Raw genomic sequence first — 72,089 nt, forward strand, 5'->3', positions numbered from 1 at the left:
AGCTTATTTTCTGAACTATGCCTCTTTCCCAGTTAATGAACTGTGCCTGTCCCACAGTTACTTAGGTGTGCCTTTCAGTTTTGCTCTGGCGAATGACCACAATGACTTCCACCATTCGAGGGTGGCCTAAACTGGGGACTGAATCTTCCTGGTCTTTTCAGCAGGCCATTGGTTCCCAGGGTTTCTGAGAATGAGAATCCTTTGTTCAGCAACAAAAAAATGTTGTTCACCCTACATGATAGCACTATTAGTGTTAGAGAGAGTACGTGAAGACAAAGATCTGCTATGAAATCAGATTTATGCTTCAGTAATGTTTTTAAATGTGTATATACATATACATACATATGCATACATATATCCATACGCACATATATATGTATGTATATGTACCAGACATTTGAAAAAGAATAGACCATATGCATGTGAGGCATGTATCTAGCCTATAGAAAGTACTTAAACACATAAAGGGATCTGTGATTGCAATAATTTATAAGTTCCCCAAAGGATACCGCTCACGACCCACTGTCATCTACCTATCTTGGGGACTCTTGGCCAAATCTCCCATATTTCTGATATATCACACCCTGGGACCTTCTTAATTCCCTCCTGACATCACAAGGATAAGAGTCAGGTACTCAGGCTATCCCTGCCATCCTCACACTGGTCATGTGCCTACCTTGTCTTTCCTTTCCTATTACACATTTCCCTCATAATATCTTTTTCTCTTGTTCTTATTTAAAGCTCTCCCTTGGTCAACTAATCCCGTCAGCTCATACTCACTATATGCCTTTCAACTGCCCTCTCTGTGATTTTCAGTTTCAGTTCTTTAGAAATTGTTATATTGCCTGTCTCTGCCGTATAGTAATACTGACTGAATGAGTGTATTTTTGAAAATAGTACTTTGTTTCCTGGAGAAATCTGAGGTCATTAAAAGAGCTTTGCAATTCCCTAGGAGGTGTGTCTACTTACTAATTCTATTGAATTACACTGAATATTTTGTTGATGATACAAAAAAATAAAACAACTACTCAGTTCTTTGTACATACTCCCTTTTGCTAACTCTATAGAACTTCCAGAATAATAAAATCAGAGATTTAGAGGTCATCTAGTTCAACCCTATGATTTTAAAGATTTGGAAACTCAGGCGCATAGAGGTAAAGTGATTTCCCCAAGATTAGTAGCTGATTTTGGTTCAAGGTGAAGTGATTTGCCCATGACTACTAGGCAGCTAGGCATCTAGGTGGCACAGTAGAGAGAGTGTGTCCTGGAATCAGGAAGACTTCTCTTCCTAATTTGAAATCCGGCCTCACTTTCTAGCTGTGTGAACCTGAGGAAGTCACTTAACCCTGTTTATCTGAGTTTTCTCATCTGTAAAATGAGCTGGAGAAGGAAATGGCAAACCATTCCAATATCTTTGGAATGGTTTATCTATTGGGGGCCAATAGATAAAGTGAAAGATCTTAAGTTAGAGATACTTGAATTCAAATCTTGTTTTAGATTTGGGCAAGTCACATAACGTCTCTGTGCCTCAGTTTCCTTATCTGTAAAATAAAGGGATTGCACTTGATTGCTTCTCTCAAGTAACCTATAGCTTTAAATCTATGATCCTTTAAATGTTTTCCCCTTCTGCAGGGATGGGGAACCTGTGACCTCGAGGCCACATGTGACTTTCTAGGTCCTTGGGTGTGGCCTTTTTACTGAGTCCAAGTTTTACAGAACAAATCCTTTTCTTAAGGGCATTAACTTTGGATACAGTCAAAGGGCCCCACTTGAGGACCTATGAGGCCATATGTGGCCTTGAGGTCATAGGTTTCCCACCCATGGTTTAAACAGAGATAGCTAGGTATCACAGTGAGATAGTGCTGAATATGGAGTCAGGAAGATCACAGTTGAATCTAACCTCAGACACTTACTAGCTATGTGACCCTAGACAAATCACTTAACCTCTGATTTCCTTGGTTTCCTCAACTGTAAAATAGAGATGACAATGATAATACCTACCTCCCATGCTTGTTGTGAGGTTCAAGTGAGATATTTGTAAGGTGCCTAAGGCACTGACTGGCACACAATAAGTGCTTAATAAATTCCTGTTTCCAGTGTAGACTTAAGAAACCTATTGAAAAAATGTTAAAATGCATTAAACTTAAAAGTATGTTGTAAGTACTTCCTCTTCTCTCCCTTTCAGCTGGTCGTTAAGTATTTACCATCCTGTCTTTGCATCCCCTTCCACATGTCCTGCGTTTTCCCTAGTTGTTCCACAGAAGTCTCATTGTTTCTTGTATCCCGCATCTTTCTCCATTCAGTGTTTCAGGGCTCAAGATAGGACACATTTCCCTTGCAACCCTCTGTGTCAGTGGCTAATAGATTAAGTACATTGAGGGAGTATTTAACTTCAGCAAATAACACTGACGCTGGCGTTAAACATTTGGAAACTCCAGGGCACCTCTTCTGTGTAGTTGAGACTCTTTCACCTCGCAGCAATGTCATTGCTGAGACAGCTGTCTCCTTGTTATGATTTCCTAAGATCCCAACAGACTTTCCAGAGCTACACTCGAATCCTAACCACCCCCATAAACGGCTCCAGTCCAAGGTGGAGGCCATAAGCATTTTGGAGTTAAGAAACAACAAACAAAATTAAGGAAATACATGTGCCTTTGAGAACTCAATTCTGAAGCCCTTCAAAGCAACATGAGGAAATTTCCAATCAGTTTTCTGGAATGCACTCAGCATCGTCCTTCACCTGGCAAAGCATGCTTGGAAATACTGACAGCCAAGAGGGTCAGGTCCCTGGCTCCCGACTAACTATGTATGATGGTCTCCTTGCTACCAATCCCAAACAGCATCTCAAGAGGGTTTGAGGGACTGTCCTTGGACCAGTAGCATTCAAGTTCATTGATTTCCACATTTTAAAGACTAGGAGTAGGGTGAGAGTGGGGAATTCATCTGAATTTTTATTATGGGTTATCATTTTCTCTTTCCTCCGAGATAACCTTACATTTTCAAAATAAACATACCAATAAAAGCCATGTCTGTCCCTTGCCCTGAATTCATTCAAACTCTAGGAATAAAATATGAGTCAGATTCAATTTATTTCAACAAAAGCCAACAACCAGCTCCACAGGCCTGGAACCTTCTTCCTTCTCATCTTGCCTCTTGGCTTCCCTGGCTTCCTAAAGATCTCAGCTAAAGTCTCCCCTTTTTGCAAGAGGCCATTTCTGGGCCCTTGAATTATTAGTGACTGTTACCAAAATTCTTGTTCAATTGTATCCAATGCCTCATGATCCCATTTGGGATTTTCTTGGCAGAGATATTGGAAGGGTTTGTCATTTCCTTCTTCAGCTCAGTTCACAGATGGGGAAACTGAGGCAAACAAGATGAAGTCGCTTCCCCAGGGTTATACAGCTGATGAATGCCTGAGGCCAGAATTGAACTCAAGAGGATGAATCTTCATGACTCCTAGTCCATCGCTCTCTGGTATCACTAGCTGAGATAACCTCCCCTCTAACCTATTTATATCTTGTTCTTGCATCCTTATCTGCCTGCTGTCTCCCCCATTAGGCTGAGCTCCTTGAGAGCAGGGACTGTGTTTTTGCTTTTCTTTCTATCCCAGGTGCTTAGCACAGGGACTGGAACAGAGTAAGGACTAGTAGACACAGCTTGACTCATCCAGCACCTGTGTGTGTGTGTGTGTGTGTGTGTGTGTGTGTGTGTGTGTGTGTGTGTGTGTGTGTGTGTGTGTGTGTGAGCGCGTGGGGGAGGGGGGAACTGTCAGTGCCAGAGATATGCGCTTCTATTCTTTTAGGGATGGAGTTAGTGAATGTTTAGTAGTTGGTTCTCTGAAAACAACAGTAAGAATGACATACTTTTAAGTTTAATTTACATTAAATTGCTTTAATATTTTCTTCAGTCCAGACAATCAACAAAACAATAAAACAAGCTCTAATTTGCAGTGTTTGCTCATTTTCAAGGTATGTAAATGCTCACATTGAACATTTAACAACGGGTTCTCATGAGCTTTTTTGAGCTGGGCCAAATCCTCCCTTCTCCCATGAAGGTGATGTTCAGAAGAGGGCATTAAAGAGACAGAAAAATAAATACAAAATAGACAGAATAAATACAAAGCAATTTGTAGATGTGTTCTAATGATTAAGAGATCAAGTAAGGTCCCCTCAAAGAATTTTGCACTTGAGTTGAGCCTTGAAGGTGGTTAGAGATTATTGAGGGTAGAGGTCAGTTTGTCAGTCAACTAACATTTATCAAGTACCTGCTTTGTGCCAGAAACAGTAGTAAGTGCTGGATGTACAAAAGAAGCCAAAATAGTCCCTATTCTCAAGAGAAGTACTAGACATGGAGATGCTCAAAAGGCATGAAAGTGGGAGAAAGACTGCCACATAGAGGAAAAAGAAGATAGGACAGTTTCACTATTATGTAGAATTCAAGACAATGGAAACATGAAAGCAGTCTGGAAAGACCAGACTGTGAAAGGCTTTCAATGTCAAAGAGAAGGCAATGAGGAACCAGTGAAGCTTCCCGATCACTTTCCATTATGAAGCACTTAGCTATACAAAGCATCACAGTAAGAGATCAGGATCATAACAGAAATTGATGAGGAAAATAAAGAAAGACAAAATTGAGGTCCATGTAACTGGCTCTTCATGGAAGTAGAGTAGATGATAAGCTTCCTAATCAAAGTCATCTCCTATTTTTCTTTTTTAAAAATTATCTCTCTGTATAAATAGATGATATATGTAAGTATGTATATATCACACAGCTCTTTACCAACATACTCCCCATACTGATCAGTCCCTTGTAACATTGACGACATTGAGACCACAGAGGAAGCTTTTTTCATCTGCAGTCCCTTTTTCTCTCTCCCCCTCACAAAGATATTGGAAATGTATTTTATTATCTTCATTTCCATTGTTTTACACTTTATCATGGATATGCTATCCAAATCAGCCTGGCTCACCTTCTGGCCCCACGACACTGCTCATGCATTGCTATCTCCTTGTCTTTATCTCCTTGTCCACTGTCTCCTCCATACCCCCCAAAACTGCAATTCCCCCCGACTCTCCTAATCCATCCTTTGAAGTCCAGCCTTAATCCTAGCCCTGTTATTGTCCTTCTTCCCCAACTCCCACATCACTTTCCATTTGGACTGCGTAGTTGAGCATTTAATCCCAGGCTTATTGGTTGTTTGATGTTAATTCACTCTTGAAACATTTATTAATTATCTATTATGATCTATGTTAGGTGTTAAGGATGAAAAGAAAGAAAATCATAGTGTCTGCCTTCAAAGAGCTCATAGTGGACTGTGAATACAAATTACCTCATAATACCAATTAGAATTACAATAAGGAAGAAATCTGGCTCTTAGTAAGTACCTACTATGTGCTGGTCACTACGTCAGGTGCTTTATAAAAAATGCATTTGATCCTCACCACAGCCCTGGAGGTAGGTGTTGTTATCCCCATTTTACAGATGAGGAAGTGGAGGCATTGTTTAAGTGACTTGCCCAGAATCACACAACTAATAAGTTTCTGAGGCCATTGCAGCCCAGGTCTTTCTGAGTCTAGGCTCAGCACTCCATCTGCTGTACCACGTCACTGTCAGTCTTAAGCTTCACCAGACTCTAAACTCCTTGAAAATAGGGACTGCTTCATTTTTGTCTTCCTATCTCAGACCCCCAGCACATCTGCTTGGCCTTGTATTGAGTATTTCCACTTGTTTTCATTTATTATCTTCCCTGTTCCATGTAAGCTCCTTGAGGGCAGGGATGGTCCTTCATTTTCCTATTTATATCTCCAAAGCTTAGCACAGTACCTGGCACACAATAGGTGCTTAATAAAAGTTTAATGAATTGAATTGATTATAAGAACCATATTTTCTATTTTTTTATTACTCCCATCTTGTCTAACAGACCCAGACACAGAGGGAACCTCAATAATTATTTGAAGGATGCCAATATTCTTGATCCATTTTCATTAACATTTATTATTTAATAGTTTTACACTATAGGAGACATAATATTGCTAATAAAGTGTTAAATAATTGATATTATTTTATTTCCATCTCTAGCCTATTTTCATTATAAATATCCTAGCAAATATGAAGATATTTCCTTATTTCAATAAATCAGATAGATCAATAATCACTCATTTAAAACATATACCCAATGATACATGTTGAGATGGAAATGGAATCTTTTAAAAATAATTTTTAGCAAAGCCCTCTGTGTAGAAAATTAAAAAAAAACTCAGCAGAGTTATGTTACCCTATTCAAAATGCTATAGAGAATATACCATCATTGGGCAGAAGACTGGAATGATACAATAGAGTCAAAGGAATTGGATTTGGATGCTTACTATCTGTGACCTCAATGTGTGGTCTCAGTTTCCTCATCTATAAAATGAGAGGGGTTAGACTTGATGGCCTTTCATACCTTTCCCACTTCTAGAGCTTTCATCACATTCTCCCTTGCATTGATGAGCTTTTGAGAACTTTCCCAAAGGTCAGCCTAAAATTTTGACTCTAACAGTTAAGAGCTTTCCTAAAAAAAGCCGCCCAAAACAAAGAAAAAACCCAACCATGAATATATTAATTGAGGTAAAACATTTTGTTAAACCAGAACATTTCGTTACAACTGGAAAAGAGAGCTTAGCATGTCTAGTCAGATTGACCACGTTAACATCATCCTTTTCTGCTTAGTGGAGGTCAGAGCTCTGACAGAGTAGACTACGACCCTCATAATTTTAAATAGGAGGAGGTAGGTAGAAAATGCAGAAATCATAAAATGCTCTCCAGTCAAAGGGGGGCAGCAGACAGGAGAGGGCAGGGGAAAACCAGAAGGCCCTGTCTACTTTACAAGTTTGCCTAAGGCTGTCCAAGTCCCTACAGATAATCATACAACATATTATTCTTTGTCTGATTCAGTTCTCAGAGGAGAATTAGAAAATGAAATATCCATTCTGGCCTCAAATACCATACTTGTGAAGATCTGAAAATCCCCATACATTAAAGAGTAAAGGCCTAAATCCAGGACTAGCTAAAGAACAGTCATGTACATTAGGCAAATGAATACACAGCCCATTTATACCTCCAGAAGCAGCCTGAAGTAGTCGTTAGTGTTGGGCCTGGATTAAGAAAGTCCTGGGTTCAATTCCTACCTCAGACACTTATTAGCTATTCAACCATGGGCGAGTCACTTAATTTATATGGTCCTCAGTTAACTTGGAATCATAGCTTTAAAGTTAGAAGGAGCTGTGATGCCTTCCTCATCAGAAGGGAATAGTATCTTCCTTGATACTCACAAAAACCTAGTGAAGTAAGTGCTACTTTACAGATGGGGAGGAAAAGATTGAGAGTTGTTAAATGATTTATCCACACCCAACAAGTGGTAATCCAGCCTCTTCTTCAAGACTTCCAATGAAGGGTATTCATTCACCTCCTAAGGCAGCCCCTGAGGCTTCCAACTTTGGGACAGTTTAAATAGCCATCAATCCTAAATCTGTCTCTTTGCAGCTTCCAAGATAGAGCTCCCTGGTTCTATCCTCTGTGGACAAAGTGTCAAAATCCCTTTTCTACAGGACAATCCTTGAAATATATAAAGACTGCACACCACTACCCTATAAATATAGACAAAGGCATAGATATATAGAGAGATAGATATAAAAACTTCCTAGCCTGTAGCACTCAGAATTGAACATAATACTTCAGATATAGCCTGACCAGAGCATGGTTCAGTACGACAATCATCTTTTTAGCACCTAGGACTTAGAACAACTACATAGGATTTATCTACTAAGTCACAGAGTGGTTTGTGAGATGGGTGGATGGAGTTTCCGCACAAGGAGCTATCTATGCTGAAAGTAATCACATGGTATTTATCTTTAGGTATGAAATTCACAAGTTGGCTTTGATGGTGAGAGATAAATTTAAAAAAAGGTGGCTTTAGTTTCCTCATCAATGAAGGGGTTGGGCTACATGAATACCAGGATCCTTCCAGGTGTAAATCTATAGTCTTAGGATCCTACCACCTTATGAGTACAGAATGGTAGACTGGCTAAAACTTCAATATGAAGACATGGGTTGAGATCCCAGCTTTGCCACCCGCTACCTGTTTGGCCTTGAGTTTGGAGATGGGCAGTGTATTGAACGGAGTGTTGGATTTGGAATCAGGTTCAAATGCTATTTTAGACATTGTGAGTTGTGTCATCCTAGATAAGTCACTTAACTTTTCTTTAAGAATTTTCTAATATGAAAAATGAGAGGTTTGTGCTCAATGATCCCTCTCATTTTCCCCATGTAAAAATGAGAGCCTTGGACAAGATGACTTCCGAGGACACTTGCAGCAAAAGGTAAATATTCTTATGACCTTGGTTGTTTGGCTTCTGCCTGCAAGTTCATTCCCAGTCTTCCAGTAGAAGTTCCACTTAAGCTCTAAGGGCACCAGCTATAGTGATAGCCCATCTCTTCCCAACTTTCTAAGGGCTCATCACTGAGGAAAAATAAATTCAACACAAACCACACATGCCATTGCAAGTTAGATGACTATACTAAGTCATGTTTTTCGATCACTTTCAAAAGGAGGGAAAGAAGGAAAAAAAGATTCTTCCTGACATTTGATCTTTGTATGGGCTCCTTCCTTGTACAAAATTTTGAGTGCCATGGGCACAGCTGTCAGCAGGAGCAGATCAAAACCTACCAGGACCCAATAGTGGCCAAGTGGCATCATGGGGGTCTGCAGTGGATGGCTTAGGAAATCATTATTTACTGAGCTATCACTGCCATCATGACAGTTACAAAAATCAATTCTCTAATTTCCTCCTTTTCCCAATTGCCCCCAGGCTTTGCCTAATAAAGCAAGGACTGAAGTCAATGACTAAGGTGGAAGGTAGGAATCAGAAGAGCCTCTTTTGTTAATTATTTTTCCTTTAAAAGATAATCACTAGGTTCCTTCTTTCTTGGGAGCTTGTCTATTTTTAAGACAATTTCTTAAATACTAAGAACTGTAATTAAGCAGCAAGGAGTGAGGAATCTTAACGTAAATATTGGGGAATGAAATCTGCCTCCTCTATTCATTAGCTTCAGTGGCTTAGGTGACTACAGGTGCACTTTAATGAATTGCAGGATGAGTACAACACAATTAAAGGCAGCTGCACATGTTTACAAAATGGTAGCAGGGAATTATAGGTGTAGGTAGCGTCTGTAATTGACAATTTTCCTACTTACTGGAATAAGGAATCAAGTCATGCAGATGATTACTATATTTGCCTCTTAGCACTGGAGACTTCATTTTGTATGCAGCATCACAAATGAAACAAATTGTAGGCTTTCAGGCTGAGATCAGCCTAAAAGCAAAGGAGCAGAGCAACCCAACCTTAAGGCTTTGCTTTCCTATCACCTACTTCATTCTCAATATAAGTGTATGATTGGTTCCAATCAACATCACTAAGAAGTTTCTGAAAAATCTCGGAGTGGCCATGTGGTTGAGTAGATTGAGGACCAGCAGTGTGGCTGGGAAGATTCCCGTTCAAATCCTTCTTTGACATATAATGGTTGTGTGGCCAGGGGCAAGGCCCTTAGTCTATTTATGCACCAAGCAACTTTCTGGGATGTATAGAAGATGTAGCATAGTAAATAATCTCTATTAGTGGAGGGCTTCCACAGCAATAAAATGATACCTTTTGTACAGGGGACAGATTATATTGAGCTAGGAACATATTTTAAGGATATATTTCTATCGGGAATTCTAATGGGGTCATCAATCTAGAGGTACAAGGGTTCTATCTGGTCCAACTCTTTCTTTTTACACATAGGGCAACTTTAGTTCCAGGAAGGACAAGTGATATGGTCAAGGTCACACAGCTACTAAGGCTCAGAGGTGGAATTTGACCTTTGAATCCCAGAACCAGCAGTCTTGCCATATTGTCACACTTTTTCTCTGTTCTGAATCCCATTTGAATGAAATGGAAAAAAAAATAGCCTCTCCCTATGTACCAAGTACTGTGCTAAATCCTGAGGATACAAATTAAAACTCAACACAGTCCTTGACCTTGAGAAGTCCAAAGTCTAATTGGGTGAGACAATAGCCAAAACTAGTTTCATGGAAGGCAGGAAAGTCAGGTGTTACTTTGGGTCTGACAGGTGATGAAGCAAGGCCCTTGGCAAAGTACCAAGAACCTTACAGAGAAATGGTAAAGCTAGTGGTGTCCAAGCAAAGATAACTGGGATGCAGGTAGTAGCATGGCACTATGGGTTAACTCCAACAAAGGTAGAAGAGGAGGGAGGATCAGCAACCAGAGGAGAGTGGGCATTCAGTACTTGGCAGAAAATGGGTAGTAATTATGGTTTGGATTTTTCATGAACTGCCCTTGAAATTGAATGAGTTAAATCATAATAAAAAAAACTGGGTACCATGAGATGACTTTTCCAGCGAAATTATAATGACATCCTTTAATTTCTACTTATAGAAAAAGGATTAGCTGAAGCCAAAAGCAGATGCATAGTCACTTCTTGGTAGGAAGAGAAGAGAAGAGCTTTCAAAATTAGCCAGGATTGAGAAGATGAGCCAAGATAACAGAGTAGGAGAAAGCGATCCAGGCCAGATCCCAGCACAATTACTCTTAAAAATGAAAAAAAAAAGAAGAATGCTCTACCAAGTAGTGATTGGGAAATCAAAGGAGAAATCAATGAGTTATTTAGTCCTTCCCCCAGGACAGTATCATGGCAGGGTGGGAGGGGAATGTGTCTCTCAATGTTGGGGGGATAGTTCAGACTCAGTTGCCAGAGCTCCCAGCTAGACCAACAGTGCCAGGTTCCCCAGAGGACATTACTGGGAAAATGACCAAACAAACAAAAAAAGAGCTATTATGAGGCAAGGAGTGCCCAATACATTAATTCAGGACAGTGATTCTGCAAGCAATGCCTTAGTGAAAAACACAGCTTACACACAAGATGAATTAGCAAGTCCTGAATTCCTAAAGAAATTTCTAAATTTCTAAAATAAAGTATGCAAACATTTAAAAATGAGTTTCAAAAATGAGACTATGAATAATACTATAAATAAAATGAGAGCTTCAGAGCAAATAATTGGGAAAGAAATGAGACCTATGGGAGACTTGGAAAAATGATTAATAAACAACACAAGAGAAAGCTGTCATGGTTAATCATAATAACTAGCATTTATATAGGATTTTATAAATATTATGACATCTGATCTTCATAACAAATATTGGAGGTAGGTGACATCATCTTCATTTTATAGTTAAGAAAACTAAGGCAATCAGAGGTTAAATGACTTGCCCAGGGTCATATAGTTAGTAAGAGTCTGAAGCTGGATATGAACTCAGGTTTTCCTGACTACAGCTCCAGGGCTTTATCCACTGGATCAAGTACTGTTCAGTGGAAAAGGCTCAGGATTTGGGGTCAAAGGAATGACTTTAAGCAAGTGACTTTGTCTCTCTTCTCCTCATCTAGCAGTGCTAGATTCCAAACTACACTATGAAGAAGTAATCATCAAATGTTTTTGGAACTGGTTACAAAAATGAAAAAAATGATCAATAGGTTAGTTTAGGATCACTAAATCCAGAAGCAAGTGAACACAGTAGCACAATGCTAACACTGAAGATGCCCAACTACGAGGATGTGGACTCAGTGTTTGGCAAAAAAAACTACTGGGAATATTAGAAAATAGTGTGGCAGAGAGTAGGCATCAACCATCATTGCACCACACACATCAAAAGATATAACTGGACATATCATAAAATGTAAAAGGTCACATCCTAAACAAATTAAAGGAGCAGGGTGGATGATACCTTTTATAACTATGAATAGAAAAAGTATTGATAAAAAATGAATAAAGATCACAGGAGACAAAATAAATAGCTTTGACTGCATAAAACTGAAAACATTTCACACAAGCAAAATAAATGTAGGTAAAATGAGAAGGGGCAATTAGGTAGTCCAGTGGATAGAGCATAGAACTTGGAGTCAGGAAGACCTGAGTTCAAATTCAGCCTCAGATGCTTACTAACTGTGTCACACTGGGAAAGTCATTTAAGACTGTTTGTCTCATCTGTAAAATGAGCTGGAGAAGAATATGGCAAACCACTCTAGTATCTTTGCCAAGAAAACACAAATGGGATCACCAAGAGTCAGACACAACTGAAATGACTGAACCACAAAAACAAAATAAGAAGGGAAACAACTGGGCAACATTGTACTTGCAGCCAATTTCTCCAATAAGGATCTAATAGCATAGGGGTATCTATTTAGGAATCAGTCCCATATGCAGATATCTATATGGGACTGATTCAGTTATTTAAGACCACAAGACTTTTCTTACTAGATTAAAGAATATGAAGAGTTTTCGAAAGAAGGGAACTTTTAATAGCCATATGAAAAAAATGTTCTAATCACTGGTGAAAATGGAAATTTAAACAACTCAGGTTTCACCTTAAACCCATCCGAATGGCAAAAATGTCAGTGGCAATTGTTGGTGGGGAAAAGCTCTGGGAAGAGAGATACTTTAATGCCATTTTGGTTGAGCTGTTAATTGATCCAGTTATTCCAGAAAGCATTTTAGATCTCCCCCTAAAATGTTACTAAATTGTGACACATACCCTTCAGTGTAGCAATATCACTTCTAAGCACATAGTCCAAAGAGATCCAAAAATGAACTTATATGTACAAAAAATATTCAGAGCAACATTTTTTATCACAGCAGAGACATGGAAAGGGGGATAGTGGTAACAAGGCAGAGATAGAGATAGAGAGGAGAGAAAGAGACAGAGAGAGAGAAGAGAGAGACACACACACATACAGACAGAGAGACAGAAAAATAGAGAGACAGAAAAGCAGAGAGACAGAGAGACAGACAGAGATAGACAGGCAGAGAGAAGAGAGAGAAAGAGATAGAAGCAGAGACAGAGACCAAAAGAACATTTGCCCAGGGCAACACAAGTAGTTAGCATCAGAGGTAAGATTTGAACTCAGTTCCTCTGATGCCCAAGCCAGGGCACTTTCTACTTAGTATAGAAAAAGCTTCAGCATGTGCCTCAATCTGTCAGTACAGCATGTACAGCAGATGACCAGCAAGGAAATGCTCCTTGGAATTAATTTATCAAACAGAAAAATCATTTAAAAAAAAAAAGTCTTCCAAGAATTTTTCACACTTCATCAGACATTTTGGTTTTGACAAATGGTTGGTTCTTGTACGTAAGAGCACAGAATGTTATTTTCTGGAACCCTCAAGTTTGATTTTTCTTCTTCTTCTTTTCAAAGTATGTTTCTGCCAAGCCATCTCCAAAAAGTAAAATTAAAAAAAAATCTTTGAAAAAAAGAACCCTCCAGGCTCCTTGCAGATATAAAGAGCATGGCACATTCTGGCTGATGGCATTGAGTGTCAGCCATGCTCATTAGTATAGGCCCACAGGTCCAGGGCCAGAAAGTAATTAGGTCAGGATGTTTAAAAAAAGAGAGAGACAGGCCTAGCATCTTAGGGGCTGGAAGAGATCTTAAGAGATTATGTAACTCAACCCTCTTTCTCCAGCAAGGATTTCCTTCTTCTTGGCCCTCCCTCATCTGCCATAACCCCTATTCAGTGACCACATACACACACACACACACACACACACACACACACACACTCCATAGACCACACAAACACACACATATATACACACATAAACTTATAAACACATGCACACACATCAACCATAAACACTCATACACACACATAGATACATACACATACTATTAACCCTCTCAGAACAGAGTTTGCCTTGTTTTTAAAAGACCATCATATGAGACTCTCTGGATAATCCATGAATGCCCAGTCAATTAAAGCTAATCTAACCTAATTTTTCTTTCCATCCTCATCAACATGCAAAAGCATCTGATTATCACCCACTCTTTACTGTTCTTAAATGCAATCCTGGCAGAATATTGATTACTATGGGTTCCAGCCAAATTGGTTTGTTTGCTGTTACTTACGTACGTTACTCTCTGTACATTCCATTCCATACATTAAATTCTAGCTCTGGCCTCTGCGCGCACTATATTCCTGTTGGCCACTTGACTGACACTACTATGTTACTATATGGATGTTTTTATCCAGGTCCTATGGAACGTGACTGACTCTTCAACCAAACCCAATACTCTTCCTGTGCTCGCACTTAGTTTATGTTTTTGATTGATTAAATCAATAGAGATCTGGCCCTTGTTTACACTCAAGTTGTTTGATTGTTCCAATGGGGAACTCAATCGAAGAGGTATTCCAACATGATAAAGGCATCAGGGTTCAGGGTGTCATTATTTTAAGTAAAATGAAGGTGCTTCATTGATTGATTCAATTGACTTCCCCCCCCAAAACCCTAAATCTAATCAGTTCTCCTAAAATCAGCGAGGGGCAGTGGTGGTGGTAAGTCTAACATGATCACAAAAGGTGATACCAAATGATCCAAGGTCAGCTAGCTGGCTAGTCCTTGAACATAAATATTCTAAAAAGTATGTGCATATATGCATATGTATATTGTATATACATACATAATGATACATACCTATATACACACATAGACATACAATTTGCTTTATATGTTTCATAATGCATAGATGAACATTCCTATAAACCTATTACACACTGTAGACAAATACACACACAAACATGTCTAAAATATGTGTGTATATTTTAATAAATATATTTGTATATATGCATATATATTTATAACCTTTTCTTTTGTGATCATACATATATACACATACATTCAATGCATGTGGATATTCACTCATGCATATGTTAGTGAACATACATATACCATGCTCACACACATATGTACATAGAGACTCAAAGGCATGTACCTACACTAATATACACACAGGCACATATATCTATATCTTTTGTCTTTTTGAAAAATCGAAACTCCCCTGGAATTAGTAAACTGAATTACAATGGACAAGAAGGAGCCCCTGAAGCTGGCCTGGCCATGGGTCATTCTGTGTTGCTGCTCTGCCCATGTGTTCTTGTAGTGTCCTCAGTGGGTCCACCGCCACAGGAATGAGCTCGTTATGCTTTACCAAGGACTGCTTGAGTCCATCCTAGAGCAGTGGGAAGCTTTACCCACTTCCTTCATGTTCTAATTGATCACACACAAATCTGTCACCACAGATGGTTGGGCAGGTTACAGTTGGGCCTGAAGTCTAGAGAAAGGAAACCAAACTTCTCACCACAGCAAACAAAAAGGAGTCACTGGAGCCCTGTTTCCTAAGCTGTCAAGATGCCATGGAAACTCAGCTTAAATTGGCCACGAGGACTCCATAGGCTAGCCTCAATCAAAACCAAATGATACCCCTGTGTTATTTTTTTTCTCCTTTACGGTGGAAGACCAAGCAGGATGCAACTTTCTGAAATGCCATCTGTTTTGTTTTCCCTGAGTTCACACTGATTTACTCTATCAGTCAAAAAGTAGCTTGATGTGGCAGTCTATACACATAGGTTCAACTCTTATCCAGGACTTTGTTAAGTTCTAGACATTATGATAAGGACTAGAGATTTAAAACAAAAGGAAAAGGACAAAAACCTTCAGAGAGGGCTTTCATTGAACAGAGCCTTCTATCTTTCTCATACCCAAGCTTGGGCTTAAAGGACAACAAATATTGGCAGTCAGGCCTATTAAACAGCTTGGAGGCACAAGAATGAGGACCATTTATGGTAGGCTCTAAGAAGGCCAGGTTGGCTACCATGGGTTGAAATGAGGGAGAGATGAAAGATTCCATATGAGACTGGTCCACCTAGCTCCTGTCTTGGGATGCTTCATATCCACCATGATGATTTGCCTAACAACAGGGGATATTGTAAGGTTGAATAAACCAGGTAAAGAGAGATGCCATGATGAAAGGAGGAAGACTCCAATGTGGAGTAAAGAGAATGGTGGTCATATCTCATCTGGCTAGGGAACTCTGGTTAAGTTATACCACCACTCTGGACCTCAGATTCCTTCTTCAGTTAAACAAAATAGAGATAACAATCCTTGAACTGCTTCAGTATTCCCATCTGTAAAATGAAGAGGTTGGTCTAGTTGGCTTCTGAGGTTTCATCTCTAAATATATGACCCTCTGAAAGTTCTTTGAAAAAAATCAATGCTGATAATAAAAGTAAGATATCATTATTATTGAAAAGTAGTATTGTATAGTAGATAGAGATGTGGCAAGATGACCTGGGTTCAAACTGCAGCTCAAAGACACACAAGCTAAGACACTGGATTGTTTCAAACAGGGATACATAACTTTTTGTGAGTCTCATGGATCTCACTTTGGCTATCTGTTGGAATCTAAGGAACTCTTATCAGAGTAATGTTTTGTAATGCATAAGATAAAATACAAAATACAAGATAATATAAGATAAAATCATAAGATTATAAGTGAAATAAATTACTCTGAAATGCAGTTAACAAAAAATTAAAAGTTTCAAATTGATAACTGCCCCCTTCTTCCCCATTGATCTATGCCCTTAGAGGTCATGGAGGCTAAGAAGAACCATTGGTCTCAGAACAGTTAGCAGTATGCATTAGTAGATTGTATTTCTACACAGGCAATTCCCTACATCAGGAGATGTAGGTCTGGATCAAAGGAAAAAAAAAATAGTCATCAGCCAGTGGTGGATGCTTAGGGTATTTTGATTCATCAGAAAAGGGGTCTGGGTGATCAGTCATCATCCTCCAAAGTCTTCTCTACTGGAATTGTCATTAAGAAACACAGTCCTAAGACACAAATTACCTCCAGCAATTTTATACACTTTGATAAAGAAAGATAAAATTGCCAAGCATCCAAATGACACAGCTTTGTAATCAGAAAAATCAACATTTACACCCTATGCAGAAATAATGGAGATTTCCCCATAAAATTAACTCCACTCTCTTTCTGTCTTCAGCCCAGTTTTAAAGGGAGAAGAACAATGTACCATTTCAAGGAAGAAAAACACCTCAAAATATTGAACTTATAAATATTTGGGGGGAGACTGGGAATGTTCATTTCAACACATAATCAAAGCACTTAATAGAGCCTATTCTGACTTTCTATAGTGCATTTTTTTCTCTCTTTACTGCTATTTAAATATGCAATTAATTTTTAAGGTTACCCGACCTGGTATTTGATGTGACGCTGTTTGCATGTGTTAGCATAAATAAATATTTCATATATAGACTGAGACAACTACAGAGGTGAAATTCATTTCCCAATGGATTGGAAAAAAATGACTAAGCAATGGAAATTATTGGAACTGCTCTGAATTACAAGGGGAGTTTTGCCTATCTGAGGTAAATCTAAATTGGCAAGGAGATAGACGGTTTTTTTTTTTTTTTGGTCTTTCTACATAGTAGAAACATCCACAGTGTGAATTCATGCTATTCATACTAATGCCACAGAGGCATGAATTGGTGTGAAAGACTGAGGCAGTAACTCAATAAAAAGAGAATATGCTTGTCTAAGATGCAGTCCATGCAGCTTGGGACTCTTTTTCATTGAGACTGTAAATACCTTTAAGACAGCTCAGTGGAGAGAGTGCTGCTGGACTTAGAATCACAAAGACCTGAGTTTGCATCCTAATTCAGGTACTTACTAACTTTGTGACCCTGGTAAGTCACTCAGCCTGTCTGGGACTCAGTTTCCTCCTCTGTAAAATGGAGTTGGAACTGATGGTCTCTCTAGTTTCTTCCAGTTTTAAATATACCTAACTATGACCTTCAGCTTGAAAAGCTCACGTAATTGAAGGCAACACAAATGATTGCAGTTTCTTCCTAGTAACTTTAAAATTCTTTGGTTTGCAGAGTACTGATTTTACCCTGAGAAGAGTTTAAACACATTCCATTCACAGTTCAAAGGAAATTGCACAATGTTGGAAACTAAATAAAGATGGCTTAAGGGGGGGGGGTGGTGGAAGCATAGATATAACCAGTTCTTGTATTTCATGTGGCTGGAAATGGAAAGTGAGGAGCATTCATCAGCATGCATATGAGAAAGCATTTTCAAATGTGGAGATTAGTCCTTTGCCCTAATTAAGAGCGAAAGAATCTCTGCACCATAGGATATCTTACAGTGAATCTGTTTGTTTTTCTTTTAAGTCTCAAATCATTAATTTATGACACCTATCGGCATGGTCTCATCCAAGAAGATATTTAGAATATAGGTTATTGAACACTACCTTTAATATGGGAAAGGCTTTCATATAATGAACTTGGGTATTTCTCAGTCCCTCCTTTCTATTGTGGAGTTAGGGAAAGGGATATTAGAAAGAACCATGAGTTTATCACTGAAGTGCCTAGGGTACAGAAGTGCTGATCTGACTTGGAAGAGACCTCAGAGGTTCACAAGTTCACAGACGGAGATCTGTAAGACTCCTTGGGGCCTCAAAGGATTCTCGATCAAGAGCTCAAAGGGATCTTCCAGGTTATATAACTCACTCATCTCATTTTGTAGATGACAAACTGAGGTCTGAAGAGATTGTGATCTGTTTAAGCCATCACTTAAGTATCTGTGTGACCCTGGGCAAGTCACGTACTATTTTTCCTCAGTTTCCCCAGTTGTAAAATGGGGATAATCATAGTATCTACCTTGCATGGTTGTGTTTTTTTTTAAAGCTCTTAGCACATAGTAGGTGCTATTTAAATGTTTATTCTTTTCTCTTCCCCTTCTTTTTTGTTGCATATGCCATACTTTTTGCTAGGCACCAGACCTAGTTTTGAATCATGGCTCTCATTTGTCACCTGCATGAGATTAGGTTGTTCAATAACCAGGGACTGACTCAGCTCGGTCCCCTGGCAGTTTAGGTCCAAAACTGGAATCAGATGAGACACTCATAATCCAACTCACTGTTAACAAAAGTTGGTTCACTGGTCATGGCAGGGGAAGGATGTTTAGGGCACAAAAGGGATGCTTATCCAGGACAATTGAGTTGAGCGCAGCTTTCCAGTCATGCTCATGATGCTTGTTGGCCAATGGTCTGAAGCTTCAGAAAGGGAATCCAGCTCCTCATTTCTTGCCTGTTTTGGACCCAAGTGACCAGGAAGCTATCATAATGTCTTAAGCCTTAGTTATATGTTATACGAGCCAATACAATTTCCAGAACAGTAATAGCTGTTAAGGGAAAAAGAAACTCTTATAACTTACTAGGAGATGGGAAGCAGTTTCATTTGGGAGAGGGTAGCTAGGATATTACTCCTACAGTGGTTATTTAACAAGACTTTGGCCAAAAAGGGCCAGGGTCTCTCGCTGCATCCTGGGTCATCTCCAGTTGTTCTGATGAATATCTGGCCACTGGACCCAGATGGCTCTGAAGGAGAAAGTGAGACTGGTGACCTTGTCCAGCCCTCCCTCACTCAAATCTAAGTCAACTAAAAGTCATGTCATCATCTCCCTGATGTCATGGTCCCCTTCAAAGAATGCAGGACAAATACAACTTTGTGGGCCTCGGTTTCCTTACCTTTATAACAAGAGGGTTGAAATAGATATATCTAAAATTTCTACTAGCTTGAAAACAGATTGAAATTTCCCCCTTTCTTTTTTATTTCTAGTGTTTAGCCAATACCTCTCACATAGTAGATGACTAGGAACCTTTTGTTAACTATGAACCTAAGTACTTACTTAGGGTACTACTTCCTGACAACAATGAGTACACTCCTGTGGACTTATTCAAAATACTATATACAAGTGAAGACAAATTATCTGTGTACATAGAGGAGAGTTGCTTCTCTCACAGGACCTTCAATTATTACTCCCCAACTATGAAAACACCAGTGTAACTCAATTTCTGAAATGTATGTCTGTTCCCTTGAACTTAATGTTAGCATTTGAGGATTGGGAAACCCTTGGAACTCAGAGTCAGAATTTCATATTCTCTTTGTGAACCCTGATGACTTATCTTGAGTTCAATTGCCTTTAGCCTCCTTGTTATTATCCAGGCCTCCCCTCCCAACACAGCTACTCTCCACATTTGAGCCTTCAGTCTCTAATCGCCTATTGCAATTTCCTGGTTTAAAGGAAATAAAATTTATTAGCTACTCCTTAAGAGATGGGTCCATGTGGACACAAGGCACATTCCAGGAAAGAACGAGGAGATAGATGGCAAGATCACTGAAAAAGGGAGAGTTTTGAAGGTAACTTAGGTAACTATTGCTAGTATTTTGGGATTAATGCAACTTTTAATTCAGCCAGCATTAATGAAGCATATACTTTGCATAGAGAACTGTGCTAGAGAGTAGGGCAAACATCAGATTTAAATAAGACCTTCCCTTGACTTCTTGAAACTTAGAGTCTATTAGAGAGAGCAAATGAGGACTTTTCTATTTGGAAGGATCTCTAGATTCCATCCTGCATGCATGGAGGAAAGCGTAATGCATTCCTACTTCTAAAAATGAGGGGAAGAGGGTATGGAAATAAATGTTTGCCTGGCACAAGAAAAAAAAAGCATCTAGTTCTCTTGCCTCCATTCTCTGCCTCCCATCTCCCTAACTCTCTGCTCACACACATAGCGTCAACACTTTGATTTCTTTGGTTTCACCCTCAGCAAAATCCTGAGGGTACAAGAGACTGATGACAGCTCATTAAGAGCCAGTCAAAAAGCGGATTGTTGGTTCCCATGATATTTCAGTCAAGCAGTAGGCCCAAATGTGATATGCATCAATAGACATGTAAATTAATTGATCCAGACCATCTACGCATCATCTCAGAGAGTCAGTGAGGGGTGAGAGGGTCCTCAATGCATTCATTGTGTGAATAATTTCTTTCCCTTGATCCAAACTTGAAGGAAAAACATGGATAAGTAGAGAAAAACACTTGGTTCCCTGATGCCTGTCTCTCCTGACTTGTTTCCTGTTCTCCTTTTATGAACTGGAAAAAATATATAAATATATCTTCCATTCCAATGCGTTCTTTTTTTAAAAAGGAGAAGTAATAAATGCGCTGTGTGAAGGAGTTACCATGGAGAAGCTATTCCAGCCAAAGAAGAAGTCACTAGAGAAAAAGCAGCACACAACATGTCAGCAAAAATGGTGAGGCCGACTCAGAGCAGTCATTATCCCTATGGCTTCTCATTTGAATACACCAGCCTCTCCATGTTAGATCTAGTAACTGACCTCCTGCAATTCATTTCAATTCAATTCAGTTCAACTTCATTCAAAGTAATCTAAATGAATATTAGGTGCCTTCCCTGCTTAACACTGTGATAGTTAATGAGTAAAAAAAGAAACTTGCATAAAATACCATGGCTGCCCACATGGAACTTACAGTCTAATAGAAGGATATGGCACATACATGAATGACCACAGTAAAAGTCATGCATACAATAGAAAGTGATGATAAAAGGTTCCAATGAGCTAATATCTGTAAAGTGCTTTGCAAACATTAAAGCACTTTACAAATGCTATTTATTGTGAGGATGATGATTATAAATGGATAGAACAATCACAAACAAAAAAATTAAATGTAGCAATGTTCCATTGACTGAACGTGGATCCAAAGAAGAGGTATCATTGCAACTCCTTTCTTTGTTGATGTGGAAGACTATGGGTGTATAACATGACATATTTCAGGTTGGATTAACATATTTGTTTTACCAAATTTTTGTTTCTCTTTTCCTCCTTCCTTTCTTCCTTTCTCTTCCTTCCTTCCTTCCTTCCTTCCTTCCTTCCTTCCTTCCTTCCTTCCTTCCTTTCTTCCTTCCTTCTTATAAGAAATGGTGCTTAGGTGGAGGGGGAGGGATATATTGAAAAGGGAATTTTCCATAGATTTGGAAAAGATAAAATTTTAAATAATACAAGTCCATGAGAAGTGAAATAAAAGTGAGGTCTTATGATCAAGCAATCTTTTTATTTTTATTCCTATCAGAAAAGCTTTCTGGAATGCCTCTTTCCCCACTGTTATTAGGTGTAGTTTCAGGAATGCTACCCATCACAACAAGAAGAAAGTGAAGGCACAAACATAGGTTAACAGGAGGCAAAACAATAATTATTGGATGACAACATGATAGTTTACTTAGAAAGCTCAGGAAAGATTTCCTGGAAGAGGAAGCATTTAAGTTTGACTTTAAAGTTGGTTAGAAATTAAAAGAGCAAAGGACAAGAGATTGATGTTTTTGTGAAGTGTGAGCAAAAGAATGAAAGTGGAAGAGCACTCAGTATATACAGAAAAAAGCAGGTCAGCCAGTTTTATTGTTGTTGATAATAATAATGTTTATATAGAACTTGACAGTTTCAAAAGTGTTTTAGAAAGATTATCTCATTTGATCCTCACAAAGACACTGAGAGATAGTCACTCTTATTATTCTCAATGTATAAATATGGAAACTGAGGCAGACAGTGGTTAAATGACAGAGTTGCATAGGTAAGTAAGGCTCACTCAGGAGGTAAGTGTCTGAGGGCAGATTTGAACTCAGATCTCCTGACTCCAGGTCTAGTCTACTTTATCCAGTGTGGCATTTAGCTGCTTGAAGCTTAGATTATAAGGAGGGGGTCAGTAACCTGAGATAATCTGGAAAGATAGGTTAGTACCATGTTGGAAAAGCCCTGAATTCCAGGTGAAAGAATTTGCATTTTATTCTGTGAGCAACAGCAAATCCCTGGAGTGTTTTGAGCTATGTCATGACCAGTTCTGTGCACAAGAAGGACTAGTTTGACCGTTCTATGAAGGATGGATGGAGAAGAGGAGAAAATGGAGCTGGGAAGACTTTGGAGGAAGCTATTGCAACAGTCTATGTGGGTGGTGATGCAGTCTATGATGAATTCTGAGGGTGGCAATGAGAATAGAGAGGATATGAAAGACAAAAAAATATTATCATGGTAGAACTAACAGCACTGGACAACTGATTTTATATGAGAGAAGGAAGGGTCAAGGGCAAGACAAGAGGATCAGAATCATAGGTCAAGAGCTGGAATGGACCTCAGAGGCCATCTATTCCTGTACCCTCTTTTTATGTGTGAAGGAACCAGACCCAGGAAGGCTTAAATGATTTGTACAGGATCACACAGTACTATCTAGTGCGGGATTTGAACCCACGTCTCTGATTATAGAGCAAATGATCTTTTCTTGGAGCACAAGGGAAGGATGAATGGTGGTACCACTGACAAGACCAGTGAAGCCAAGAGGGCAAGGTTTTGGACATATTGAGTTTGATGTGCCAGCCATCAATATCCAAGTGGAAATGTACTATAGGCAGATGGAAATGAAGGTCTGGAGGTTGGGAGAGACATCAGAGTGCAGCAATGATTTGGAAGTCATCTGTGTAGAGGTGATATTTAAATGGATGAGATTGCCAAGAGAAAGGGTAAAGGGAGAAAAAAAGGTCTCTCTTGTCATATCCAAGAGCTTCATTCTTAAGCGCTTAGGTATAAATCAAAACAGATTTGAAATGCACCGGGGGATCCTGCTAATTAAAGGAGGCTTTGGGTTAATCTTTTAGTAAAGTATTTAAGAAATTTAAATCTGAATGTTCATATGTTAGATTTCATTAAAATAGTAAGGTGCACTGATAAAGTGAGCAGTCTACCTTTGACCTTCTCTTGGCTGAAGGGGATGGGGATTGGAATGTGTGGTGCAAATTGAGACTCATCAGCTTGTTTGGTTATGTCCTTTCCATCCCTTAAAGAAAGATGACTGACCAGGCTAGAGGAGTATGTCAATGGCATAGGGGAAATGATATGGGAATGATAAGGGAAATATCTCTGGATTAACGATGAGAAGACCCAGGTTCAAAGTGTAGCTGTGCCATTTAATACCTATGGGAACCTAAACAGGTCAGTTTATTTTTTAGTTTTCCAGTTCCTTTATCTGTAAAATGGGAATAATAATGACTCTGCCTTCCCTCTCTCATTGGGTTATTGAGAAGATCAAATAGTAGATGGCCCTTGGAATCCGGAGAAACTTGGATTATAATCTTTTCATTTATACCCATTAGTATGAGGCAGGTAGGTGTCACAGCTGATAGTCCTGGTCCTGGAATCAGAAAGACGAGTTCAAATTCATTCAAAGACACTTATTAGCTGTGTGACTTTGAGGAAGTCACTTAACCTCTGTTTGTCTCAGTTTCCTTAACTGTAAAATGGAGATAAAAACAGTCCCTCCCTTGAAGGTTCAAGTGAGGTTGAAGTGAGATAATATTTGTAGTCGAGCAATTAGTACAATGCCTGGAACACGTATAAATAAGCATATATTAAATTAGTTTCTGTTATTATATTTAATATATTATATTTATTATAGACAATATTAAATACATTTAATAGGTATTTATATAGCACATATGTAAATGCTCACTCCATTCCCTTATTAGCTGCATATCCTTTACCTCTCTGAGTCAAAATTTGTTCATCTGTAAAATGGAGGAGAGATTAATAATAGCTGTCATATCTCACAGGATTATTTTGAAGACCAAATTACGTCCATTATACAAAGCTCTATTTCAGGAGTTCTTCAATAGGGGGCCCATGAATTAGCTTTTGTAAAATTTTCCTCTAACATTTTGATAACTGTATTTTGATAACATTGGTCTACTCTGTAATCTTCTGTGTTTTATTTTAGTTATTTAAGGACATTATTCTTAGAAGGGGTGCCTAGGTTTCACAAGAATATGAAAGGGGTCCATGATTTTAAAAATTTACACATTAATTCTCAAATAAAGGTCAGCTATGAAGGACCATCAAGTCCTCTGACATAAAAATGTGAGGTATGTTAGATCAATGTTAGATGGTTGGAGCAGGTTAAAATGGAAAGAAAATGGCAGGTGGGGAGGTCAAAAACCATAGTTCAGATCCCTGCTGATGCTGATTGCCAGTATGACTAGGCGGATGATCGCAAGTTCTTGAGTCTCTGCTTTCTCGTCTATAAAACTAGGAGGGCTGGACTGGTTGACTTTGAGGGTCTCTTCCAGCTTGAAATCTGTTCTCCTACCAACATGCCAACCTGTCTGCTCTGGCTCCACACCTGGCCTGAGGATGGCGAATTGGCATACAACTGTGATTGCTCAGTGAGCTTGACTAACCTTCTTGTGAAACTGTCTTTCAGGCCAGGGCAGAGAATAGAAAGTATCTATTTGTGCATTTATCCTCAAACAATTTGGGAGAAAAATAAACTTTTCTGGCCAAAGATCTAGGCCCTAGGGATTCCTTCAGGGAAGGTGATGGTTAAAAGCTGCACAAATGACTGATTCTTTAGTGACTTAGTGATGAGCAGAGAAGCTACTGGACCCAAAGCCAGGAGAGACCTGGGGTTTAATCCTGTCTCTGACTTATTTACTAGTCATGTGGCCAGGCAAAGCCCCTTAACCCCTCCAAGACTCAGTTCCTCTATTTGTAAAGTGGGGGTGATGGTATCTTCTTCAGAGAGTGGGTTTTTGGGAGCCAGAATGGTGCAGGAGAGAAAAAGTTGAGGTTGAAGTCACCCAACCTGAATTTAAATCCTAGCACTGCCCTTTACTACCTCCACAATCCTGGGCAATTCACTCGACTTCTCTGTGCCTCAATTTCTTCATATATAAAATGATGGGATTATACTTCTAAGGTCTTTACAACTCTGCCTATGAATTCTTGTCACCTTAATCTTTATGTAAAATATTTTAAAAATCATTTTTATTATGAATGATCCCATGCAATTAAATTTTTATATACTATAATGGGGAGCTAGGTGGTACAATGGATAGAGCACTGAATCAGGAGTCAGGAAACACAGAGTTCAAATTCAACCTCAGACACTTAGGAGCTATGTAACTCTAGATAAGTCACTTAACTTCTCTTTGCCTCAGTTTTCTCATCTGTAAAATGAAAATAATAGCACCTATTTCCCAGGGTTGTTATAAGGATCAGATTAGATAATAATTATAAAGCCCTTAGCACAGTGCCTTGTACATAGTAATCACTTTACATAAATTTGTTATTATCATGATTAATCTGACCTCCTTATTAGGCTCGATATCTACCATCCTTTCCCTCTAATTCTGTCTTTATTTATCCTGCCCCTCTACTACTCTGTTGGCTATCCTTCCAAACCTAGTCAAGTCTAGCCAGGCCCTGTGAAGCTGTCTCTCTTGTCTCCTGCCCCCTCCTCCCTCTAAATTTCTGTTGGAATAGCACCCTCAGTTACTGAACCAGGCACTAGTGTGTTAAAGAGGAAAGGCTTCGAATGCAAGGTGTACAAGGTACAACATGACCTTTGAAGAAAAAAATGGGATTGTCAGAGGGGGAAGTAGAGAAGGGGTTCATTCTAGAATGGAGAAGGCAATGTATAGAGGCAGGAAAATGGGAGACTGCTAACCTGAGAGAAGAGATTGTGTGTTTTCTTCTTTTATCCCCTAGGGAGGAGGGAAGAGGAGAGGAAGGGAGGGAGGGAGGGAGGGAGAGAGAGAGACAGAGACAGAGACAGACAGAGAGACAGAGAGAGACAGAGAGACAGAGACAGAGAGAGATACAAAGAGAGACAGAGACAGAGAGAGAGAGGAGAGAAGGAAAGAAAAGAGAAGAGGAAAGGGGAGAGAAGAGAAAGGACAACAAAGGAATGGATTATGGAATATGGGAAAGAAGAGGGAAGAGAGGAGAGAAGAGGGTGAGATAGGGCATTTATACAGCACCTGTACATGCCAGGTACAAGCTAAACACTTTACAATATTATCAGTGCTGAAGACATTTTTAACATATATCATTTGATTTGACATGTTGAAACATTTTTATAAGGAGTATTAAGAAAATCTGGTTTTTTTAGACTTAAAGAAAAGGCCAAGCCCCATCTAAATATTTGAAATCTAAGAAACCCTCCTCTGCCTCAGTTGCAGCAGGCCGCTGACACTGACAGACAGTAAGAGCCAACGTGTCTCAGTCCTGAAGAGAACAGCAGCTCTGAATTAGGTTCTTGTCTCCCAGTGACAGAGGCTAACAAAGGAGTCCTATGAATCTTTAAATTGCACTTGGCAAAGAAATAGCAGCAAATTTTTTTCTTTTTCTTGGCTGTTGTTCTTTCAGGAGCTTGCTAGGATAAAGACAGGATTTGTAGCCTAAAATATGAGGTTGTCAGCTCTACTTTCTCCTCCACTTTTTAAACTTTGAACTCTCCCTACCATAAGAGGTTATAGGTTCTAGACATGGAAGGGCCAAGGGGGGAGCAGGTACCAGACAAGGTTGCCACGGTTGAAGCAGCCAAGCTTGGGGGAGGGGTGCCTGAATCAGCTTCATACTCATGTACCTGATATCTCTGCTAGGCCCTTCCTGACCTCCAAGCAGGGTTCCTTGGCTTGGAAACCCACACTTCAGTTGCCAGGCTCCCACTTGAATCTGAACTTTTGGATTTTGTCTTTCTGAGAAATTCTAACTCTGACTGTGGTCTGGGCTTTAGTGCTTTGGGACCTGTTCCCACCTTCCCCATGAGGGAGTTTAGCCCTCTGTTCCACTCTGCTGAATCTCCTAATTATCAGCATCAGCTCTGTGGGATGTGGGGTGAAGGAGGTGGGGGATCACTCAAGAGATACATGAGCCTCAGGCTCCCCCAGTGGCAGGCGTTAAGGGCTAGCACCACCATGCCGGGCTAACCCAACACCACCCCTCTTCCCAAGCTTTTCTCTTTATCTGGGATACCTGTAGCATTCCTCTCTGTTTATCTACTTCCTCTTTATCCTTTAAAGCCCCTGTATCCAATCCTGCCTCATCTAAGTTTCTGCCCTGATCACTCTAGCCCAGGGATCACTTTCCTCCTCTGAATTTCCACTGTACTTAATTCCAAGGCCATTCCTTGGGCACTTCATCATCTACTGCTTTGTAACATTAATTATTGATGACTACATGTCATGTTTCCCCAAGGACATTGTATATTTCTTAAGGGCAGGAACCATATCCTACTTCTTTGTATCATCACCTAGAGGAGTTAAAGTAACCATGACAGCCTTTATACAGTGTGCTAAGGTTTACAAGGCACTTTACATATATTACCTTGTTTGATCTTTACAACAATCCTGAGAGGTGGGTGCTATTGTTACCCTTATTTTACAGATGACGAAACTGAGGCAGACAGAGCTTAAGTAACTTTGTCCAGGGTCACACAGCTAGTAAATGTGCAAGTTAGGATTTGAACTCATGTCTTCCAAACTCCAAGCCCAGTACTTTCTCCAGTGTGTCATCTAGTTTCTGACTTTAATTTTTAATACTATTACCATTGTTGCCAATGCATCGGTACATAAAGGACCTATGAGCTAGCTCATGGTTCTGAGAAATTCTTCCACTGATGCAGATTACAATGGAAGAAGAAGAAGAAGAAGAAGAAGAAGAAGAAGAAGAAGGAGAAGAGAAAAAGAAGGAAAAAGAGAAGAGGAAGGAGAAGAAGAAGGATGAGGAAGAAAATAACTTTTGGAAAGAGAAAGAAAGAAAAAGCAGCAAACTAGGGCAACCCCTCCATGCCCCAGCAACCCACTAAGAGGATACCTCAAAAAGTGCCAACCTGCATTCTTAAAGGGAGTTTCCTATCAGGAGCTAACATAGCAGTGAAATCATAGGTCCAGTACAAAATCATAATGATTACTATTAATTATAACTGGCATTTAAACTTAGCTGCCTGTGGATCAGATATGTCATGTAATTTACCCATGATCACACAGCTATTGCATACCAGAATCAAGACTTGATGCTGAATCTTCCTGACTTAAAGGTCATTTTTTCTAACATTATACCTCTATAAATGTCCCTGGGCTTCAGTTTCCCCTTCTATAAAAAAGGAACTTGGACTCCAAGACATTTTCATTCCCTTCCTGTTCCTAGGTCTATGACCCTATGATCAATCAGGTGGAAACGTGATTGTTTACATTTTAGTAGGGATAAAGATCCTGGGCACAGCTTTTGAGAAGAAGGGGGTGGGGAGTGGGATCCTAAGGACACTAGGACTCTAGTGGGGATGGGGATGAAATGGGGAAGGAAACAGAGGAAAAAAACGTGGGGCACCGAAGACAACTTTCAACTGCTTGACAGTTTTGCCTCTGGACAGCCCTGCTGCTCAACCACAAAAAACAGCTAAATCATACACAGTGTTCTCAGTGAGTTATTAGAATAAAATGGTTTCTTAAACTCCCACATTTTCCCCTACACAGCCGATACAGCACAATCATAATCTGTCCAAGAGTGGATTTCATAGCTCACTGCACCAGCTAACAGTTTACTTAATCTAGAAAGAAGCACAAATAATAAAGGCAGAAGCGGATTGAAATAGAGTGGCTTGGACGCTTCGGCAAGTCGAAGGCACAACCCCAGATGAACCATGGAGGAGAATGGGAGGAAATTAACTCTTATTTCCAGAAGGCGAAAGAATGCCTGAAAGTCATCTGCAGCTACAAGGCCAGGTGAAAGCTGAGTTACCATCTTGTGTATGTCCAGGCCTGGGGACAGACATTTTCCTGCATCCCAGGGGACTGACGACAAAAGACGTACATTCAAGGTAAACGGGAAAGTGAATACCTTGTTTATTTTCCAGTTCCCCCCCACTCCCATCCCCTGCACAATATACATTGTATTTATACTTTGCATTTACTCATCTGGGTAAGTGTTGTTTTCCCTTGATACAATGTAAGTTCTTTCAGGGCAGGGACTGTTTTTCCTTTCCTTCCTTCCTTCTTTCCTTCCTTCCTTCCTTCCTTCCTTCCTTCCTTCCTTCCTTCCTTCCTTCCTTCCTTCCTTCCTCCCTTCCTTCCTCCCTTCCTTCCTTCATTCATTTCTATCTGCTTGTTGATGTATTTGTTTGCTTATCTATCCATTCATTCATTCATTTTTTTTTTTTTTGTCTTTATAATAGAGTGGCCTGGCCTCTTGAGCAAGTCTAAGACAGAATCCCAGTTGAACTGGACTTTGTATTTCCAGCTCTTACCACAGTATGCCAAATATAAGACTATAGAATTTAATTAAATCATCAGTGATCAAGATGAATAGCGCCCTGAATTTCAACTCACAGGTCGAGATTTGGAAAGGACCTCATGAACAGTCTGGTCTACTGTCATTCAAAGAATAAGCATCAGAGACAAAATCTGAACTCAGGTTTTCTAAATGCAGAACTGGAATTCTTTCCACTAAATATATCATAGATTGGGAGCAATGGATGAATTAAGGTTCTCATAATAGTACCAGTAATAACTCAAATTTGTCATACATAATGATTTACAGAGATCTTTTCAGGTATTTGGTCACTTACCCTTTCAAGATCTGTATTTAATAGGTATTAGCTAATATTTAAACAGTTCTTCAAGGTTTGCAAAACTCATTTGATATTATTCCCATTTACTAGATGATAAAACTGAGATTCAGATATACTCCATAGTTAAAAAGCTGTAGAACCAGGATTCAAATTTAAGAATTTTTGATGCCAAATATAAAGCTATTTCTGCTAGGCTCATTTTTAGTAACAAGACAGATCTCTACAGAGGAGGGGATCAATCATATTATATGATTCCAGGGAGGTGATCTCCCTTTGTCCTGTCGTGATGCCTGAAATGTCTACTATTAGAGATTGATTACTTTGGATTTTCTTTGTAGTGAAAAAAGTGTGGATTAGGGAAAGACCTGGATACTAAGCCCAGCCCTTTCACTAATGTGTGATTTTGGTCAGAGGGCAGCTAGGTGGTAGAGTGGATAGAGTGCTAGGCTTGGTGTCAGGAAGACTCATTTTCCTAAGTTAAAATCTGATCTCAGATACTTACTAGCTATGTGACCTTGGACAAGTCACTTAATCCTGTTTGTCTCAGTTTCCTCATCAGTAAAATGATCTTGAGAAGAAAATGACAAACCAAGCCAGTCTCTGCCAAGAAAACCACAAATTGAGTCATAAAGAGTTGCACATGAGAGAAAAATAACACACTGACTTTGATCAAGTCTCTTCAGCTCTCTTGAGGCTCAGTTTCCTTCTTGGAGAAGTTGAGTCAAATGCTATAGAGTTAATGATAATTTAGTTGAACTCCCTTAGTAGAAGAGGAAACTAAGACACAAGGGTAGTGATGTAACTTGCTTTAGGTCACATAGGTCAGAGGTGTCAAAGGTCAGAACTCCAGACTGTGACCTCTGATTCAGATTTGGTTGGGGAATTTTTTACATAGATAATAATACATTTTAAAAGTAAGTCAATATATAGTCCACAGAGGAATTACTGTCCTTGCCCATCCCCCTCTTTCTATTTCACTTTGAGGTCACTGACATGGGTGGTAAATGGCAGAGCTAGGACCTCTGTTCCCAAAGGCAATATTTCTTGTACTCTCTAGATCCTTTCTAACTCTTTTATGATTCTACATTTTAAGGCACTGAGTTCCCTTTCAAAAGCAAATGTCTCTAGGAAGACTAGTCCACTGAGCCCTTAGGTAGCTGTTCAGTTGTGTCTGATTCTTCACGACCCTTTTGAGAATTTTCTTGGCAAAGAGACTAGAGTGGTTTGCCATTTCCTTCTCCAGCTCATTTTACAGATGAGGAAGCTGAAACAAACAGTTAAGTGACTTACTCAGGGTCACACAGCTAACCAGTGTCTGAGGTCAGATTTAAATTCAGGAAGATGAGTCTTCCTGACTTAAGTCCTGGCACTCTATCCACTGAGTCCTTACAGAGACGAATCAATCACTCAGAGTTGGTAACCATTCACACATCCAGGTCTGAAGATCATGGAATTTGGCCAGGGAAGGTAAAGCAGGTGTGGAGCACTAGAAGTGGGTTACCCAGAACCTGGGCACTGAGTACTTAGAGAAGGAGAAAGGCCAGAAGTGACAAGAAAGAGAGAGATAGGTCAGGGATGGTGACAGGCTTACCAAAGGTCAACTTTCTCTATTGTGTTATTTGGAGGATAGCTGGTCTTATTCTTTCGTTATGAAAGACAAGTTTAAACTTTAAAATACAAAAATTCTAAAGCTGAATACCTTCCCCTACTCTGCATAGCCCACTTTCTTCTAAAACTGAACTTTGAGTAAAAGGAAGGAGTTATTCTCTGGAAATACTTGGTTTGGTTCTAACGCACTGAGCTTCCCAGAATATGAGGGTAATTGGGATCCAGGAGAGAAAGAACTTAAGTCAATAATCCCCAAGGTGCTATTACTGAGTGCTAAAGATTTGCCTCACTCATGGGAATACCCAGTAGAAAAAGTAGTTAAGAAAAAATGAAGGAGGAAGAGACAGGGACAACTTTGAGAACTGAGAGGGAACTGTTAGCAATCAATTAATACATGTTTATTAAGTGCCTACTATGTGTCAGGCACTGTGCTCAGCTCTGAGGATCAAAAAAGGGGGGCACAAAAGCTCCTTAAGGAGCTAACAATTTAATGGGGGATATTACATGGGAATGATTATCTACAAAACAAGCTCCATACAAGATAAATAGGAAGTGATTAACAGGAGAGAAGGCACTGGAATGAAAAGGGGTTGGGGAAAGCTTCCTGGAAAAGGTGAACTTTTAGTTGAGACTTAAAGGAAATCAGGGAGGTTGGTAGTCAGAGCAGAGGAAGGAGAGCATTCCAGGCATGGGGAATAGTCAAAGAAAATGCCTGGATTGGAAAGATAGTAGGGGGTTAGGTTATGAAGGGCTTTGAATGCCAAATAACCTTTGGGGTTTATTGCCCAGGATAAAGAGAGAGTAATAACCAGCTAAGAAAGAGAAAGAATGAACACTTTTGCTGCAGTTTAAGCAAATCAGTGGTGCCTCAGATTGGGGGCCATTCAAATATGATTTTTCCTCCAACCCCCCCAATATGGTGCAGAGTGAACCCTGAATTTGGGGGGTAGAGGACCTATATTCAAACCCTGCCTCAATTGCATAATGCTCATGTAATCTTGGCCAAGTCACTTCACTTCTCTATTCTAAATCTTAGATGAAATTATTCTCTACTAACTAAAGTTGCCCTTGAATTTCTCTCTTGACTATGAACTTCCAGATTCATACAGGGTTTCTCATTCATTGAACTATTTTAACTTCCTTACTTGCAGGCTATAAGTTCTTGGCTAGCCCTATGTATGTCTGGTCAGATCTTGCTATCCTGAGAGCAAAAGCTGAAGTAAAATATTTTAAGGTTGATTTCACCAATATCTATATTCTCTATATCATTAATGTCTATCTCTTTATATCTCTAACTCTCTCTACCTCTTCATCTTCCTTTACACAAAATTATCTATCTACGTATACATCTCTCTCTTTCTATCCATCCATCCATCCATCCATCCATCCATCCATCCATCTTCTATCTATCTATCTATCTATCTATCTATCTATCTATCTATCTATCTATCTATCTATCTATCTGTCTATCTATCCATCCATCTCTACCATATCTAATCTATCTCTATCTTATAATATCTATTTTTCTACCTATCTGCCAGTATATAAGATGATAGTACCCGCTCATTCTTGAAAGACCCCCTCAAGTGCCCCTTCTTTTGTGAAATATTCCCCAATACATTTAATCTGGGGACTTAGACCTCACTTCTCAATTTAATGGAAAAAAGCATTTATCAAATGTATTTTTACTTTTTAGTCATTTTTCAGCCATGTCCAACTCTTTTTGACCCCATCTGGGGTTCTCTTGGCAGCAATACTGGACTGGTTTGCTATTTGCTTCTCTAGCTCATTTCACAGATGAGAAAACTGAGACAAACAGGCTTAAGTGATTTGCTCAGGGACACACAGTTAGGAAGTGTCAGGGCTGGAATTTGAATTCAGTTCTTCCTGACTTTAGGGCCACTGCTCTATCCACTGAACCATTTAGTTTCCTCTTAAGCACTTATTAGGTGACAAGCACTGAACTATGAGTCAAGGAGAAAATGGCAAAAACCAGAACAGTTCCAGCTCTTAAAGAATTGGTACTTTTCTGGGAGAAATAAAATACATAGGGATAAGTATTAAATGCAAATGTTAGAAGTATGTATGTGTATTTACACACACACACATACACACATGTATGTGCATATGTGTATATACATGCACACAATACAGAGCATAATGTCAGGAGTCTTGGGTTCAAGTCCAAGCTCTACCATTTACTAGTTGTGTGACCTGAATCATTAAGTTATTTTAATTTTCTACTCCCCAGTATTTTCATCTGTAATATTTGGATGAGTTGTCATTTTTTAAGGGTCAACCAACCCTCTAAGGCTACAGATATAGTCAAAAGAATGACAGGTTTGGAGTCAAAGGACCTGGATTCAGATTCTGGCTCTGCCATCTCTCCCCATGTGACCTCAGGCAAGTGATTTAGCCTCTCTTGGCCTCAGTGTCTCCATCTGTAAAATAAGAATCTTTTCCATTTTGAAATCTGTAATCCAAGGGTGAACGACAGTTGCTGATCAGCATTGGTGGAGGGAGTTTCTTCCCAGGTTACTAGCTCCCTAATGCTAATAAAATCACAAACAGACAAAAATAAGGCTAAGGAAGTAAGATTTACACTATCCCCCTCACAGGGTTGTGGTGAAGAGCAAATGAGGCAATGGACATGAAGCGTTTTATAAGCCATCAAACGCTGGACAAATGCCAGCCGTAAGGAAGAAGTGGCCTTCTCTTTATTTACCTCTTTACGTGTTGTAACTGCCAGTAGAAAGTTCTATGAGGGTAGGGACTATTTTTCCTTTTTTATCACTACATTCCCCCAGTTCGTGGCATAGTGTCTTCTACAAAGGATTAGAGATACTAAAAAGGGAGATGTCATGAGACTGTGCAAAGAATATTTAAACTGGAATAATAATAATGAATAATAATAATAAACCTGACATTAATATGGCCTTAGGTAAGCCACTTTACTTCCTCAGGTCTCAGTTTCCTCATCTAAAAAATGAGAAAGCTGGTCAACAAGTATTTATTAAGCATTTGCTATATACGAGATACTGTACTAAGTTATGGGGATACAAAGAAAAATCAAAACATGATCTCTGTCAGCGAGGAGCTTATAATCTAATGGGAGAGACAATTTACAAGCAATCAGACATATCCACTAAATACATAATGTAAAGGAAGGCAAAGAGGGTTGGTTTAGATGGTCTCTGGGGTCCTTTCTAGCTCCAAATCTATGACCCTTTCCCCTGGAAAAGAAAGTTCTCTTTAGCAAAGCCCTTGGCTCTGTCCAAGTGTTCTGGATCACAAAATTAGATAGTTGTCATATCAGAAATGACCCTAAAGAAGATGCATGACCATTGTCTTTGATTCCATCCTCTAAGGACCATGGGAGCCTTTCCATCTGACTCCTCCACGTGTTTTTTAGGTCTATTAGAAAGGAAACCCTTTGAGAATGGGGACTGTTTCATTTTCTATTTATATTCCAAAAGCCCAGCACTTTGTTTTTTCTCATAGTACTTACTCATTCATTTGTTCATTCATTTATTTATTCATTCATACATTGACAATTCAATTTTGTGGATTTTCCCATTAAAGTGTTACTGAATACATAGGTTTCAGAGAATACTCATTGAGTTGAGAAAGGGAAAAAATGAATTGGATAAAAACAGGATAATAACCATCTGTCTTGATCATTTCAGATGGTGCCTGAAGGTGGGAGTCAATGACCTTAAAACTGCTATTCTTCCTCTTCTTCCATGTTAGAAGGAAGGGTCATTTCTGCCTAAGAGAAGTTTCTCAAATTCTTGTACATCACGATCATGTTCTATGTTAAAAAAAAAAAGAATGAAGCTGTTACCTTAGTGGGATGTTTTCTCACTAAACTGGATGAAGGATATTAGGCTCAAAACACTGGCCTCAGCAAGCTGTCCTTTAAAGGCAGTGACTGTGTGTATGTGAGTGTATGCATACATCTGCATATAAACATATGTGTGTATATGTATATATACATATGCACACACATGCAACACACACTATATATGTGTGTGCATATGTATATATATACATACACACATATGTGTGTATATGTCTCTCTCTATATATATGTATGTATATATCCTTGGTATTTCCAGTGTCTATGCATACAACAGTCACGTAATAATGCTTATGCAATATAATAATCTAAGACAATTCCCAAAGTCTCATCATGGAAAATTCTACGTACATTAGAGAAAGAACCGATGGACTCTGAATGAAGATCGAAGCACACTATTTTCACTTTTCTTTTTCATATTTTTTCTTACTCTTTCTTTTTTCACAACATGACTAATGTAGAAATATGCTTTATCTAATTGCACATCTATAACCTATATTAAATTGCTTACCATCTTAGGGAGAAGGGAGGGGAGGGGAGTGAGGAAGAAATTTTGAAACTCAAAATTGTGTACAAAAATGAATCTTAAAAACTATCTTTACATATAATTGGAAAAAAATAAAATTCTATTTAAAACAAAAAAAATTCTTGTGGAATTAAATTAAAGAGCACTTGAAACTGCAATTTTGCACAGTAATGTTATCAGAAATATGAGAAATGGAAAGATTAAGCATATTCCAGTCACAGATTTAAAATTTCTATAGAGCTCAGAGGCAAGAATGGGTATCTGTCTGGTTTACTCTGGGCACCACTTGTCAGGCCTCCATGTTGTAAAGGGCTCTGATTTGGTGTTTGGCTTCTCTTCCTAAGAGTTCTGATCCTGAAGATTCTAAGGAAAAAGAATGGAAAAGGGATTGGGGTTGGGTGAGAGAGGAAGGAACAGACATTGGTTAAGAGTTCATTAAATGCCACCCAGGGCACTAATTTGACTCTCACAACTACTCTGTGAGATAAATTCTATTATTATTCCCATTTTATAGTTGAGGAGACTGAGACAGACAGGTTAGGATGACTTGCTCAGGATCATATAGCTAGGCACTGTGGCACCTCCCTCCCCCACCAGCTCCCTAAGAGACACGTTGTCTCTTTCTCCAATTTTTTTAACATCATTAAGTCATTTAACATCATTAAATGATTTAGAATTGTAAGGGAATCTACAATAAACCAGTCATATGACTCAAGGAGTTTATATTGTATTTCAGGAGTTCTTTAGCTTTTAAAAATATTTATTTTTGTTTTCATTTTTTTTGTGTGGCATGGACCCCTTTGCCAGTGTGATGAAGTCTATGGACTCCTCAAGGTCTTTTTAAAAAATGCATAAAGTACAGAGGGTTGGAAAGAAAATTAATTATATTGGAATATAATTATATATATATGCATATGTGTGTGTGTGTGTTTGTGTGTGTGTATTTCAAAAACTCCTGGTTAGAACTCCTTTCCTACTGGGAACTTGAAACATTGAACCAACTATTTCCATCTCAGGGCCAATTCTGTCCCCCAAATACCTCTTTGTCTCATAACTTCTACCTCCACACATTGCAGGGTACAAGAATGGATTTTCTAGGGCTTATTTATAATCAATAAAAGACGTGCAAATTTAGGAATGATATGCCAGTGTAAGACAATTAGTGGTGCATGTAAAAGAAACCTTAGCAGTCTCACAGAATGAGTGGTAGCTAAATTTTCTAATTACATCCTAACTGGTATCTGGGGAGGAGGGTCTTGCTGTCTTCTGATTCTACACAAGAAAGAAACTCTTCACTCTAAACACTTCTCTCATTGATCTCAGAAGCTTCCTAAGGATCTGGATCTTGCCCATTGGTTAATTTTCCCAATGCTTGAATCAATATTATCTAATCAAGAAGTCTTTTGATGTCATGGCCAGGTTTGGGGTCCTCCATTCATGATCATTTAACTCATTTCCCATGATTCATTCTAAGAGAAAACCAATGAAATGTAAAAAAAAAGTAGGTTCTATGTTCTCATCATTTAAAGACATTAGAATTAAATTCAGCATCCAGATGTAAAGTTCACACCTGTAAAGTTCACACAGGGTAGGGTTTCCTTTAAAGTCTGTGATGGGCAAAACTCTTTTCTACTTACAGAAGTATTTCAAAGGCCAGTGGTTTCACCAGGATGGATGCTCCCTACACAGATGCTTTCTATTTGTTCATTTACTCACTCAGTATGTTTTTCTTAAGTACTTACTAATAGCCAGGATCTGAGTTGGATGCTGAGATAAGAAGGTACTCTTCCCAGACATTTTCAGCCCATACTGCCTCCAGTCTGGCAGTCCTAACTAATCACTTCCCATCTGAAACACCTGGATTCTGCACCAGGTGATTCTAGGATGCTGATAGCTAAGTTTTCACCTTCTCTTGAAGCAAAGTGGGTGTACACATCGCTTATCTGGCCAGAGTTCCCCTTGTGTGTTGTGTTCCTTGGTGGCAGGGATAATTTTGTTTCCTTATATTTTTGGCTCCAGTGCCTGGAACATAGTCGTTACTTTCTCTTTATCACATGTGAATTTATTTTTAATATTTATTATATCAATTAATTAATAATAATGTCAATCAATGATATCACAAGTTAATATCATATATTAATTTATCGTTCATTTGCTAACCCCAGCCAGATATCTCACGAACACATAGGATCATAGATGTACAGCTGGAAGGGACTTTAGAGACCATTAAGCTCAACCCTTTCATTTTTACAAGTGAACACACAGAGTTCCAGGGAGGCATTTTTTTAAAGTTCACCATCCACCTCCTTAGCTTCAGGAAAATGAGAAGGCAACACCAATGTCAAAGGGCACCCCCCTCAAACCTCCAGCCCACAAATGACCCTTTTAGCACCAGACTTTTAGAATAGGAAGACATACTCTCAACTTAGGGAGAGGATGATGACCAACCTTACAAATAGCTTTTGGAAATCTAAGAAGAAGCAAATAAATAAATGAAATCCGAACTGAATACACACACACATATCACACCTATCCACATATGTAGATATTCAGCCCATCTAGAATTATAACACAATAACAGATTTGGACCTCAGATCACCTGATCCAACCCCCTATATTTTATACAATCTGAGGCCAACACATTCCATGACTTGTAACCCTGCTAGGAAAAATAGCACAACTGGGTTCTGAACTCAGATCCAAGCCTGAACCCCTGCACCAAAGCCAGTATTGATCCACAGCATCACTAGCTCTAGCAAGAAAAGAGGGCACAAATGTGAAACTGCCTGTTAATCTTACCTAACGATGAGAAAGGAAAAGAAAACTGTTTGTACATTGTCATAGAACAGCAGTTATGTTGCCTTGGGACTTTATTGAAAGGTAGCATTTGAAATCACATCACTTAGCTGCATTTCTTCCCTGATCAAACCACTGAATCATGTTAGGTATAGCTACCTGGGGTGCTTTTAGTGCTGGAATTCATGCACTATTTGCTGCTTCACTGAACTCTGTTAATTTCAACGTAGAGAGGCTTTAAAATAAGTTAACATTGCCTTTAGATTAATTAATTAAAGTTTGTAATTGGACAGGGCTTAGCTGCAATGCTGATAGTAAATAGTGTTTAATTTAAAAGAAGAAATGAACTTTATTATTCTTTCCATCCACATATAGATATCTATGTATATTTGCATATATGTATGCATGTATGTATATGCACACATCTGACTTAAACATGTCAAATAGCAAACAAGTGGCAGAGCTGGAAATCTTCATCAGAGAGAGACAGACAGACAGAGGGAGATTCCCATTCTTCTAAAGTGAAATCATCTTTGTCTAACTGGGGTTGTCAAAAAAAACAGCAGAAGTCTTACCTAATACCTTGGCCCACAATGGCCAGACAACATTGGGAATACCCTTTAAACTAGGAATGACCCAGTCACCATGTCTGCCCCAAATTCTAAATTTGTGGTGAGAGAATATGGTACAGTGGTAAGAATGTCTTCATTTTTCCCATTTTTCATCTTTCAATTGCCTGGTCCCTACTTTCTGGTCTCTATGTTGAGAATGTTCAAGCCAGGGAATTGGGAGCATAGACTAGGAGATGGAAGAGATCTCAAAGATGATCTCATTGAATTCCTTCATTTCTCATCAAAGAGAACTGACATCTGAAGAGAGCCTGTACCAAGAGTTACTCAGACAAGATATGAATTTAGAGGTGGAAGGGACCTTAGAGATAATCTAGTCCATTTTACAGATGAGGAAACTGAGGAGCATTGAGATTAAGTTATTTGTGCAAGGTCTCACAGGTAAACAGAGGAGCTGGGATTAAACCCAGATCCACTGACTACATCTGACACTCTTTAAACAGTGCCTCAGTGGTACCTGCAAACCTCCTCAGATAGGGAGCTGTCTGATCTGCCTTTATTTACAGCAGACCTTGTTCTCAAGCTAACGTCTCCTGGGTCCTAGACTATTCTGTGTTTACAGATAAAGACCAAACTTGTTTTATCATCTAAGTCAGTAAAGCATACTGTAACATGACTGAGAACCATCAAAGGGAAGAAAGGGTTCACTTTCATTGTCAAGTAAAAAGAAGGAAAAAAGACTCTTTGATGAGAGAGAAGTGTCTGAAAGAAAGAAGGAATATCTGTGGGAGGATTTCTGACACCAAAGGCCCTGAGTCTTGCTCTCCAATTTATAGTTATTCCTTGTGGGATTGGCCTACTAGAGAACTGAATAGTTAAGTACATACAACACATGAACTGAGGGATGATGGGAAAGAGCTACGGCAGACTTACCATAAAAATAAATAAATCTGTCATATATTTTCAAATCTGCCTATGGGTATGATAAGCACGAAGTTTTATCCCGGCCCTGAGTTTTACTGGAAAAACACATAAGCTATGTCAATGGCAAAATCTTAGCATTATCTTGACTTTGGGTTTCCTTCTGATACAATCCTGAATTCACACTTAACCAATTTGCCATTCTAAAAGCAACGCAGGCTTCTTAGGCTGCACATTCTGTTGATCTCATATAATCTTTTCATCCCATTATCATCTTTCCATTGATAATTCATTCTCAATCTGCATTATTTCTCAAATTTATGAAATTACTTATTAATGATCATGTAGAGTTACACAAGAGAAATATCCCAAAGTGTTTCTGCAAACATTATAAACTCCGTACATTACAAGGAATGCTTCCTATAAGGTTGATCCCAACTTTCATGGGCAAGATGAGGACATTTTCTGATGTCAGCGTTGAAGGGAAAATGACTGTACAAGTAGAAATTTCCTAGGGAATTTTAATTTAATTCAAGCACCACAAAAGATGAGGTACAAAGAAAAAGGGCCCTCAAATTTCTATTGTGACATGGTGGTAATACACTAGATTTCGAGCACGAAAAACTGCAGTTCAAATTTGTCTTTGTACGCAATGTGACTGTGGGAACTTGGGCAAATTATTTCATTTCTCTCAGCCTTATTCCTCCCAGCTGTAGAATGAGAATGATTATTGTGAGGACCAAATGAGATAATACATATAGAGTGCTTTGCAAACCTTACAAGAGATATAAATGTAATAATTACACTACGGTAAGGACGGTTGCAACAAATATTGCTTAGGCCACATGTTCTCCTGAGCCCCATATAACTGGTTAATCTGATTATTAGCATTTCATTTATAAATTTTCACCAATATACACTGGGAATTATCATTATTATGATGATGAACTGTACGATTTCAGGCATATCACTTTCCTGTTTAGAATATTCTCTTTCCTTGAAAGAAAATGGGATATTTTGTCCCTTCCAAATAAATTTTAGGAAATAAAGGTGTCATATCACCTACGTTTCATGATGAATATGTATCTTTGCCCTACAAAAGCTTCATCTATTACAAAAAATAATTTTTAAAAAGAGAAAAATATCCTACCCACTCCAAAATTTTTTAATTGTATTGAACAAATATAAAGAACTGTGCTAAGAAGAAAGTAAAGAAAAAGGGATATGGTCCCAGTTCTTAAGGAGTTTACATCTACTAGGACAAATATAACAATGAAACAATAAGTAGATATGAAAGAGTCTGAGAAGGAAGGGGTTATTGACAACTATGAGGTGATATGAGTTGAGTCTTGAAGGAACTTAAGGAATCTTAAAGTTGGAGGGAAGGAGGATTCATTTAGACAAAGGGGTCCCCTTTGCACAGTGTGTGCAAAGATACACAAGAGGGAAATGGGAAGACCATTTGCAGGAATAGCAAGGAGGTTTTAGTGTTTAAAGCAGTCATGTGCCTCAAATCTAGAAAGGCAGGCGAGAGCGGTATTGTGAAGGACCAAAAGCCGAGCCAAAGAGTTGGCATTTTATCTTAGAGGCAATTGGTTGTTACAGTTCAGTCATACCAGACTCTTCATGACTCCATGGACCATAGCACGCCAGGCGCTCCTGTCCTCCACTATCTCCCCAAATGTGTCCAAAATTATATTCATTGCTTCCATGGAACTATCTATCTCATCCTCTGCCTTCCCTTCTCCTTTTGTCCTCAATCTTTCCTAGCATCAGGATCTTTTTCAATAAGTCTTGTTTTCTCATTATGTGACCAAGGTATTTAAGCTTCAGTTTCAGTATTTGTCCTACCAATAAAAAGTCAGAGTTAATTTCTTTAAGTACTGACTGATTTGATCTCCTTGCTGTCCCAGGGACTCTCAAATATCCTCTCTGGCACCACAATTCTGCAGTGTTCAGCTTTTATTATAGTTCAGCTCTCACAGCCATACATTGCTATTGGAACAACCTTAGCTCTTTGACTATCCAGACCTTCTGTTTGTAAGGTAATGTCTCTGCTTTTTAATATGCTGCCTGGATTTGCCATAGCTTTCCTTCCAAGAAGCTATTGTCACTGTATGCAGTGATCTTTGAACCCAACATTATAAAATCTGACACTGCTTCCAATTCTTTCTCTCTATTTGCCAGAAAGTGATGGGACCAAAAGCCATGATCATATGTCTGTATTTAATGTTAAGCTTCAGGTTAGCTTTCACACTCTCCTCTTTCACCCTTGCCAAGAGGCTTCTTAATTCTTCTTCATTTCTACCACCAGAATGGTATGTTTGCATATCTGAGAATGTTATGTCTCCTTGTAACCTTAATTCTGACCTTTGATTCATCCATCCTGGCATTTCACATGATGTACTCTACAAATAAATAAGTTGACAACATACAGGCTTGCTCTATTCCTTTCCAAATCTTGAAATAGTTAGTTGTTTTATGTTCTGTTCTGTTTCTTCTTCACCCACATACAAGTTCTTCAGGAGACAAGTAAGAATGTATGGTGGTCCCATTTCTTTAAGGACTTGCCAAAATGTGTTGTGATCCACAGAGTCAAAGGCTTTAGTGTAGTCAATAAATTAGAAGTAAATATTTTCTGGGATTCTTTTGTTTTCTCTATAATCCAGCAAAAGTCATCAACTTAGTCTCTAGTTTCTCTGACTCCTCAAAAACCAGTTTACTCTTCAGGTAATTCTTGGTTCCCATATTGGACAAGCCTAGCTTGCATCTTTTTAAGCATAACCTTGCTGGCACGTAAAACAAACACAATTGTTTCATAGTTTAAACATTCATTGGCATTGTCCTTCTTTAGGATTGAGGCATAAACTGACCTTTTCTGAAAAATTCCTGGTATATTGAGTGCAACATTTTAACAGCATCGTCTTTTAGGATTTTAAACGGTTCAGCTGGAATTCTGTCATTCTATCACTTCCACTTGCTTTATTATTATCAAGGCTTCCTAAGTCCCACTTGACTTCACTCTCCAGGAGATATGGCTTGAGGTCAGTAACCACACCATCATGATTATCAGGGATGTTAACATCTTTCTTGTATAGTTTGTCTGTGTATTCTAGCAACCTTTTTTAATCTCTTCCACTTCTGCTAAGTCCCTACCATTTTTGTCTTTTATCATTCCCATTTTTGTATGAAATGTTCCCTTAATATCAGCAATATTTCTGAGGAGACCTCTCATCTTTCCCATTCTATTGTTTTCTTCTATTTCTTTGCATTGCTCATAAAAGAAAACTTCCTTATCTTACCTTCCTTTTCTCTGGAATTCTGCATTCAGTTGAAACTATCTTTCCCTTTTTTTTTTTTTTACTTTCCTCAGCTATGTGTAAAACCTCATAAGACAGCCATTTTGCTTTTTTGACTTTCTTTTCCTTTGAAATATTTTTTTGTTTCCGCTCCCAGTACAATGTGAACCTCTTTCTGTGTGTGTTTTTTTTTGTGGGGCACTCTATCTACCAGATCTAATCTCTTAAAATTTTTCATCACTTTTACCTCATTTTCATAATGGACTTTATTTAGGTCATACCTATGTAGTATGATGGTTTTTCCCTATCTTGCAATAAGAAACTCATAATCTGAACCTAGAGACAAGAGGAAGCTGCTAAAGGTTTCTGAAGGCTCTAAATTTTATCTCCCTCCAACTGAGAGGTATGTCCCTTGGGGACTCCAAATTATGGTTCATGCAAGTGGTATAGGTGATACACATATCATAGCTAAGAGCCCAAAGCAATGGGCACCACTTGCTATAGGGCCATACAAATTCCCTCATTATTGGTCATTCTTGGGTATGGTATATTTCATAGACCACTTTAATGCAATTCAAATGGATAAACATGCTTGATCATCCACTATAGACAATCAGTCTAGGTATGTGCAATCTACCTAGTCCATTGGGATGTTGTGATGAACATCTTTTGTACACTGTAACAAGTTAAATACACACACACAATTGTCAGGAGGTTTTCGGGTGGGCAGGGGGAGTGATAAAATAGTCCACCCGTGAAGTTAGCTATCAATTGATTCATTTAAGCAACAAACCTCCCACTACTCTCATGCCCGCCTATGACATGGAAGTGACAAGCTTCTCGGCAGATGAAGTTCAAATTCTGCTAAGTATTTATCATTTCGGAAAGCCTCTGCTAAATGCCTGCTATTTGACCCATGATCATCTTTATTTGGAAAACTCCCAGATCTGTATAATTAGCCACAGTTTCTCTCCTGAGCTCCAGTCCTGTATCACCAACTATTTACTTGACATTTCCAAGTGGATGTCCTGTAGGCATCTCAAACTAGATATTTTCAAGACAAGATTCATTATCCTCTCTCTCTCTCTCTCTCTCTCTCTCTCTCTCTCTCTCTCTCTCTCTCTCTCTCTCTCTCTCTCTCTCTCTCTCTCTCTCACACACACACAAACACACACACACACAAATAAGTACACACACACAGACTCCCAACCAACACTCTTGAATTTTCCCATTTCTGTCAAAGGAAGTCGTCCTTCTAGTCACACATTTTTGCAGTCTTGATACCTTCCTCTCTAAAATTACTTTGTATTTGATTTATAGGTATTTTCTCTCTCTTTCTTTTCCTTTCTTTCTTTCTTTCTTTCTTCCTTTCTTTCTTTCTTTCTTTCTTTCTTTCTTTCTTTCTTTCTTTCTTTCTTTCTTTCCTTCCTTCCTTCCTTCCTTCTTTCTTTCTTTCTTTCTTTCCTTCCTTCCTTCCTTCCTTCCTTCCTTCTTTCTTTCTTTCTTTCTTTCTTTCTTTCTTTCTTTCTTTCTTTCTTTCTTTCTTTCTTTCTTTCTTTCTTTCTTTCTTTCTTTCTTCCTCCCTTCCTCCTTTCCTGCTTCCCTCTCTCCATTCCTCTGTTCCTCCGTTCCTTCCTTCCTTCCTTCCTCCCTCCCTTCCCTTGTTCCTTCCTTCCTTCCTCATTAGAATGTAAGCTAATTGGGGGCAAGATCCATTTCACTTCTGTCTTTCTATGTGCCCAAAACATAGCATGTGTCTAATACACAGTTGTTCACTTGTTTGGTTGATTCTTTCCTCTTTCTTCCTTGCCACTCATATCTACTAATTTCCAAGAGTAGCTAATTTTATCTCCACAAACTCTTTCATACTTATCTCAATTCCTCCACCACTATGCTACTTCAGTTCCTTGTCACATGTCAGGACTGCTCCAATGGCCTCCTAATTGGTATCTATTCTTTCTCCCTTCCCCATTTCATCCTCCACATAGTTGTCAAAGTGAAAATTCCTAAAGTTCAGATCAGATCATATCAATCTGCTGTTCACAAAGCTGTCTTGGCTTCCTATATTGTCTCTAACAGAAAATACAAATTCCTGATTTTTCCATTTAAATCTCTTCACAATTTGACTACACTCTATCTCTCTAGACTTCTCGTACATTAATCTGACTTTGTACATTTCTACATTCTAACCAAACTGATGTTCTTGCTATTCATCGCATATGACATTCCAACTCTCAACTTTGTGTCTTTGCAGAGGCTGTAACTAGTGCCTGAAGTCTTCTCCTCCTCAGCTCCACTTTTTTGGAATCCCTAGATGTCTCAAGCACCACCTCTTGCTTGGTGCCCCCTCCCCTCCCTTTTTTTTGCTTTGCATCCCTAGCACCAAAGACTAAGCTTAAAAAAATATACTTGTGGAATTGTTGAGGAATTTGAGTTTGGGTATAGCTGTGCCATCCTCAGATGGATTGTCATTAGGCCATGAGTTTTTGGGTCCTAGCCAACTTTTTTTTTGGAGGAGCCAGGGGAGGGTTAAAATTGCCACAGGTAGAAAGTATCGTCAAATCCACTGAAACCAAGAAACTTTTACTAATCAAAGTAAAGCAAACCACCCTGCCTTCTTTTGGTAGGGGGGAGTGGGGATGAGCCATGAATATTGAGATAGGACCTTCAGGGGAATTTTAGTTTCCCAGCTGGTTTCCTCATATGTTGAAGACACCCTGTTCTTATGCCATAAGAACCATACTTTCAGCTCAAGAGTGTTCCTTAGAATCCTTGTTAGCAAACTTCTGATTTCTTGGAATGCTAAAAATAAGCTTGCATATTTGAAAGCTTCATGGTAACAGGATAATGAGTACTGCCAGGTTTGGCAAAACAGCATTTTAAAAATTTATCTCATCAACAGGGAAATGATCCTCTTTTTACTCTGGCACTTAATAAATCTTAAGAAAGAATATTCAGTAGATAGTACAGGACAATTTGGGCCAGGATTGGTTTTTTTCCCCCCTATTCCAAGGAAAGAGGAATTTTAAATGAAAAAACTAAATTCTTCTTCTGAATAACTATGATGAAATGTATTAGACAAAATGTAGTTTTATAGCATGAGTTGAAATATCATTCAAACATATTAGGAGAGGTGAATTATCCTTTTTACTTCATACCTGGAGAAAACCAAGCCTTAGCTTCTGTATATTGGTTATGAATACTTTTGGCCAACAGCTGAGATGAGATGAAAAGCTAGGTGTGCCATTGGGAGAATGAGAATTTGAAATGCACTGTTTTAATGTTTCCCATTAGGACTTGGATTGTAATTAAATCTAGAATACAAGAGATATACAGGATTTTCTTAGACCAAACTCATAAGAATTTGTCAGCCAATTTTCTCTAAAACTTAGTGCCAGATTTTGAAGGAAAAAAAAGCTAATTTCTGGTATGGTAGGCACATTGGAAAGACAACACATTAACCCTTTACATGTTGCATAAACCTGGGTTGCATTAGGGTCATCCTACCTCTAGTATTGGATAGTACCTCAAGGCCACTGGCTGCAACTTTCTCGTGTTACATAGGAAATAGATACTCAGAGTTTAAGTGACTTGTTGAGGTTCCCACAGGCAGGAGGTAACAGAGCTGGGATCCAAACCCAGATCCTCTGACTCAAAATCCAGCATCAATTCTCCCACCCCTGGCCTTTGCATGTGCTGTGTACTGTGCCTAGAATTCACTGTACCACAGATTTTCAGAATTTGTAGCTTCTGACAGAGGTCAGTTCCTTTTGCTACCTTTTATATGAGACCTGTTTTCACTCTCTTATCTCCCCGCCCCCGTCTCTCTGTCCCTCCTCAAATGACCATTTCTATATTGATCTGTGCACATGTTCAGACGGGGACTATTTCTTTTATCTTTGTCTCTTTATCCCTAGCATTGTGCCGTGCAAATAGTGGGTGCTTTATAAATATTTGTTGAGTATAATTGAATGAAGAACAAAGGAGGGCAGTCTCTTATGAATTCAGTTAATTATTAAAAAAAAATGCCTTGAAGGGAAGGATATGAAACTATTTACTTTTTATATGTATATGACTAGAACCAGGCAGAATTTCTTGCCTAATAAAGTAGGTGCTTAATAAATGCTGATTGGATTGTAATGCAATATAACCATGCTTCAGTCTGGTAGGTCATAGTCTAAGCAGAGTTTGGGGCAACTTCTTCTGACCAGTCATGCATATTGCAAGCATGGGCTATTAATGTTAATTTCTCCTGTGGGAAACCACAGGAATTTCAAAGTTCAATTAACACACTTACTAATGAATGAACTTCTTGAATATCAATACGCTGGTAAAACCACACCATTGGTGGCAGAGCCTTTACTCATGTGGTTGCTTTGTCAGCAGGGGAAAGCTAATGCCTTGGCATCAAGTTTGTTGCTTAAAGGTTGTTGCTTCTATTTTTGGATGGAGAACATGGCCCCAGAGTTCAAACCTGGGAAAGCTGTGCATCGTTTTTATTCGAGTTGGCTTTCAGGCACAAACTCTGTTTTATGCTGGCAGTAGGTAGACATGCCACACATACATTACAAGTGGCCCTAAATCATCCCTATGCACTCGGCAGAAGTCTAAAATTAGAAAAATAAACACTTTTCTTGTCACAAAAATGAGAGAGTTGATCCCCACATGGAGATGAACTGATAAGTTATAGGTGCTTCCAGATTTGTATCCTACCATGTTTCTTTCTGACAGCTTCATAAATCTGGCATAACAATAGGACACGCCTTCAGTAAAGCCTGTAGCCATTCTGGAGGCTGAAAGGCCAGAGCGCTCAGAGCTGTAGCACAGCTAGGTTGGTTAACAGCCCGCTAACTCAAAACACCATTCAGTCAACATAAAGTATTAATTTAAGCACCTACTAAAAGTCTTGCCTTTCACTAGGTACTGGGGACACAGAGAATCAAATGAAAAAGCTCCTGATCTTTAAAAGCTTATATTTTCAAACTAATTAATTGCATGCTATTTTTTGCTGGTTTGCAGGGTTCATAATTTTGGTTAAACTTTAAAATAAATGCCTTTCAAACTGCAATGGTTAGGGGTTTAGGGCATAGAATGCTAGTCAGGAACATACAAGTTCAACTTTCCCTTCCAGTAATAGCTGTGTTTTCATAGTTAAGCCCATACCCTCTTTGAGTCTCAGTTTTCTCATCTTTAAAATAGGGTCAACAAGAGGTGAAATTCCTACCTCCCAGTTGTGCCCATCAAATGAGAGAACATGAAAAGTGCTTTGTGAACCTTAAGGTATTCTGTACCTGTCAGATATTATTATACCATCATAGCTATAAGCTCTGGAAGGATCATGCCAGGATCACAAATCGAGAGCTGCAAGGTATCTCAAAAGCCATCTAGTCCTTTCTCAAGGGATACATCAATATAGACAACTCCTGGTGGGAAACCCCCTCCATTGAGCTTAAAGGGTTTCAACCAATTAACCAACCTGTAGAGGTTAATTGACTTGCCCATGGCCAAGGTTAGCCCTCTGTCCAATTTTTTTTTCTTTCCTATTCTCTCTCCCTTCTCTCTTTCCCTCCTCTGCTAACACAAGATTCAAACCCACTGATGTAGGTAACCCCTACAGTGCTGTTAGTCCAAAGACACACCATGGAGTTTAAGTGATGAACCAAGAATCATGCCAGTACTGTTAGAAGCAGGACCCTGGTCTTCCTGATACCAGTATCATGGTCTCTTTGCATGAAAAATTGAACCAATTAATTTCTCCCTGTCTTGTTCTGAAGGCTCAAGAAAAGGCATTTTTAAACTAGTTTTTGTTTAAAAAATGATCATTGTATTTTAATGTAATTGGTTTCCTTTTTATGCCTAATATTTTATTTTGTTCATTTTAAAGCATCATCCTGGGAAGGGGCTCATAGAATACCAGGATGACAAAGATATCCATGACACCTAAAAGTGGTCTAGAACTCCTGTTCTAATACTTGCTTCCTAGGGTATACACAGACAAATACTGTCATATTTCTTCTCCAGTACACTATATGATAGAAGATATTGAAACAAAGTGGTAGTTAACCACTTACTTCCCTGTGAAATGTTTTAATCCCCTCCTTAGTGCCCAGCCATGCCCTCATGAAAAAAAAAAATCTTTCATCTGAGTGTCTAAATTTCCTCATTAACAACACTTCATGGGTTGTCTACAGATGCCTTAGAAATAACTGAGTACAATTTTGCTACTGTCAAAAACAACTCCTACAGTCCTTGTCTGAACAAATCTCACAGCTTGTGACACAAGATTCATGCTCTGAGACAGAGAAAGGCTCAAGTTCTCTCTGAAACTTGACTTGTCTAAGTCACCCATTCATAACCCTGTTGGTTGAAGAGGGGCTGTGTCTGCATGTAGAAAACATTGTGCAACTTCCCTGGAAAGACGACAGCTTAACATGATTAGAGAAAAAGAAGAAAAATAATAACCAGCTTGTCAATCTGGAGACATTCACTGCCCATTTCATTACGATGAATTGCTGGAGTCTGACACAAGTGAGTAATTTAGTGTTTAATAAGCGCTTAACAGAATTAGTACCTTAATGAGCACAGCACAACTGTCCAGTAGCTCCTTTAAAAATCAATGAAACCTTCAGGAACAAATTGAAGGGGGCAATAAATCATGTGTTTGAAGACTCTTTCCCCCTCCTTTTTTTGGAATTTTGGTTTAAGAGCAGGCTTGGTTAATTGTTACCTATTCCCCAAATTCCACAAATCAAATAAAATCTGGTCATTTCAAGGGACTTGGCCAGGTGGGAGAATCCAGACAGCCCTCCCAGCATGATGACTTTACCCTCATCCTTGATTCTACATTCTCCCTCCTCCATATCTAATCAATTGCCAATTTGGCATCCTTAGTGTCTCTCCCACATTTTCACTTGGGAAACCACTAATCTAGCTTAGGTCCTCATCATTTTTCACCTGAAGAGTCTCTCAGAGCTCAGCTCATGCTTCTGACCGTCAGGCATTGACTGTCAGTCAACAAGCATTTATTAAGAGCCTACTATGTGCCAGACACTATGATAAATTTTAGGGATACAGAAAAGATCTCTCCCCCCCAAAAACCCAACATTTAACCTCCATGATCCCTAGGAACTCACAGTTGAATGGGAGAGGGAAAACAACATAGAAAAACTGTATACTAATATGATAGAGACAGGATAAATTGGAGACAAGAAAACTGAATGATCCCAGAATTTTTTCAGTTAGAAGGGTCTTTAGAGGACATCTAGTCCAACCTATACTCCAAAAAAGGGAATCCTACTACAACACCTCCACTAGGTAGTCATACAGGCTTTTCTAGAAACCCTCCAATGAGTAGGTATTCTTCCACATGGGTAGAGCTCTGATTCGTAGGAGAGTTTTTGGTTGGTTGGTTTGTTTGTTTTTTCTTGACACGAAGCCAGGATTTGCCTCCTTACAACATTACTTTTACTTCTGCTTTCTGGAACCAGGCAGGTCAAGGTTAATTCTTCTTCCATACAACAAACAGCCCTTCAAATATTTGACCACTGCTATTGTACACGATCCTTCTGAATAAGTGTCCTCTTCTCCAACACCCTCAGTGCCTTCAGCGACTGCTCATGGTGTGTTTCTGGGGCCAGAACTGAACAGCAATACTGTAGACATGTTCTGGCCAGGACGGAGAGTAGTGTGGCCAGGACAGAGGGTAGGGGGACCATCACTCTTTATCCCTGAGGACCTATGAGCTCCTTCTCCATTTGACAAGGAAGAAAACCAAACAACATTCTGAGGAACAGAGAGAAGAAGGAGTGTTGAACAAAATGCAAGACTTAAAATCTTGCAGCCAAGTCGTGTACAAAATGGTGAACCCAATCAGTTCTATTCTGCCCTTTCTTCTTTCATAGCTTCTACTTCCAACAGTCTGTCTCCTAGGTCCTACAGGAATAAGCTTATTTGGAAAACTGGTTGCTTGGGTTTGTTTGTAAGAGCAGTAGCAGCTGAGATGTGAGGAAAGGAGGTCAGTATGTAGCAAAGGACTTGATCAAACACAGTCAGGCTAGAAAAATAATAGAACTTTGCCACAACATGAAAGGATCAGTATTCAGGATCCCAGTGTTTACTGTTCAATAAAGCATGAAGAAGGGATGGGTTAATCTTTAGAAAAAAATAAAGTTCTTACATATACAACTGGAGAAAAGGTAAAACTATGGAAAGTTCTCTGGTTTCCTTCTTTTCTCTAACCATACACTCTTGAATGGGAGTAGAAGAGGATGGCTAATTAAATCTGGTGCCCCTAAGACCTGGGTTCAGATCCTAATTTTGATACTAGCTGTGTTGCAATGGGGAAATCACTTACTCTTACCATATGTATGAAATGGGCATAATGATACAAGAGTCAAAGTACCTATGTGTGTATGTGTGTGTATGTGTGTGTGTGTGTATGTGTGGTGGCAGTAGAAGTAGTAGTTTTAAATACCTAGTATACATGCACACATTGTGCATACATACATATATATATACATATATAAGAACCATTATTCACAACTATAATTTATATCACTTTTAAGGTTTTTGCAAATATGCATATGTATGCATGCATGCATGTATATGTATGTATGCATATATGTATGTATATATGCATATATGTATGTATGTACATATTCCCTCATTTAATCCTGACATCAGCCCCGGGAAAGAGGGACTATTACTATTTCCATTTTATAAATAATGAAATGGAGGCTATAGACGAGGACATTAGGAGAACAGAGAGATTAAGTGAGATGCCTAGGATCACAAAGACAGAATCTGAGTCAGGATTCAAAATCAAATTTTCCTGAATCTAAGACTACACATGTGTTCTACACATTGTGCTAATAAGTTGCATAGCATAGCATAGCATGGCATAATAATGTAATACCACATCTATCATACAATATATGATACTCATATCGTACATCATAATCCTACCCTACCCTACCTTATCCTATCCTATCCTATCCTATCCTATCCTATCCTATCCTATCCTATCCTATCCTATCCTACCCTATCCTACCCTACCCTACCCTACCCTACTGTCTTTTTACAGATCAAGAGCATGGAGGACCTTCATCAGTTATTATGTTCAACTCCTCCCGCCTTTTGTATGGAGAAGAAAATAAGAGGTTCCAATGTTGGCTTCAGACCCAGGTGCTCTGCCTCCAGTCCCTTTTCCCTCCCCTGTGCCTTACTGAGATGATGCCAGTTATTACAAATACAAATGAGAAGTCATCTCTCCAGACTTTCATTTTCTTCTCTCTGATTAGTAAATTCCATTAAAGCACACTCCAATTCAGAGGGCAGCTAGAGTAACTTATCTTTCTGTTTAGAGTTTTTTAAAGAAATGTGTAGACATAAGTGTTTTGGCATAGTCATGATATAGGCTACATTGTAAACATAATTCCTCCATTTATCCCAGGAAAACAAATGCATTTTGATTTCCTTTAGAAAGTGCCCTGTGTCACTGGGATATGTAGCTATGGGGGCTGTTCTGAATTCGCTGTAAATCAGAGGCAGATTGGGGGAATTAAAGGAATGTAAGAGAGCTGGGTTTGAATTCAAATGTCGGCTCTGCCATATACCAAAGATGCTAGTGAATATTTATACTGCACTTTTAAGTTTCCAAAGCACTTGACCCAGATGATTTTATTGGATCATCACAGCAGTTCTGTAAGGTGGGTGCTACTATTATGCTTATTTTGTAGATGAGGAAAATGGGACTAGATAGGTTAAGTGACTTGACCTACGTCACAAAGGTAATAAGAGTTGAAGTCAGGTCTTCTTGATACCAAATCGAGCATTTTTAATCCACTAGGTGGCCTAGTACTAATTTTGTGATGTTAGGCACATCACTTAACCTCCCTAAATTTCATTTTCTTCATTTATAAAGTGAGGTATATCACTCAATAATCTCCTCGATCCCTCAGAGTCCTAGTGAACTCTCAGTCTATGATCTGATAACTAGGAGATTCCTAAGCCCTCTTTCTGCTTTAAAGTTTGCAATCTGCTGAACCAACATTTTGCTCTAAAGAAATACTTTGGTGCTGTGTGGTTTTGAAACAAACGAATTCAGTTCAATCAAGATAACATTTATTTTACTCCAAGGATTGTTCATAAAATAACCACTCTCATTTGCCTAGTGCTTCAGACTTTCTAAATTGCTTTCATCTCATCAAGTCTATTGTTTCATAGAGTATTTCCCCATTTTACAGAGGAGGAAACTGAGTCTCCTCAGAATTAAGTCACTTGCTGAGCTCACACAACTAATACATTGTGTCTTGAAGTCAATCTTTTAACTCCCAATGATATTATTCCTACCACAATGTACTGAGTAGTGTTTTTTTAATGGACTATACTTCCTTTCGATCTGGACATTTTCTAATTGAAAAGAACCCAGGATTTAAGAAGATGGATGTCCCTCATTGCAACACCTCTTAGTAGAATGTAAACTCCTCAAAGGCAGAGAATATCTTGTTTTATAAAATTGTATCCATAGAGTTTAACGTAGTGTTTGGCACACAAGGAGAAACTTAATAAAATTCTTTTTAATTGATTTATTGGCTCAAGTCATTATTTCACTGACCCTGGTCAAGTCACTTTCCCTCTGTAGAGCTTAAAGTTGTCTTCTGAAAACTGTGAGGACGAAGCTACCTAATCTCTAAGTGTCCTTCCAATTCTCACACTCTATGAGTCTATGAATCCATATATTACTTTTCCCATTAAAAATGTTTTACTATATGTTTTCATGAAGATTAAATACTTCATTAAGTCCAATTAGAAGTATTAGGGAATATGTCCCTAAATTATTATATTCAACCTTATCATCATAATGATTAGCTGAATGATTCATATTAGACCCCACTTCAGAGCAAATAACTCTCAAACTTGTAATCTCAGAATCATCTTAATAATTGGAAGAAAATTAGGTGTAACCCTATTGCTGTACTTCGCCACTATTATCAGGGAATGATCAATGAGTATGCTGAGATAGTCTAACTTCAGGCTTCAAAGTCCTATAGTGCTTTGGGGGAAGATAGACCACACATCAGAACATTGATAAAATAGAAGACTTTTTTTTAACATAGCAAAAGAAAAAAATTGTTACAAATCTAAGGCCAACAGGAAGATCTATTTACTTGTTGAAAAGAAATGAAATATTATAATTTCCCTTCCTTGGGAAGAGAAAAGGAATTTTTCTTGCCTAGAAGTGTGCACAGGAAATCTCCTACCTGGCTTAGATCTAGTTTCAGGTATATTTGTGAAGTAATAATGTCTTCCATGGATCCTTATCTCTCTCAGGTACCCATGACCCAAGTACAGCAGTCTATGGCATCTGAAGATGCTGTGCACAGTTCCCCAGTTAGTGCCCACCTCCAGTGGTTTTCCTTTGTGAACACCTTGTTAAATGATATGGTAAATTCATGTTAAGGTGTTAAAGGTCAATGGTAGCTTTATGTGTTACTCCTAAAAGGAATATTAACAGTTTAATTGGATCATACTAGGAACATAGTAATTTAACCCAAAGGAATGTCACCTTATTAATGGCATTTCATATCACTTACCAAGTTATTAGAAATATTTTTATCCAATTAAACCTTTTTTGACCCCTAAAATCATAGTATGGAGGTGATTGCCCATTTTATGCATGTATAAAGATAATTCTATATACTGCTAATTAGGCAAATTGTAATTTATAGGATCTGTTGAGAGTGAGACTGAAATTTCTGGAATCAAGATAATAGGGAGTCAGGTGTAAAAGGATTTTAGGGAGGTATTGAAGCATAATGAAAAGGCCATAGAACTTGGATTGAGGGCACTTATGTTTGAGTGTCAGATGTGATAATGGAAGAATATAATCAAGTTACTTAAACTTTCTAAATCTCAATTTCTTTATATGCAAAATGGAAGAGAATAATCTTTATTTCTCCAACTAAGTGGTCTGTTTGCTAGGTTAGATGAAGTCATCTTGGTGGTAGCACTTGGTTATCAGGACATTTTATGGGTGAGGCATGGCAATTTATAAAACAAAGAAATATTCAAAATGGCCCTTGATTCTGTATTGCCCCCTTCTGTCCCCTTTGCATGGTGGCATAGCATGGAAAAGGACAGCTTTTGCCAAAAGATACACAATTTCTAGACTACCCATATTATTAACTGACTGGTTAGTACGCTAAATTTGAGATCCATGCTCAGTGACCGATAAGCGAACATGGGTTCCATGAGTTCAATTGAATGCTAGCAATCTTGACCCTCTCACTAAAAATGGAAAGGAAGTTGCTATTAAATGATCCATTCTTCAGTGGTTCACAGGTTTTCTTTAAAAGAGTTACATAAGAAGATTTATTTTTATCATGAGACCAACAAAAAAAAGACCATCTCATGTGATCCTTGAACCTCTCATATTGCAGTGCTCATGAAAGACATTGGCCAAAAGGCCACCTTGGAAAGGGTAACACCTTAAGTGCCAATGTTAGTTTCAGAGGATAAGGAGGTAGGGATATTCCATGAAACACTGAATACGACCCTCCAAATTAAGTTGGCATGCATTTTATTATGCAACAATTGAATTGCCAGGGTGGGCAGAGGACAGTAGGCAAAAAATACCTCAAAGACAAAAAAAAAAGGGCTACTCATGTAAGAAATAAGAGAACAAAGACTTGTGTGCTACCCGGAATCCTTATGCCTGTACTGCTAGAAGATGGTCAGCAGTCATAAGTCACTTTGGTGAGGACCAACTGACAACATCAAAGAAATAAATTATTATTTTACGAAAAGAAAGTACTAGTTATAGATGGTGGAGCAACTTCAACATAAGCTCTTTATATATGACCCGGCTATTGACTTGTTAGGGTAAAGACAAAATCAACATCTAATCAAAACATAAAAATGTGAAGATGTGGAATGAAGCCAAGTCAAATCAATTTTGACAGAAATGGGATTTATTATTTGCACTAATCAGGAATTAACTATATTCAAATAATCAATAGGATTAAAATGTAAATTCATTGATTAAATGCCTACTATGTTCTGAGGCATTCTTGTAGGCACTGGGGTGATATAGATGAAAACTAAACAGTCTTTGCCCTCAAGGGGCTTATATTCTATAATATAAATATATTTAAATATATATATTATTTATAATTTACAATATAATATATAATAATATATGATATGATATAATATGATGTGATATGACATGACATGGCATAACATAATACAATATATTCTATATATATATAGAATATATGTAGATTCCTATATATCTCTATATATTCTATATATATAGAATATAGCACATATTCTAATATATAAATATATATTTCTAATATGTAAAAAAAGAACTTCAATGCAGATATAGGAATTGAAAATATATATAAATTAGTGGTGAGGGGTATTAGCACCTGGGGGCAATTGAATAGGCCTTATGTGAGCATGGGACTTGAGTGGAGTCTTAAAAGAAACTAGCTTCCTAGTGGAAGTGGATAAAAGAACAAATATTGACAAAGATTATCACTCTTTCTTAAGGAAGTTTAACTGATGTAAATTCACCACAACAAGGAAATAAAAAACCCCAGAAACTAACCTTAGCCAGAAGATACTTCTTCTTCTGACAACGCAAGGTAAAGGAAACACCAATAACTTTTAAAAAAATTTTATAGAGGAATACAGTGGAAAACATTGGAAGAGAAAGGAGGTTTACTTTAAGCTTGATATAAGAATCAATTAAGCTAGTTAAGCTCAAGAATATATTTATAGGTGGAATGAGAAGGTAAAAAGTTGGAAAAAGTAAAATATTTCTATCACTTTTTTTTCTTCAGCTAATGAGAGTGGAGCCAATGCACTTGGTACCCACATCACAATCTCCAAAGAGGTACTAAAAAAAATGGAAGACTAGCTAGAGTTGGCCAGGGATATAAAAAGAATGTCTGCACTGGAGGTCAAATAATTTTGAGGACTTTAAGGGATCATTTCTCAAAACATATGAATAAGGAGAAGATTTCAGGTGCTTGGAAAAATTTCAGACTTTAGTACTATCAAAAAGGCTGACTGAGAGAATATCAGTATTTACTGACCTGTATGGCCAGCTGCCCATCTCTGCAAATCTTTTTGAGGGAAAAATCAGAAACAAAACTGCACATGTATCATGGGCTTGAAGAGGAAGACAAGTACATTGGACTACCTTTGGGAGATTGATCAGTGCTGTGGTTGACCCCCAAGCTTCTTCCTGAAACAAAGGACCCAACTTTGTAACATCAATATTCTTTCAGTGTGATTGTGTCATGCAATGCTACTTTCTCTGATGAACAAAAGCTGTAGGTCACTGAGAGGACGCTGCAGAGGCACATGGGTGTATGAGCCATATCTTACCAATAAGAAGTGTGTTGAGGAAATGGTATAAGCTGTATTATCTGAGGCATGTATGACCAGAAAATGAGACAAACCATTCATATAGAAAGAGGGAGGTGGGATAGTGCAGAATGGTCCATGTACTTCACTGGCATCCACTCGTTGTCTAAAGAGCTAGATTGCTAGCTAGAATGCTAGGCTGACTCCTTTTGGAGGGCTTATGGGAGGCGGAGAATGTGAGTAATATGGCTTAAATGAGTTATGAATAATTTACATCACTAGGAACTACCTATATTGATAAACTTCCAGATGAATGAACATATCTGTATATTCATATTCATATGCATCTATATGTGTACATACATGTGTATTATATGCATGTATGCACACATATCTAAGTTGTGATGATGATGTGGTCCAGTGGGAAGGGATGGAATTCTGAAGTCATTGCATCTGATGATTGCTGACAATGTGACACTAGCTAAGCTATTTAACTTCCCTCAGCCTCAGTTTCCTTATTAAGAGAGTGGAGAGGTTTGGAACAGAGAGTTTATAAAGTTCCTCCTAGTTCTGGATGACAAATTTTAATTAGAAAGCAAAGAAAAAATGCTAAACACCTTCTTTCCTTTTCTCTTTCCTTTGTACAGAAGCATCTGCTGGCACAGTGGGTAGAGTACTGGGCATGGAGTTGAGAAAAGCTGAGTTCAAATCACTTTCTAGCTGGGTGACCCTAGGTAAGTCAATTAACCTCTGTTTGCCTCAGTTTAATAAGTTGCAAAATGGGAATAACAACACCTACTTCTTGGGGGTGTTGTGAGGCTCAAATGAGATAATGATCATAAAGCACTAAGCACAGTGCCTGGAACTTCAGACATGCTTATTCCCTTCACATCTGTGAGTGCTTTATCCAAACTCATCTCTATGTCCACTGAAACTTTTGCATTATTCCAGAATAAACAGAATAATCGTGTTGGGGTGATGTTGTAGAGAAGGGGAACAATGTTTAAGGCATGTATTGAATCAAATGACATCTAAAGGCCCTTCCAAGTTTAAGATTCTTCACTTCATTTACAGATGCATGCGTGTGTGCTCACATAGATGCCTGGGTATCATATGAATATGCCCTGGCAGTGATATGTGCTACACTGGGGAGCAAAACATATGTTTCAGTAGAGCCATGATCATTTTACTCTGGGAACACATCCACCAGTGATGATTACAACCTGGCCACACCTTAATAAATGCTTATTGATAGATTAATTGATTCAGAATGTCTTAGATAATGCAGCTATTGACAATAATCTCTCACATTATTCCCACAGAAGGTCTACTCAAAGAACTGAAGGCCTTCCACTAAGTTTCTTTATATTTTGTGGGTCTCTGTGCAGCACTCAGTCCCCCATCTGTCTGTTATTCATCCTTCATACTCCCTGCATGATCAGCCCACCTCCTGTTCTCATCATCTGTTTTATGGATGATGTCCTTTCTGCCTGAGAGGTAGCCTGATGGTAGTGGATGGAACTCTAAGTCAGGAAGCTGGTTGTGTGTCCCTGGGGAAGTGGCTTAACCTTTCTGTGCTCTTGGTGACCCTGTAGCCCACTGATCATATCCAAAAACATGTGACCTATTTGTCAAAAAGATTTTGTTTTTCTCCTCCCACCACCCCTGGTAGGACAGGGAAGGTGTGATGGAGAGAAAATAAATGCTTGTTAATTGAAAAAAAATATTTAAATGAGCAAAATTCTTTAAGTTGCAGCATAGGTGTAGCTTTATATCAACAGAGTATTTCCTCCCTGGGAGTTTCCTACATAGATGACAGATCTGGTAAAAAAAAAATTACTGATGCCATTTTGTGTACACAGATCATTATTAGAAATATATCGCAACCACCTTGTGTGCATTATACATCTTCATATTGAGCTTTGGATCAACTGAAAATTTAATTCTTCACATAATGTAGTGTTCCAAGAATTGTAATCATATCATAAGAATATTTTTTTAAAAAAAGATGTGTGCGTGTGCGTGTTTATATGTATGCTTTGCAAAATAGTTTGAGATCATTAAAAGCTCTCTATTATATCTCAAATGCAATTCGGCTCTTTCTCTTTCTCCAATTCAATTTTGGGTCTAGTTTATCATCCATCTGCAGAGCCCATCCAATAATGAGTTGACTCAATGGATTGAGCATCCATCTGTTTGTCTCATCTTGACTCTGATAGAATGGAAGGAGCACTGGGTTCAACTAATGACCTTGATAACTTACCACAACTCATATAACTTCTCTCAACCTCAGTTCCCTCATCTACAAAATGAGGGAGGTCTCTAAATTCACTTTTAGATACCCACCCACCCATCTTATCTTGGATCTCCTCTAGGAGACTGTATCATTCTGGGATTTGATGCAATCAGCATAAAACTGTGATAGGAAGGATTTTCTGTCCAATCAAACTATGAAAACACCTAAGTATACAGTGATGACCATCATAAAGACAAGCTGAAAATTCCACAAAAGCAAATATTAAGATGCTTCATCTGGTAGACTGCTATGAAAATAATAAATAATGGCCTTGAAATCAAAACATAAAAACCAAAGGCATCCTAGATTAATAAACAAAGCTTTGTACCTTTGTCTGCCTGAGGGCTAGAAAGGCGCAAGGCTAAATATCAGATTGTAAGAACACATATAGAAAGTCTTCCTTTAATGAATAGAAACTGCTGCTTTTTAAAAACTGAAAACTCACTTAAAAGAAAACCAGATATGTTTTTATTTGGACTCAAACCAAGAACGTGAAATTATCTCCCATGGGATAACATAAAAAAGACAATATCCATAAGTGGAGGGGCTTAGAAGTGGAGTGTTGTAGCAAGTGTAGCCCTTCTAACAGTGTATGCAACTTTGGTAGAATACAGAGAATCATAATTCTCCAACTTGAAGAAGACGTGTCATCATTTCTTATGTTTTAGGTCAGGATATGGGACTATTGATTCATATCTTTCTGAAAGAACATGATCAAGAATTTGGCTTTTGTGCATCCTGATGGTTCATGATGCTTGTACATTAGCGCTGCGTCTTAACAAAGGTGGGATTCATCAGTATTCCAATGTTTAAGCAATCAAAGGCAGCATCTAATTACTAGGGTCCATTTTCAATTTCCTAGATTTTCCAATCAACCTGTGGCCTTTCATATGGTCATAGCTGAAGTTGGACAAAAATCTAATAAGGTGAAATTTAATTGAAATTAATTTTGAGTTAAAGACTCAAATTCAGAAGTAGAACATTAGGGACATATGGATACATAATGGTTAAATAAAAGAAGTTTGTGTGTGTGTGTGTGTGTGTGTGTGTGTGTGTGAGAGAGAGAGAGAGAGAGAGAGAGAGAGAGAGAGAGAGAGAGAGAGAGAGAGAGAGAGAGAGAGAGGGAGAGAATCTCAAAAGTTCTGTGGTCTGTGAAGTGATATGGTGGCCAAGAAAGTCAAGGTGATCTTAGTCTGCATTAAGAAGATATAGTCTCTAGGACCAGTATCATGTTCATAGGCTCCTGTTATCCTCTTTTGGACAGATTATATCTGGGATGCTTGTTTTTGTCCTCTGTTGATTGCTACAGCTTAGAAAGGACACTGATGAAATGGAAAGTGGCCAGAAGATCAGGATGATGAGAATCTTGAGGCTATACCATACGAAAACTAGTTGAAAGAAATGGAAATGATTTAGCTTGGAGAAGAAAAGCCTGGAGGTGAGAAGAGGAGAGAAAGCATAGCCATATTCAAGTATTTGGAAGGCTGGCACTTGGAGGAGCAATTAGATTTGTTCTGATTGGCTTCAGACTGGGAACAAGAGATGAGAGTTACAAAACAAGAATCTTGATCTTGTGGTTAGGGTAAAATTTCTACTACTTAGAATGACTCCAAGGTAAAATAGACTACCTTGGGAAGTCGTGGGTTTCCCCTCCTTAGAAGTCTCTAAGGAGAACACAGTTAATCATTATTTGTTGGCTATGCTGTAAAAGGGATTATCACTGACTGGGGCATGGATTGATGCCTGAGATTCCTTGTAATTTAGAATCCTGTGATTCTGTGAGAATAGCTTTAGAGTTGGGTCCAAAAGGGTGAGCAGGAATTAAGCAGGTCAAGTCATCAGAGAGCCTCCTGAGTGGAAATATATTTTGAGTGTACTTTTGACTGTCAGAAAGTCAGTATTTGAGAGATTTAGAGCTGAAGAATGAAAGCAATTAGAGATTTTTTTTGGTCTACTTCCACACCCTTCCAAATGTGGTCACTCCTCAGAGTTCTGTCCTAAGCCCTTTTCCAAATACGTTGGTGATCCATAAAGATCTTATTTCTGCTTTGGAGTTCTGCTGTGTTGCATCTATCATAGCGTATTGCTTAATAAATGTGTATTGAATTTGAATCTAGTCCTAAGCTCTCATCTGACAGATGAGGGGACTCTGACCCCAAGAGTAAATACCATTTGCTGAAAGGGAAGTGGTTCAGATGGGTACATCTTATTTGGTGGTGTGTGACATTATTGATCTTTGAACAAAGACCTCACATTAAGAGAGCCAATGGTTAAGTCAATATTTGTAAGTACTATAAAAACTGTGCTTCTTAGTACCTTCTGCTTCCTTTCCCACCCATCTGTCACTGTTTCTGAGGGAGCTGAAGGGAAGCATAGAAGACAGAGGGTCATATTATGTTCTATCGATCACCATAGCCCAAAAGGCCAGCCTCCTGGTCATACAGCAAGACTGGACAGCAGAAAGTCATCACCTGAAATCTCCTCATCTACTCTACCCCACCAAAATTATTAATTTATTTGTTTTCAGTTTTCAACAATCACTTCTCTAAGTTCCAAATTTTCTCCTCCTCCCTCCCCAAGATGGCATGTAATGTTATATGGGCTCTACACATACATTCCTATTAAACACATTTCCACATTAGTCATGTTGCATAAAATTAAAATAAATGGGAGAAACCATGAGAAAAACAAAATATAACAAAGGAGAAAATACTCTGCTTCATCCTGCATTCTGACTCCATAGTTCTTTCTCTGGATGTGGATGGCATTTTGCATCATGAGTCTTTTGGACATGTTTTAGGTCCTTGCATTGCTAAGAAGGTCTAAATTCATCAAAATTAGTCCTCATACACTATGGCTGTTACTGTGTGTATTGGTCTCCTCATTCTGTTCACTTCACTCAGCATCAGTTTATATAAGTCTTTCCATGTTTTTCTGAAGTCTGCCTGTTCATCATTTCTTATAGCACAATAGTATTCCATTACATTCATATATCACAACTTGTTCAGCCATTCCCCAATTGATGGACATCCCTTTGATTTCCAGTTCTTGGCACCACAAAAATAGCTGCTATAAATATTTTTGCATATGTGGGTCCTTTTTCCATTTTTATGATCTCTTTGGGATACAGCCCTAGAAGTGGTATTGTTGAATCAAAGGGTATGCACATTTTTAATAGCCCTTTGTGCATAGTTTCAAACTGTTCTCCAGAATGGTTGGATTAGCTCACAGCTCCACCAACAATGAATTTGTGTTTCAACTGTTCCACATCTTCTCCAACATGTATCATTTTGCTGTTTAGTTATATTAGCCAATCTGATAGGTGTGATGTGGTACCTCATAGTTGTTTTGATTTGCATCTCTCTAATCAATAGTGATTTAGAGCATTTTTTCATATGACTATAGATAGCTTTAATTTCTTCCTCTGAAAACTGCCTGTTCATATCCTTTGACTATTTATCACTTGGGGAATGACTTGTACTCTAGCAAATTTTACTCAGTTCTCTATGTATTTTAGAAATGAAGCTTTATCAAAGACACTATTTATACAAATTCTTTCCCAGTTTTCTGTTTCCCTCCTAATCTTGGTTGCATTGGTTTTGTTTGGGCAAAACCTTTACAATTTAATGTAATCAAAGTTATCCATTTTGCACTTCATAATGTTATCTATCTTTTGTTTATTCATAAATTCCTCCAGTCTCCATAAATCTGATAATAAACTGTTCCTTGCTCTCCTAATTTGTTTATAGTATCAGCCTTTATCTCCTCATCATACTCTTTGACTCAACTTTGGATCCTAAACCCCTTCCCTCTCCCCTCTGTTGGGAGAGCTTGAGGTTGGAGCACTAAATTCTTCCCAAAACTTTCCTTTAGAGTGGGCTAGATCTTGACTCTCCAGTTCTGCTTGGTTTGATCTTCCAGGAAGAGGATGCCACCTATTGTTCTCTTCCTTGAGGCTCCCTTCCAACTTCCTTTTGTGTATTGTCTCTCTCCTTTAGAGGAAGCCCCATGATGGCAGGAATTATCTTTCTTTTATTTGTTTACATCCCCAGCACTTAGCACAGTGCTTGGCACATAGTAGATATTTAATTAATTTTTACTGAATTGCATTGAAATTTCAAAGCCTTTACTACTCTTCTAGTTTGGCAGTGCCTGTCAGAGTTTGTATTCCGTGGGTGTAATCCCTGAGATCCCAGGTCTCATTAATCAAAGGATTATTGTGGAAGGTAGGCACATAGGTATGGATACAGTGTGGCTCTGTCTCCTTTCTCACTAGTACTCATTCCATACAGCAAATGTCCAACTAGAGAATGCTTGGCAGGGTCAAAAGAACAACATAAAACAACCTATTTATAGATGTAAAGTTAAAATAGAAGGAGTTTCTCTAGTTCAGGGGTTCGTAAGGTCAGTTTCATGGATCTCCAAGGGATTTAGCATCTTCATTCTAACTAACCCCTAACTAAAATTTAAAGTTTCCTTCAATTATGAACATAGGCAACATGTTTTCTGAGAAGGAATCCAAGGGCATCACTAGAATATTCAAAGGGATTCATGACGTGCAATGTCAAGAACTCCTAATCTAGTCCAACTCTCCCATTTTACAGATGAGAAAACTAAGGACAAAAAAGGGGGAAGTGATCCCTGGGCCAAGGTCATAGAGTGACAGTGTCAGAATTTGAACCCAGATCCCCAGATTCCAAATCCAGTGGCTGCTCTACAGCAATTCACATAAAGATAAAGTTAGCCAGTTTTCACCCTCCTCCTTCCCCCCCCCCCCAAACATACTAAGAAAAAAATAACTCTTTTCCCACTGCACTTGTATTAGCACATACTTTTTCAGAGTTCCTAATCAGGGGGTGTTTCTTCATTAGCATTTTTTTTCTTGCTAGCCAGCCAAACTGTTGCAAGTGCTCAATTCTGAATGTTCCATTTTCCCCAGAGAGGTGGCCGTGGGTGTTCTGGGTAAGCTCAAGCAGGGAGAAGTGGGAAGCATTAGCTTATATTGTCAGTTAATAGGAAAAGGCATTCAGCTAAGATTGTCCAGCTGATTAGAGGAAAATTAGAGAGTGAAAAGCGGCTGTTCCCTGAAATGACTTTTCGTCTTTCCTTCATCAAGAAAGCTATTCTCGAATGGATTGTTTTTCCAAATTGATATCAGGAAGTTTCAGTGCTTGGCTGATTGACATTTAACTCAGATTGGATTGTTTGGGAGAATAATATTTTTCCCCCAATTTGTCAGGGAGCAGATGTATTTTTGTAACTTTGGTGGGTGAACTCTTCCTTCTAAACAAGAGTGACTAATAGGCCAGGTGGGTGCAGAGAATCAAAGGTCCCTAGGGAAATAGCAAGAATGTCACCAGCCTAGAGGTTGACTTTGACCTGTTAGTGACTACGTCTGTCTTTGTAGATGGAGGTCAAGTTCAGGACCCCAATGTTGGCAGAGACAAGCTTAGTCTACATTTATAGCCAGTGAACTCCAACCTAGATTTTCCTGTAGTTCAAGGGTATTTTCATTTAGCTCCAGGAATGTCAAGACTGTTGTAAAGTTAAAAATAAATTACTCATTTTAATTAATAAATTATTTTTATTTTAGGGATTCACATTTTTCTTGGTTTTTATGGACATCCCAGTGAGGGGGGCATCTCCAATTGTCCTAATCAATATCTGACCGCTGGACCCAGATGGCTCTGGAGGAGAAAGTGAGGGTGGTGAGTTTACACAGCCCTCCTTCATTTAAATTCAATTCACTTGCATGTCACAGCATTACCTCCCTGATGTCATGATCTTCTTTGACAATGAAGGACCAACAATAGTAACAGATCCCAGGGAAGAATTTTCTCTACCAGTGAAGATGGGTACTTTCTGTAATTTAGAGTCTAAGGAAAATTTCCTGGGACCTTGAGAGTCTAAGTGACTTATCCAGGTTATCACAGCCAGTATATGTCTGAGGAGGAGAGTGCGCACAGGTCATCCTAATTCCAGATTCTGCCCTTTATGCACTATTTTATTGCTATTAATAGAAACTGTCATTCACATCATGCTTTGGGTTTACGAAGCACTTTGCCTACATGGCCTTAGTTGCTCCTATATTTTATCATTGTCCCCATTTTTCAGATATGGAAACTGAAGATTTGATAGGTTAACTGACTTGCCTAAGGTCATGTAGCCAAGGCTGAATCAGAGGAGCCATTCAAATCCAGGTCTTCTTGACTAAATTCAGCACCCTGCTATAATCACCATGTGTTTCTTCTTGGATAAATTCCAGCAATAAAGCACTTTTTGTGAGGGGGGAGGAGGACATCGTGAAATTATACTGTATGTGAGGTCTTCACAACTTTAAAAATGTTAAGAATCCCTTCCATAAGGGTTTTTTTTTTTAAGATGCAGAAGCAGTCCTTTGCCATCACCTTCAAAGTTTTAGTATATTAAGATACATGCCCAATCTGATGGAAGATGATATGGAGTTGAAGACAAGTAGGATATTATGGGAAGAGAAGACTGTTCCATAAGATAATATAGTGAAGGAACTGGGAATATTCAGCCTGGGAAAGAGGAGACTGAGAAGGACACATTAGCTGTCTTCAGGTATTTAAAGAAATGTCATATGGAAGTGGCTTTTGTCTTATTCTCCTTGGTCCTATAGGGCAGAGCTAGGATCAGTAGGTTATAGGGAAGTATATTTAGAAGCATTGTTGTTGCCATGTCATTTAAGTCATGTCCAACTCTTAGCGATCCCACTTGTGGTTTTCTTGGCAAAGACACTGGAGTGATTTGTCCTTTTCGCTAGCTTATTTTACAGATGAGGAAACTGAGGCATACAGGGTTCAGTGACTTGCAAAGCAGTAAGTATGAGAGGCTAAATTTGATTTCATGAAGATGTCTTCCTGATTCCAAGTCCAGTGCTCTACCCACTCCTTAACATAGCTGTCCTTAGACTCAAAATAAAAATTCTGGAATAATTAATTATCTAAGAGCAGAGCATGTTGCTTCAAGCATTATCCTGTTCCCCCTTACTGAAGGTCTTCAAATGTGGCCAAATGACCACTGTTATTCTTCCCAAAGTATTCATGAAATAATTTAGTTCCTTAAAAAGCTTTTAAAGAATAATATTTTCAGACTTGATTTCTTTCCCTCCTACCTTTTCTTCCTCTTGTACATGAGAAAACGAAATACTGCACCTCTTATGTTACAAACATATATGTATATACAAACATATATGTGTACGCACATGTTGTATATATACACACCTGCATAGGCATATACATGCATGTATAAGAATACACATATGAACACAGATCTGTCTAAGACCACTTGTCAATGATGCTGTAAATAGGATTATTTTATATTTAAGTTGGATTCCTTGGCCTTGGAGGTTTCTTCTAATGCTGAAATTCTGTAATTCTGTGATTCTAGTTAAATTCTTACTTGGAATCTAGGAGACATCTCTTAGAAAGTAAAACAGCAAATATCCATTTCCATGCTTATCAGTCGAGAAGTTTCCCTGAGCCATTGAGAACATTTTTTTAAACAAGAAATTGTAATTCAATGCAAGATTGTTTATATTTCTCTCTTTAATATTTTATTCTATATTCCTAATGTCATCTCAGTTCAGACAGCTAGGGACCATGTAAATTCAGCTATCTGAATTATTAACATATTTCTCTAGGAGTACCTCAAGGACTAAACAAGGAATTTGTACTTAACACTCCCCATCTAGGTAAGTAGACTCGGATTCACCCTATCACCTCCAAGATCAGAAAGCAACCGATTATGCAGAATGTCCATGAAAAGGGTAAGTACACCCAAGTTATCTTACGGATCTGTTTATTTGACTTTCCTGCTACAGTAAACACTTGTTACTTTTGCATTCTAAAGATGCCTGATAAACAAGAAGAAACATTTATCAGGCTACACATAAACTGTCAAGATTTGCCCTCATGGATAACACTTGCTCGCTCTATTCAGGTCCAAGCATTCACATATTGTCATCTACCAGCCTGCTGGCCTCAGTCTTGGAATGGGGTCCTGTACCAATTAGGCACATAGATGAATCTCTATGGTGCCAAAATCATTTGTGGGTCTCCTGGTTCCTACTCAGCCTATGAGCATCTCCATTGTTGCTTCTGTTTGTTGCATGAGTAATCCTAGGGGAGGTATGGTTAGACAACCATTTGTCTGACAAGAGATCTTGGGGTTTTAGTGGACCACAAATTCCATAGTACCATTTGGCAGCTAAAATGCAGTCTGATGCTTCCCTCCAAAAGAAACAGTTTCTAAGAGTAAGAGGAAACAATTCTCCATTTGGTCATACCACTGTGTTCATTTCTGACAGCCGTAGTGTGAAAGGGATGAACTGGACAGTGTCCAGAGGCAGACAGCCAGGGTAAAGAAAGACCTCAAGTCCATAAGGAATGTTTGAAGTTGTTAGGGATGTTTATCTGGGATAAGTGATGATTCAAGTAGGATATAATGGCTTTGTAGCTTTTAGGAGGCCTCTCAGAGAGGAGTTCTATTTGTCCCTAGAGGGCAAAGGGTGGAATGTACAAAGAGAAGTATTTAGGTTCCCTGTCAGGGAAAACCATTCTAAGAGAGTTGTGCAGAAGTGGCTCCCTCCTTGGAGCTAGATGTCTACTTGCTGGCCACATTAGAGTGGAGAGGTTTTTTTTGGGGGGGGGGGGGGAGGGATATTGATTGGATTCGATGACCAATGAGATTCCTTCCACCAGCTTGTTTTTTTGTTTTCTCCAACACTGCTTTCCCTGGTCACAGTATACTAAGGGGGAGAGACAATATCAAATCAATAGATACAATGCCCAATAAAAAGCAAACATATCTGAAAGCTACAAATCAAAGTGTTATATGAAACCCAATAAGGGAATGTGTTTGTGGGAGGAAGGTGGTTGTGGGCATGGGTGTGGGTGTGAAAGAGAGAGACAGAGAGAGAGAGACACACACACATAGACACAGAGACACAGAGAGAGACAGAGACAGAGACAGAGACAGATAGACATTAAGGAAGATGTCACAGAGAAAGTTGCTTTTATATTCACTAGGCAGAGAGAGGGAAGGAATTGATGCCTGTGCTGGGGAACAATTATAAACAAAGGTGCTAGGCTGGGAGAGCTCAGCACAATGCTACAAATTGTTCACTTTAGCTAAAGAATAGTGCTCATGGAGGGGAATAATGTGAGACAAGACTTTAAAAACAGGGAAGGTTGCCACATTATGTAGGACTTCAAATACCAGAGAAAGGAGATTAGATAGAACATTAATTAAACCAGACATAGTGCAAAGTGCTAATGATGCAAAGGAAGATAGTCTTTGAGCTTGAACTTTTATTCTTTTTTAAAATTATATGTATATATATATATATACATATATATATATATATATACACACACACACACATACACACATGCACACACATATTAGTTTTCAACATTAATTTTTATAAGATTTTGAGTTCCAAATTTTTTTTCCTTCTCTCTCCCCCTCCCCAAGATAGCAATTTGATATAGGCTATGTACATGTGCAATCATATTAAAAATATTTCCACCTTAGTCATGTTGTAAAAGAAGAAACAGAACAAAAGGGAAAATATGAGAAAGAAAAAGAAAGTGATGTTAATATGCCTTGATCTGCATCAGACTCCATAGTTCTTTCTCTGTACGCAGACAGCAATTTCCATCATGAATCTCTTGGATCATTGTATGGCTGGGAAGAGCTATGTCTGTCATAGTTGATCATCGTACAATGTTGCTGTTGCTGTGTACAATGTTCTCCTGGTTCTGCTTATTTCACTCAGTATCTGTTCATGTAAGTCTTTTCAGGTTTTTCTGAAGTTTGCCTGTTCAACATTTCTTATAATACAGTAATATTCCATTACATTCATATACTACAACTTGCTTACCCATTCCGCACTTGATGGTCACTCCCTTAAATTCCAATTCTTTGCCATCACAAAAAGAGCTGCTATAAATATTGTTTGTATATGTGAGTCCTTTTCCTTTTTGTGATCTCTTTGGGATACAGCCCTAGAAGTGGTATTGCTAGATCAAAGGGTAGGCATAGTTTTGTAGCCCTTTGGGCAGAGTTCCAAATTGCTCTCCAGAATGGCTGGATCATTGAACTTTTATTCTAACGGAAGAAATCAACACATGAAAAGGAATTGGGAAATAGTGATGAGCATGTTAGGTTCAGGAAGAAGAATGTTATTTGTCACATTAACTGGCACGTCCAAGAATACTATTCAAGCCTGGGATTGGGCAAGATAAGGGCAAAACTGGAATATTGAAGACTAACATGGTTCTAGGGGTGGCATCCTGGTTTATGATGGGGATGGGGGGGAGTGAAGGCAAGAATGGAACTGGGGGGAGATGGCATGGCAGGAGACATCTGAGAAATTTGAACTTGAGTCTTTAGATGGCAGCCTTGACTTTTATTGGTGTCTCCTGATTTCTGCTTAATTTCTGACTCACCACTATGAAGTACCAGGCACCTTGGATACAGTGACATTTCTGGCTCACACAAAGATAAGGAATGAAACAATCCCCATCCTCAAAGAGCACACATTCAAATGGGGAGAGGAATACAATACGTATACATATTCTATACATATTCATGATGGCATGTTTGCCCAGGGTTCTGGATAATGGAAAAAGCTCTCGTGCCTTCCCAGTCACCAATGGAGTAAAACAGGGCTGTGTGCTTGCTCCCATGCTTTTTATCATGATGTTTTAAGCCATGTTGACAAGTGCTTTCAATGAGGATGAACACAGCATCAAGGTCAACTACCACACTGATGGCAAGTTCTTCAATTTGAAAAGGTTACAAGCCAAGACCAAAATGGAAGGAGTGTTGGTGCATGATTTTCTGTTTGCAGATGATTGTGCACTCAGTGAAGTCTCTGAAGCTGAGATGCAACAAATTATGGATTAATTCTCTGCTGCCTGTGCTAATTTTGGCGTAATGATTAACACCAAAAAAACACAAGTGCTCCATCAGCCACCACCACACCACCCATATGTGGAACCATCGATTACAACAAATGGAGAAGTTTTGAATGCTATGGATAAGTTTACTTACCTTGGTAGTATACTTTCCAGGGATGTACACATTGACACTGAGGTTGATTCATGCATTGCTAGAACTGGCTCAGTGTTTGGGAGGCTCGGAAGAAAGGCTTGGGAGAGAAAAAGTATTAGACTGACTACCAGATTGAAGGTCTACAGAGCTGTTGTGCTGACCTCATTGTTATATGCTTGTGAAACATGGACAGTCTACCAGCACCATGCCAGGAAACTGAATTGCTTCCATTTGAACTCTTAGGAAGAAATTCTGAGGATCACCTGGCAGGATAAGGTAACAGACACTGAAGTCCTTGCTTTAGCTGAACTGCCAAGCATTCAAATGATGCTTCAGAGAGTGCAACTCCGATGAGCTGGCCATGTTGTTCAAATGCAAAATGTATGCTTTCCAAAAAGACTATTTTATGAAGAACTTGCATGGGGCAGGCCACATGGTGGCCAGAAGAAACGATACAAGGACACTCTCAAGGTCTCTCTCAAAAACTTTGGATTTGACTGTGTAACATGGGAGACACTGGCACAGGATCACTCAGCATGGTGTGCCCACATAAGAAAAG

The sequence above is a fragment of the Notamacropus eugenii genome, chromosome 3 (assembly GCF_028372415.1).
Source record: "Notamacropus eugenii isolate mMacEug1 chromosome 3, mMacEug1.pri_v2, whole genome shotgun sequence".
Taxonomy (NCBI): Eukaryota; Metazoa; Chordata; class Mammalia; order Diprotodontia; family Macropodidae; genus Notamacropus; species Notamacropus eugenii.